The sequence below is a fragment of the Henckelia pumila genome, chromosome 3 (assembly GCF_033568475.1).
Source record: "Henckelia pumila isolate YLH828 chromosome 3, ASM3356847v2, whole genome shotgun sequence".
NCBI classification, from domain to species: Eukaryota; Viridiplantae; Streptophyta; class Magnoliopsida; order Lamiales; family Gesneriaceae; genus Henckelia; species Henckelia pumila.
Window position 1 is genome coordinate 147036660 of NC_133122.1, and position 72089 is coordinate 147108748.

At 34.9% G+C, this 72089-nt stretch overlaps 5 protein-coding genes and 1 long non-coding RNA gene across 14 annotated transcripts in view; 3 read left to right on the forward strand and 3 right to left on the reverse strand.

The window, feature by feature from the left end:
- The first annotated feature begins 7066 nt into the window (after positions 1–7066).
- Positions 7067–11620, forward strand: LOC140887511 (protein AE7). The gene is made up of 6 exons (XM_073294776.1): positions 7067–7236; positions 8441–8578; positions 9143–9248; positions 9331–9430; positions 10672–10717; positions 11313–11620. The coding sequence occupies exons 2-6, from the start codon at positions 8455–8457 to the stop codon at positions 11414–11416; spliced, it is 480 nt and encodes a 159-aa protein (XP_073150877.1). The 5' UTR covers positions 7067–7236; positions 8441–8454; the 3' UTR covers positions 11417–11620.
- A 600-nt stretch (positions 11621–12220) lies between these two features.
- On the reverse strand, positions 12221–16976 carry LOC140891071 (uncharacterized). Of its 2 annotated transcripts, XM_073299330.1 has the most exons (12): positions 16802–16976; positions 16632–16703; positions 16362–16529; positions 16190–16246; positions 16023–16085; positions 15861–15929; positions 15626–15718; positions 14505–14609; positions 14339–14416; positions 13764–13886; positions 13260–13365; positions 12221–12613 (listed from the first exon to the last, which is right to left on the reverse strand). In XM_073299330.1, exons 3-12 carry the CDS (start codon positions 16467–16469, stop codon positions 12423–12425), a joined length of 993 nt encoding a protein of 330 aa, XP_073155431.1. In that variant the 5' UTR covers positions 16470–16529; positions 16632–16703; positions 16802–16976; the 3' UTR covers positions 12221–12422. The 2 variants fall into 2 exon arrangements, with proteins under 2 accessions (XP_073155431.1, XP_073155432.1); XM_073299331.1 differs by lacking the exon at positions 13764–13886.
- Positions 16977–31435: 14459 nt separating this feature from the next.
- On the forward strand, positions 31436–35496 carry LOC140887869 (translation initiation factor IF3-4, chloroplastic). 2 transcript variants are annotated; one of them, XM_073295437.1, is made up of 9 exons: positions 31436–31733; positions 31903–31942; positions 32030–32089; positions 33393–33445; positions 33715–33770; positions 33874–33907; positions 34610–34682; positions 34782–34874; positions 35095–35496. In XM_073295437.1, exons 1-9 carry the CDS (start codon positions 31504–31506, stop codon positions 35236–35238), a joined length of 783 nt encoding a protein of 260 aa, XP_073151538.1. In that variant the 5' UTR covers positions 31436–31503; the 3' UTR covers positions 35239–35496. The 2 variants fall into 2 exon arrangements, with proteins under 2 accessions (XP_073151538.1, XP_073151537.1); XM_073295436.1 differs by having other exon boundaries at positions 31908–31942.
- Positions 35497–39867: 4371 nt separating this feature from the next.
- On the forward strand, positions 39868–45232 carry LOC140891333 (cellulose synthase A catalytic subunit 7 [UDP-forming]). The gene is made up of 13 exons (XM_073299780.1): positions 39868–39987; positions 40175–40370; positions 40933–41129; positions 41250–41355; positions 41446–41569; positions 41659–41925; positions 42301–42646; positions 42733–42996; positions 43121–43333; positions 43462–43672; positions 43798–43994; positions 44081–44434; positions 44517–45232. Exons 1-13 carry the CDS (start codon positions 39913–39915, stop codon positions 45096–45098), a joined length of 3132 nt encoding a protein of 1043 aa, XP_073155881.1. The 5' UTR covers positions 39868–39912; the 3' UTR covers positions 45099–45232.
- LOC140891334 (uncharacterized) lies at positions 43203–46736 on the reverse strand. Its single transcript, XR_012152488.1, has 3 exons — positions 46046–46736; positions 45459–45559; positions 43203–43341 (listed from the first exon to the last, which is right to left on the reverse strand). It is a non-coding gene; the product is annotated as an uncharacterized lncRNA (long non-coding RNA).
- Positions 46737–70644: 23908 nt separating this feature from the next.
- LOC140887942 (AUGMIN subunit 8-like) overlaps positions 70645–72089 on the reverse strand; it is a 5772-nt gene continuing 4327 nt past the window's right edge. For 4 of the 7 annotated variants that reach the window (XM_073295564.1, XM_073295565.1, XM_073295566.1 and 1 more), the window contains 2 exons: positions 71412–71519; positions 70646–71032 (listed from right to left, as the gene is read on the reverse strand). In XM_073295564.1, the coding sequence (XP_073151665.1) occupies positions 70949–71032; positions 71412–71519 (192 nt within the window). In that variant the 3' untranslated portion in view covers positions 70646–70948. Of the gene's footprint in view, positions 71033–71411; positions 71520–72089 lie in introns of all 7 variants that reach the window. The other 3 variants (XM_073295561.1, XM_073295567.1, XM_073295562.1) reach the window with 1 other exon arrangement.

Sequence of the window (72089 nt, forward strand, 5' to 3'; positions counted from 1 at the left end):
AGTCCAACTTCTTTGTTCATTAAATTTAACTCTTTAAATTTAACTATCTCAACGGGGATTAAAAATCCATTACTCTGTGTGACCCTCAATGGTTCAGGGATACAGCTAGCCGTGGGCTCACAACTCCTTGTGACTCGGAACAACAATTTCGGACTTGCCCATCGAATCATGGTATGAGCGCCTAGCAACATCGCCCCATGATTCCCTAGGTATCACTGATAGTGCCTGCAAGAACCAATAGATTTTGGTTAGCGTACAGTACGGTCCCTTCATTCATATATCCCGATCGAATCAACAACCATTGGTATATCGAGAGTCGTTCGAGATTCGATAACTATGCAATACATCTTGAAGATCAAATAGTGACATCGCATGTGCTACTAAGAAACCATTTCTTAAACCACATCATGTACTCTGGCCAGAGATTCGTCACACTAATATCTCCTCAGATCGCATAGGATATCCACACTCGCAAGTATGTGGTGAATCCTTGACAACAAAGCATCGACTCCTATATGTGTTGTAACTGTACCCAATCCCGACACCTGATGACCCCAATAGAGTCGGTAAACGAGTCAAAGCACAGTACTAGCATATAGAGTCTCAATGATGTTTCAAGTAGTAAGGACTAATGGTGTACAACCAAAACCGCGGACTTTATCCACTCGATAAGTGATAACCACTTGGAAAGTCCGGATAGGGTAGTTCGATCATTCATCATATGAATATCCATTTGCATGCTTCGAACATCTCTATGTTCCTTACCAATAAAACGTGGTACTCTGCATCGCAAATGCTAGTCTCAAACTCGAGCGATCCTTATCCTTATTATCGGACGGCTCAATCGACTAGGAACAGTTTAGAATACACAGTGACTATAAGATGTGTTTCATGATAGACATCTCCATGTTCTATCACATCTTACATACACTCTAGTATATTCAAGGTCTTTATCAAAACAACAATAGTATATCACAATATAACAATATGAAGAAAGATAAAGTCATTGCCATTAATAAAAGTGTAAATTATATTAAACAAAAGATTGTTTATACAAAGAGTCATCAAAGCCCTTAGCCACAAGTTGGCTCACCGGGCACCCACTCTTTCAGCATTCACCAGTTTCAAAAACACTTTCTTTAAAACCAAGTCCAAACTTATCATTCTTACCCATAGTCAAAATGGAATCAAGTTTGCTTGAACTGGAATTAAATTTATCAAGTGTAGTTTTTGCTCTTTCAAGTTCAGAATTCAGCAACCCTAATTCCATATCTTTCTTACTCATGAGAATTTTCAGTCTAGCCACAGCAGCTTTCAATTCAGTATTCTCTTTTGTAAGAGTTGTGTTCAACTGATTCCTCTTGTTCCAATCACTGTATAACTCTTCATAGAGTTTTTGAATACCTTCCAGAGTATAAGGATCAACTACATGTTCTTCATGATTGCTGGAATTGACAAGGTTAGAAGCAACAAAACAAACAGATTTTTGAATAGTGTTGCGTCCAGGTGTTGCAACACCGGAGTCAACACCAAGAGGATTAATCTGAAAATTTTTCTTACTCTCCAGTAAAGCAGTAAAAGATATGAGATCTTTCTGTTCAACCTTTTCTTGTTCTTCTTTAGAATCATCTTCACTCAGAGAAACATTCATACCTTTCCGAAGGCGATTTGCGCATTCATAAGCATAGTGGCCATATCCCTTACATTCCCTGCATTGAATGTTATCAAAATTTTTGCTTGAGGACTGAACCTTACTATCATACCTTTGACGAGGTCCTCGAGTATCAGCAGGTTTTTGAGGCTTCTCTGAAGTAGGCATTCTAGGAAAATTTGAGGATTGTGCACTTTTCACATCCTTATTTTCTTTCATTACCTTGAGATAATCAGTAAATTTCTTCGAGATCAAGGCAATAGAATTTTCCTCAAGATCAGAATCCTTTACTTCCTGTTGAACTTCAGCAAAATCATTGTAAACATTGTTAGATACTTGAAAAGCAATAGACTTACCTTTCGAGTCATCTTCGGCTTCCAACTCCATCTCATAGGTGCGAAGATAACTAATTAACTCATCCAAACCCATTATAGATATATCTTTTGATTCATCTATAGCACAAACCTTGGTGTGAAATCTTTTGGGAACAGAACGAAGCACTTTCGATACAAATCTCTCGTTCAAAATAGGATCAACAAGAATAGATGCTTCATTAGCAAGGCTCTTCAACCTTCCATTGTATTCCATGATGGTCTCTGATTCCTCCATTCTCATTTTCTCAAATTTTGAAGTTATGAGACGCATCATTGTCTTCTTGACACTAGCCGAGCCTTCACAGTGGGTTTGTAGTTTCTCCCAAGCATCCCTAGTACAAGTACAAGTACCAATAAGATTAAACATGTGTCATATCAACTAAAGTGAACATAGCATTAAGAGCTTTAGCATTATAAATAGCCGCAGTATTCTCTTCGGCTGTCCATTGTGATCTTGGCTTTGGTCCTGGTACATCATCATCTCTCATCGGTGGTGTCCAGTCATCAAGAACACGTTGCCAAGCCCTGGACTCAATGGATTGAATATACATGCTCATTTTCAATTTCCAAGGGCCGTAATTTGCCATCCAAAATAGGTGGACGAATTGCACTTGTGTACGGAGTGTCCATAACTAACCTGTAACACAAACCAGGAACACACTTAGTAAAGTCAAGTGGTGGCTCTGATGCCACGTGAAAGAAACGGTGTACGTGGTTGTTATGTAAAATAAGGCAGTGTTGTACTTCGTGTCGTAACACTAAAGACAACACAGTGCAGCGGAAATTTAAAGCGTAAATAAAACTCAAGTAATAACTTTTGCACGAGTATAAAACTTGTGCGGGTGCCTTAGGGCTAAATATCACTAGTAAACGTAAGAGTAGTCTTACAAAACAATCCTAGTGATTTTACGAAAAGTCATTAAATACTAAACTTCTCAACACGTTGAGAAATCAAACTTGCATCCTAAAATACGACAAGGTATAAAAACTATTGAATGCAACTCCCGTGGCCTAAATTGAAGAGACAGTAAAAATCTTCGAACAACACTATTCTCACAGTGTTGTCTCTGATGTCTTCAACACGAACGGCAACACGGGGACATGCAACAACGATGGTTGCAAACCTTGCTTCAGAATTCTTCAAGATCTTCACTCGAATTCTTCAGAGTATGCGCAGAGTAGTTTTCGTCTGAAGCCTCACTTTTTCTTGTGCGTAGAAATCTCCTTTTATAGATAATCATCCAAGCTTTGAAGAATTCCTTAGATAGAATCCTACAAGAATATGTAACATCTTTTTAGTAGGAAATAAACTCTATCAATACATGGAAATCAAATCATGATAATATCAATTTATATTTTATCAAATAATCACATTATCACGATATGATTTAAACTTTGGCAAATATATCTTTAACATATACGAGATATACATGGAATATTTACCAAATAATCTATCTTGTCTAGAAAAGAAAAATCTTCTAATTTCCAATTAATTGGGGCCGAAATTTACAAGGAATAAAATTCCTTTCAACATGATTCATTTACATCCTCATCTGAAAGTTAATATATTTATAGAATTTTTTTTAAAAAAAATGTCTAGCTAGCTTTGACTTTTGTTGACATAGTGTACTACCTAATTAAATTGAGTTTATAATCTATCAATACTCTTAATTGGGTTTTTTTTTTTTTTTTTTATTGGTGCTTTTTGTCTTCTTTTCAAGTTTTTACTACAACTCGAGAGACGTGCGTGGGTTCATATATGATTCATTCCATGGTCATGCTTTGTCAAAATTCCTGCCCCCAGTATCATACTTTTGACTTCTTTCACATATTTGGTGAATCTTTTGTCATGTTCCTTTTTTTTTTTGTCGGACCAAAAAGCCGTCATAGTTCATTTATTAGTCCTAATGATTCATATGTACATATGCATAGATATAAAAGAAAATAGACCTAAATTTACATAAAATACACATATTCCAGAAAGGGAGAGATTGATCATAAAATCAAATCAGGATCCTATATAAAATATTAAAATTAACGAACACGTCTATCCCATAATCGAAGAGAGATAATTCCAAAACCAGTTTCCTAAATTCGCTTATTATTTGTGGATATAAGGATTTTAAATCCATGAATTTCGATTATAGTTTTATTATCAATAATAAAATAATAAATCAAATCTTAGATTCATGTTCTACGTGTATTTAAATATTAGTTATATAAAGTAGAATAAATTTCAAATGATACTATTATTGGGTGAACTTGAAATTCATCCCAATTAACATTAAATAATGTATATATGAACATGAAAAATGTGTATTTAAATTTTATGATGTTAGTTCTCTAAACAACAAAAATATATTTGAATTTTCCAATACAAATGCAACCTTAGCTTTTTGTTGGAATTTTTTGGGGCCATAACTGTAATTATAAATGTTTGAATGTCATCAATTAAATAAGTCATAAATTGATGTGGTCTAATTTAGAATTAAAGAATTGACTTAAGAAATTAATTGTCATGATATTATTGTGTTGATATCATATATGATTTTTCTGATTCGTTGAAGGGCCAAACTAGAAATAGTGAAAATTTGTTTTTTTTTTAATAATGAAAATTTGTTTAATTATAAAAGAGGTTATGATCCCAATTTTACATAACGACGAATATGTTTTGTTTTCCATCGACATAATTAACTGTCTGGTTAGAAGGAAAAACTACAAGATTGAAGATCGCTCATAATCGTTCACAAATCATGGATTCTGGTACGATTCCGCAATTCTGATTATTATTAGAGTGATTTATTGAGAATTGGATAGAGTTCATGGATTTTTTCTGTTTGAAATATTGAATGCAATTGTTTTCTTCAGTTTTGACATTTAAGTTCGTAAAAATGTGATATTAGAGTAATAATAATTTACTACACCAGTACCAGATTTTGACAAATGTTGTTGAAACCGGTAACTCCCACGAGAATGGACTAAATGTTAACAGTTAAATAATAATTTATTACACCAATACTAGAATATATATATATATATATATATATATATATATATATATATATATATATATATATATATGGGATAAAAACCAATACTAGATCAACCAACTATATAGACGGATATTTATATATCGAATTTAGAATTTCCCCATCGAAGGAGGTGATATAAGTTTTTCTAGATGCACGATGCCATTATAAAGTTTAACCTTGGTTAAAAATAATATTATACAAGCTGATCATAACTTTGTAAATCAAACTTTTGGCATATTCAACAATATTAATGTAATTGTCCCTTAGCATTAATCAACGTTAATCACCCAACAAAAATTAATATTTTCACATTCTTGAAAACTCTTAGTTGTCAAATGAATAAAGTGTCGATACGAACAAACAATCTAAAAAAAATTTAATAATAAACGATCGATAATAATAAAATAATAACCTATATCAATCAAATATAAGCGTCTCAAATCCCATAGATATTATTATTTATTAATTTTTACAAGTAAAAAGTAGGTGCTCTAATTTTTTTAACTTATCATACAACAGTTGTACGATTCCCATACATGCAAACCCTTTTTTCCTCTAATTGATCATTTTAATTTTTGACAGCTTGGTCTCCTACTTTTGTTTTGCACTATGCTTCTTTACACTCAAATGTTAAAAAGTTGAGATTCCACTGTTTCTATTTGATGATCTCTTGGTTGTATAACTTTTTATAAAGCATCAACATCAACAATCAATCCACAAAAAAAAAAAAAAAATTTAAAAAGATTTAAAAAAAACAAATTATGAAAAATTCAAAAAAAAAAATCCCTTAATATACAGTCTGTCCAAGTTGTTCCACACTTAATATATATATAAACCTTGTTCCATCAAAATAACTCACCCTAGAGCTTATCCAACAAAACTACACTAACCATGAGAACCCACTTAATTTCATGGTTCATGATCTTCACCTTGCTTTCACAACTAATAGCGGCCATAGCTTTCGATCCAAGAAAGTCGAAGTCCGTCGAAACAGGTAAATATACAAGTTTATTATCAATTATCTGATCATACTATTAATTTCTTACAGTTAATTATCTATATATATATGTGAAATTTGTTTTGGTATTTTGGGCAGATGCTACAAATTTTCATGTGGGCAAATTAAGCGCGGATATTAATGGGAAGTATGAAAATGCACAAGGCTTAGGAGTGGAAGTAGTTCATGCAAAGACAGGGACTCAAGGGGGCTCAAATGTCTACAAGAAGCCACCAAAAAGTAACACAAGCTGCCATGGATGTTTGCCTGCAAATCTTGCTCAAAGTGTGGCCTTCTGTGCAGGGATTGTTGCCATTTGGCTCTTTCCGTTGGCTTGAAAAAAGTATTTAATTTATTCACTTTGTTGTATCAAATTGTTCTACAAGTGACCAAATTAACTTGATTTGTGTTAGATGCTAAAACAATTTGGTTTCTCATTTACATACAAAGTTATTAAAATTGCAATTTTAGTACTGTAAGTTGACATATTTTTTGTTTTAATACTTATAACTTTTCAAGGTTTGGTTATAGTCTAGTAACTTGGATTTTTTAGGATTTTGGTTCTTTTTTTCATCAATATTACTTATTTGACACCCATACTTTTCTATATGGCTCATTTGACAAAAATTAACACATGTTACACAAATTAAAATCCATTACGCAAAAATAAAAGGAAAATGAGAAACCCAATGGCCACCTGATATAATTTATGAAGGATCTATTGGGTATAAATTTATTGTCTATTCATTGAAAAGAGATTGAAAAATAATTGGAGGAAAACTTACCTTTTTTTTAATGCAAAATATACCCTTTAAATTTTCCATCCACAATTATTTTTCAATCACCATTTTTTTACTCGCAACCATCGTGTTATCTTTCAGGTCACATGGAGAAATACCGGATAATTATTTTCCAACCTCACTTTTTTTTTTAACCTGTTCTCCAAAACAGGGGAAATATTTTTACGGTGTCAGTTCAAACTTCACCTAATAAACCCATTTTTTTTTTAATCTTTTCTTTCCAAATATTTTGCTTTCCCGTTATTTCTAAAGCTCCCAAACAAAGCCTATTAGGGTTCTTGTTCCAATTGATAATCAAGCCTCTATTCTTCTTGCCGTTCACAATTCCAGTTTATTAGCAAAAGAAAATCGGCTTATCAAGCAAAAATTCGAATATACAAAGGTAGTACAGACCAAAACAATCATCTCCGCTAATCGCACCCACTGCTACTTTTGCCTCTTTTTTGTTGCTTTTCGTCGTATCCATATCTTTTTTTTTAATTAATTATTTTCGTTTCTCTTTATTTTGTTTATAATTTGTTTTCTGTTTGTTTTTGCGGTTTACCTCTGGACTGGCGACTGCTGAAGTCGATGGTAATTTTGTGGGATATGGTGCTGTGGACTTTAAATGTGCTGAAAATTCCTTATGTTCTTCTCGTGGTTCCAAATTATTGATGTTCCCCTGTGGTGATTTGCCGATTGTTGAATTTGTCACTCTTCTGTTCCGTTCCAGAAAAGATTTTTGAATTTCCGTATTTCTTTCAACTTTTGTTAATCAATGAAATCTTTATATAGGCTGGCTGAGATAAGTGAAATTTCTGAAATTGATAGACTATGCTGAATTACTTTGAGGAAACTTATTGATTTTTCTTTCTTCTGGCATTAATATTGCTAGTATTTTATGAAAAAAGTGCGTATTTATTGCACCTTTCATATGCGTTGAGCCTTCAACTGAGTGCAAGGTGGTGAATATCATCCAAATTTTTTATAGTACTGGCTGGGACATGATGCTTCGAATTTTCCTTAGTCACTCTTCAGCTTATTGTCTGGTGACAGTAAATTTAGAAGTAAGATGAATTGAATAACTTCTGGTGTTTTAACAGATGCAAGTTTTGTTTCTTGATGTGAACGTCATCGCCTCAATCAGTACATACGTCTTGAGCGGCTCTTGGCCGCCACTATTTTGAGGGAAGAAAGATAAAATCTTGATTAAGTCTAATGAACCTCTCCCTCTATCTGTAGTCATTATGGTTTTTATGGTTATAAGTTTATTTAGGACAAAGTTCTCGGTCCACTTTCTCTAAGTCTACTGGCTATAGATGCATATTATCCATGTCACAATAATTGGTTTTGCGTATTTAATATCTAAATCCACAACGGTTTTGCTTTCACATGCAACACATTTTTGAAATTGTGATTTTTGCAGCATTTATCGAAACCTATTCAGTATGAGGAAAATATAAATTTCAAGGAAAGTCTGTAGAGTTTTAATAATTCAAGGCCTTTCGAATCTAGTACTCCCTGTTAATTACTTGGAATGTGAGTATCATATCCATTTCCTTGTGATGTTAATTTGTTTGAACCAATCATATCTGGTTATGATTCAGTTGAAGTGGTCACCATGGTCTCGGAATTGATAAACGCCAACCCTACTGTTTATGAGAAAAAGGAACGTCGAGCTCGAATCCCACCAGTTGATCTGGATGAATACGCCGTTGAACCGATTGACCAACAAGAAATATTTGATATCCTTTTATTTAATGTAGATTTAATTCTTTGGCCCACTGAGCTTTGTTCTAGTATCGATTTGTTTTAAGAATTTGATTTTGGGGGAGCTTTTGGCTGCTTGTAGGGTGTCAAGTTTTTTAGCCATCTCATAAATATTAAGACACCTCTTGCCTAGAACGTTGTGCCTAAAGCTCTTCTTGATAGACCCATGCATGTTTCACACTTGAGCTTTCTGTTGTGGCCATCCAAAGAGCTGCTAATATTGATGATCAATGTGTACAAGTTAGTAGTTTAATTCTATGTACATTAGGTGCCCATAGATTGAGTATTACCATCTGGTTATCAAGAAGTTTGCTTTTTCAAGACACGTGTTGATTTTCAGAAATTTTTTTAATGAAATTATGTTCAGCGAAGATCCTGTTAGTGAGAAAAGGGTTTTTTTTGTCCCTTTTGGATTCCTTTTCTCCCCAATTCACTAATGTGAGTTGATAAACTTTTTAGTAAATGTTGAACACCACAATATGAAATGAGATTGTTTTGTGTCCATGGTGTGGAAATTTTGTACTTCTTAATGTTCACACATCATATTAGAGACATAAAAGATCCAGAGCACCCTCATTCTTTGGAGGAGTTGAAGGTTGTAACAGAAGATTCAATTGAGGTGGATGACAAGCAGAGCTACTTAAGGTAGAAATTCATTTTTTGTTCTGTTTTTTTGCTTTGGTATTGCTATTCTTTTTCAATCTCATTAAAAAGGGGTTTTCTTCAGGGTCACATTTACTCCAACGGTCGAGTATTGCAGCATGGTCTCGGTAATTGGCTTATGCTTGCGGGTTAAACTCATGCGATGTTTGCCGCCTCGATACAAAGTAAGCCTCCATAATTCATTGTTTGGTCCTTATTGATGAATGAGTGGGTGCACAATCATTATTTGTATTTCGCGATGCCATTCATATGTCGGTTTATGTTTTTAGAAATTGATGTCGAACTTAACTTCGCACATGCAGTTAGGTACATGAAGAAGGAATTTACCCAATAACATACTTGAATCATTACACTATTTTCGAGAATCCTTGTTCTTAAAATTTGAGGCTGCTTCTTAAATCATTATGTTATGATATGGGATTTAATTTGGAGCAGCACTCCATTCTTTGCTGCAAAGTTTATGTATGACCAGATGTCTTTACAAGCTTCGTTGCATGTCTTTAATTTCTACTGAAAGATGTTGCTGTTCTGGCATGTTAAAAAACATTTTACTTTTAGGTTAGCTGTGTATTGTGCCATTCTCAGTTTATCTATCAGTCAATGACTCAATTGGTTTCTGGCTGTTCCTTTATTTAAAATTTTTCCAGGGTAGCTTTTTCCTTTTTCTTGGGGAAGGTATTTTAGAATCCTTTTTTCCCATGATGCAAGATTATTGAAACCCAGGATAGCCAAAATATTCCCTGTATTTGTTAGTAGTTTCTATTGAGCATTTTTATTGAAATAAAACTTCTACTGAGCATTTTCTATTTTTCCTTGATTGTTTTTCTGACATGTAGCAAGAAATGCATGTGCTGCCTTAAAACATGTTTCAATGACCAGAATTTTATGTTTTTTCTTTAAGCGTGCGATAGTTGAATTTTAAGACATTATTTGCTGTTTCAGTTTCCTTTTCTAGTTGGTTTTATTTCACCCAAGTTGTTTCAGAACGGGAAAAAAGAAGAGATTTTCTCACAGCTTGCTCATACTGCTGGTCTCCAACTTGAGGAATTTTCTCTTCTAAAACATGGTTTAAAATTTTCAGCAACTAAAAAACCGTGTGCGGGGTTTCTTCTTTATTCATGTTAACAATGACGAATGGGCTTTGTTGGCGTGAGTGTAAGTATAGATTGATTGAAGTTAGTTATGACATGGAAAGTTATTTGATTCTCTTGACAATGATAATGCTGGAAGTTTGCAACCGATTTTAATGCTATTTACTTTTCCAATCAAACTTGTAGAAAATGTGTTTTTTTAACTTTGGTAATTTCAACCCTCAAACGCTTGTGATTATTGTTTGCTGCATTCAATTGTCAATTCATCATGATCTCTAAAACTAATGGCAGTGTCACTTTATTATGTTTCGCAGGTGGACATCAGAGTAGCACCTGGTACCCATGCCACAGAAGCTGCAGGTCGCTCTCTCTCTCTATCTCCATTTGAGTGTGTGTGTGTGTGTGTGTGTGTTTTTGTTTTTTTTTTTTTTTGTGGTGGAGCTTTTGCTGGGGCTACACCTAGAGAACTTCGACTCCATGGTTAAAACGATTGGATCTTGTGGGTCCCACTACTTATTTGAGCATCTAAAATGGTACATTTTGCCACACTAACATGAGGATTGCTTCCCACATAGCATAGAAAATCTTGGGGTTGGCTGGAGGAGCATTGTGTAATTCTTTGAAAATTCAATATTCGGCACCATTAAACATCCTTTCATGATAAGCTTTTAACTTTTAAACCGATACCCAATAAGAATTTATAAAAATTCTGCTGTAGCTTCAATTATTTGGCAATCCCACCATTGTTTTGCATCGTATACACGTATTAGCTGCTGGTTTCATCTTTCTTCGCTTAAAGGTGTAAATCTGTCGTATGACTCGTATTGGCCACCATCTTTGGCTTAAGTTATGGTGCAGTTATTATTCAAATAAAATAGATTAAGCACAATTATTTGATGCTTGCCATTTTTCAATTCTTGGAATATTTATCCAACCTCAGTTTCTTTGTTCGCAGTGAATAAACAGCTGAACGATAAAGAACGTGTTGCTGCAGCTTTGGAAAATCCCCACGTCGTTGGAATGGTTGAGGAATGCTTGGCACCATCTTATGAATATTGATGAATTTTTGCAAAGCTACATGATTCATGTTTTCTTAGTCATGAAAAGGTTGTTTCATATTTATGTACAAAATAAACACTTGGATTGCTATTTGTTAATTCATGCTTACTTTGGTCGGTGGTGAAAACTCGATTTTGTCGACAGACTGCACATCAATCTTATTAGTTTCACATATGAATGAAAGGATGCACCATGAGATTTTTTGATAGTATACAAGATAGTAGGATGCACTATGCATTTCACATCTGATCATTGCCGTCGTAAACATAACACCCGAGATGCTGACAAGGGTACTCAGATTTAGACGAGCAAAATATGGTTTTTGAAAAAACTTTCTATGTAAACTAAAAAAATACTCGATAGCCCTAAGAGCATGCCCAACGGGCGAGGAATGCTCGAGGAAGTGCATCTTCTTCGTCCGTTTTGATTCCTCTCTCCTCCTAAGGGTGAGGATTTCCCACGTGCGAGATGGAGCAAGAAATCGAATCATGGAGAAATATGTTAACGATTCAAGAGTGATTGACATTCAACATCAATATTACATGAAGATGCAAGATTCTTCGAAAAAATTCAATCAATAATTTTTTTCGTTCGTATTTCATTATATTTTAATAGGTAATTTTTTAAATTTCGTGTATTTTTATTTCATGTCTTTTGTTATTCCATGTATTTTTTTATTTTGTGTGCTTTTGTATTTCAAGTTTTAAATTTTAATGTGTGTATTTTTAATTTGTTATATTTATGTGCAATTTTATTATGTTTTTAAATAATAATTATTTAATGAAATAAAAAAATAATATTTCAACATCACCACTACAACAACCACACAACTTTAAGAAAATACAATGAAGTTATCAACCCTAACATCATCGTATGGTCAAATCATCAACTACACCACACTAACTTCCTCACATTGTCGAACATTGCTCTAACAACTCGTTGCATTCCAACATTTTTTTATCTGAACCATTGTATTCCAACTTATGAAGAAGCAAAAAAAGAGCCACTACATCCAAGATTTGCAGGCCTTCAGCATTTTGCTTCCGAGGTATCTTACGCCATGAACGACGCCACCAGTCAACAGACCAGCAACAACCTGTCTCGCACTGGAAACTGCAACTTTCCGTCTCAAAATCTTGCGAACGCATTCTGCAACCTCTTCCTTGAAATCGATCGCCACCGTCTGCGCCGTTCGATCTGCAGAAAGAAGCCTCCTTATCACATGAAATACTTTACGTTACCTTTTGTTTGGTTTTAGTCCTCTATAAACACATTTTTCATCCCCAGAATGAAACAAACACCATCACTTTATTTTTGGTTTTTTTTTTTCCTAATCAATTTCCACACATTTGAAGCATGTTTCTTACATGCAATTCAACTTTTTAACCACTTCTCAAATATATAGTTTATTACTGTATTATACTTCAATCAAATATACTGATTTTATGGTTTTAAAATATCTAAAATTAATTGACATCCACACAAATACAAATTCAAATTTATTTAACAATATTTACCAAACAAAATACTTATTAATATACTGTAAAAACTCTGAAAATAATACCAAACATTCTCCTTTTATTTTCCAAAACTACTTTATATTACGCGAAAACATTTTCCCAAAACATAAATAAAATCAAATACTGCATTCAATCTTGTGAAAATCGTAACAAATTAAAGATCTCGAGGAAATCAGACATGAAAATTCAACTCAAATGCATTGATTGAATTTGAGGATGTGGTAAAATTGTCATGCCAAATACTAATTAATTAAATTGTTTCTTAAAAGAGAGAGACATATATTTCATAGGAACCGACTGTCTGAGATGGTCAGAAATCATACCAGTTCCATCAATAATTTTATTTTCTCCAAGTTTAGAACCCATGAGACCTCTGAGTTGCCAAGGAAGGGATGATACTAAGGAAGAAACAGTAGACAACTGGCAGTCCTGGTTTGACAAAGAAATAGATAAAATATGTTCACAGACACCATTACGTAATAACCTCCTAAAAAACCAATGAATTACATAAACTTTAAAAGCACACAAATTAATACACTTCAAATATTGTAAAAGTCTGATAAAAGTCATAACTCAAACTCATCAGACATTGATGTTTTCAACATGTCTCCTATTTTAAGGAGTTATGTCAATAACTCCTCAGTCCTCAATGCACCATTAACTTTCAAAATTCCAAGTTCTACATTCAATTATTTCCAAGCTCATACAACATGCACATACATAACAACTCAGTTTGATTAACAAGGGGATAGTAGGATAGTGAAGAGAAAATCAACTCTTAACCGTGAAAATTAGTTTTATAAACATATCTCAAAGATTTGTTTAACCTGCATTATATTTTTTTGTGCTGAAGATGAGAATCTAAGCAAGTCCTGGGCAGCATATTCTTCAAGCGTTGGTTTATACATAGTTTGGAATAAATTAAACTGTCCTTGTACAATCTTTTTCACCTGACAAATGGAAACAAAAAAAAAAAGAATGTTTACATTATTTTAAGGTAGAAATGGTAACAGCTAAAATGATCTTTTATCTTTCATTATTCGCTAATGTAGCCATTTTTAGAATAGCCACGGTGACAAACTCAACGAGACATGATAAAACTTCAAGAACACAACTTTAGATTAGGAGCTCTCTCTCAATTAATATTTAATTGATTATGATATACTTATCCTCACTGTATGCTCATAAATTTTAATTGTTGGTTGAGATCAAAATAGCCTGCTAAAACTTTAATGCCTTGCAAGTGGAGGGCTTTTACCATCATTTATGTAGGACAATTAAATGTGTAGGATTGTATAGATGATTGAAGCGCTAGGGATGCAGTTTCATAAGCATAAGACATGCATGAAATCAAAGTTAAGTTCTCTTCGAAGTTGATTGTTAGTGTTTTCATCATTTTTACCTTGTTTTTATCCTCTGCAAAAAGCATTCGAATGTCCCCCGTGTATGAGAGACCACATATTTTGGCATATAATTCCTCCTGCATTTTTGACATATTATACAATAAATGCTTCATGATTTTCCTCACACCAGACAAAAAAATATATAAACGGTAATTGTGATGAAACCTCACTGAATTTTGAAGGTAAAAGGAGGAGAGCTGCAGAGGTTGCAGCCTTCAAATTTACGGAATTCAGTTCTGCTATACCCAAGGAATCCAAAATGATATTAACCTGGAAAATAGAAATTTCTATGATGTCATATGGAAGATATGAATCTAATATGTGTGCCTCTATCTACCTAAAGAATACAACATATTGGGAAAAGTGGAACTAAAGTGATAAAATAAATGATTGCAAAAATAAAATAAATTAAAAGAATTAGTTAAATATGAATCGTCGACATATTTAATTGCTGTCATACGATAATTCACGTAAACGAAAGTTTCATAATTTAACTATGGGAGAAGGCAGAAATGGTACACATACGACTGCACAATCAAATACAATCACAACAATATATCAACCCACAAAATAATACAAGCACAGAGTTAGCACTTGAAGAAACAAAAGGAGATAAATGTTTGTTAGCTCAAATAGTCAAATTATAGCTCTCCATGCCATTGAAAACAATAATATTCTTCCTACAGAATATCCACAAGATACAATTGAGGCGTCCAGATCTAATCCTGTTTTTTTCCAAGTCTTTCAAACACATATTCTCTCCATTCCATCACTCTTCTTATTTCCTTCATACTCTTCATTGGCAGTGCCCCTTAAAACCCCACAAAATAAATCAAATCTAAAGCAAAAAAGCAACAAAAATAATTGCAATGATAACAGAGTTCCAATTCTCAAATTTCTCTTCAACATGTAGCCTTTTGAGAGATACAAGATAGATATTTTTATTTCTTTGACCTAGCTTCATCAATGAATTGCAAGAGTAATTTTCAAATTCATACTAGTGACAAATTTTTTTAAAAAGTCCAAATGTTTATAAGTTGTAATTCTTATAACCAAAATATTTATTTGTAGTGAACCATTATCAATTACAAAATTTTGAACAAAGAATCAAGTGGCTTGAAAATCCAAGTCACAGTTAGTTATTCAAGAAACCAGAGGAATGGCCAAAAGCAGGTAACAGTGAGGTGGAAAACGTAATTACTTGCACAGTGGATGATAACTTCACATTAGCACACATGAAAATGGAAAAAAGATAAAAGACAACCATGAGAAAGAGAATGGCACACCGGTTTCTGCAGACGGCCACTTAAATAGAACCTCTCCCATCCTAAAACATCCTGAACCAAATCATGCATTCGGACAACACCATACTTGAACCTCTAGAAAAGAATTTGCATAAAAATTTCAGAGCAAGTAAACAAAATTATCTGTAAGTAGTTCAAACATCCAAGTATATTTTAGCACTCAAAATAATATAGATGAAATAGCCAAGAAATATTTTATCTAATAGAGCTTGTTTACCCTGTCGTTATGAGTTACAAATGGGTTGAAGTGTACGCCAACCCCAATATCATCAGCAACATCAGTGATCTATCTAACCAAACATCACGTCAGAATAAAACAACCACCACTCGTGCTTCACCAAGGCACACCATATTTAAGACGAGAAGATAAAAGCAGTACCAGTCGTGCTCCACCAAGGCGCACCATCCAAGACGCATAATGGCTCGGATTGTTTTTAAGATTCTTAATTTAAATAAGAATATCATCCATCAGCGATAAAAATAAACACATTACAAAATTCAAGACAATGAAGAGATTCTTCGTTTCAAGGAACAATCCGCAATTACCTCTGCATGCCATTGCTGGGGGTCTGCCACACCAAGAATGTAATCTATCATGGATGTCTGGAAAAACAAAACAAACATAAAAACCAATGAAGGTGTGTTGTTGGTAACTTCAAGAAAAGGAAAAGGAAAAGGAAAAGGAAAAGGAAAAGGAAAAGGACAAGGAAAAGGACACCTTGTCCAAATTGTTTGGATGGAGGGAGGACCCATAGATGCAGCAGAACTCAACTGGAGGAAGAATTTCTAGCAAACTTGTCAGCTCAAGTCTTTTGCCGTTATCCATTCACTATCACTGCTACTTCTCAAAATGCAAAAACTGCTACCGTAGTCCGTTTATATATATCTGATGGAAAAGCCCATTTATGTGAATAACTGATACCACAAACTAAAAATACATATTACGTTTGAATATACTACGAGAACATTCGTCGAACAGGTTTCGTGCCTGGCTCGTTTTCAAGTTTCAACGATGCATGCATTCACGTTTGCCGATAAGTTATTAGACGAAAAGGGTTGGCTGTAACAAATAAATCATACAACCAACGTTAGGCAAATAGATTGGGTTGCCATGCCCATGATTGCTAGATGACAATAGAATGAGATATTCACCATTACCTAAAGCAATACCAGTGGCAAGCCTTGCCAAGAAATATTCAGACAAAAATGTATGAGACGGCGGGGTTAAATCAAAATCAAGACGCCTTTTAACTCATCAATTTCCCCCCGGGCCTTCCACACGCACATGCAAATACATCGACAACACAATTTAATTAATTTTTTTAAGGACTTTTTTTTTACACCTTGTATTTTCCTTCATTTGGATTTTCTATTTTATCAATCCAGTTTATTATATTTGTTTTTTAGGTAATTTTAATTTTATTTTCGACCGAAGTGAGACGAAGTCAACATTGATGTGTCAAATCAACCTTTTCGATTAAAAAAAGGCACGTTGTAGATAACTTTCTAAATCAAACATAAGTTTCAATTTACTCACTATATTTGTCTTTCCGAAAATGCTCTTGTCTTTATTTTAATCATTATTATTTCTTAAATTATCAAATGTGGAATCGGATTCAAAATCTGATTCACTTGATTCATCAAGATAATAAATATTTTCATCGTCGGATGAAAATTCAATTGTTTCTACTGGATAGAATCCAATAGTATATATTTCTTCAAGAAGTTTAACTTTATTTTTCTTTTCGTTTCGTTTTGGACATTCATTTGCATAATGACCTTCTTTATTGCACAATCAACATGTGCAGTTCTTTCCTTTACCTTTTGAGCAATGTGGTTTTTTTATTATCAAACTTTTTATAAAAAATTTTATAATAAGGTTTTCTGAAGAAATTCCTTCTAAATTTCTTTTTCTTATAGGGAATAAATTTTCTATTAAAAAATTTGTAAGGTTTATTTAATTTATTATGTTTCTGTCGTTTTAAATGTTTGTGTGACATGTTTGTTTTACAATCGTATTCTTTTACTGTGAATTCCATTTTGTCACAACAAAGTTTATTGTTTTGTTTGTAAGATTTGGATATTCTTTTATTTAATGTTACTTCATGAAATTTCTTTGTTATAACATCTTTAATAAATTTAATAGCTCCTCCTAGTGTTTTGGCATAAACACTAGTTAAGAATTCATCTATTTATTGGTATATTAGGTATTTTATTAAAAATACTTAATTTATAATGCTCTTTTTTATCAGCATCTATTAACTGATAATAGTTTGTTTCATAATCACATATAAATTCTTCTAGATAACATAGATTACATAATTTTATATTATCCAGAATAAAAATTGCTCTATTTTGTTCTATATTTTTTGCTACTAAATTAGCATCATTATTAGAAACTCCTAAAAATTCTTGGTACAAGACATCAACAAATAGTTCGAAATATCGATGTCCTGTCATTTCTTGTGGTAGATTAATAATTACTAGGTTTTCAGCCCAAGTTCTTACTGCTCCTACCAGTGTCATTTTTATCATCTCATGAGTTAAAACTTGAATATTCTCACTTTTGTCTAATAATGATGTTAATTGAATTTGTACTGATAGTTCATTTGCCCAATGATCTATCTTTGATTTTCTTTCTTTGGCTGTTGAACAACCTAAATCTAAGATATTATATTTCACAAATCTTGATGTTTTTGATTCTCAAAAATATCTCTAACATCTTTATAAGATCCAGAGTATTGGTCTCTGTTATATTTAAATTCTTCATCATCTCTTCCACCACTACCTTCTACATTCGTTCGTAGATTTAATCGTGGTCTAGAATCATCTTCATATTCTGATTCTGAAATATCCATATCTCTGTATTGTTCTGATTCCTGATGTGAATGATATAATTCTTCTGTATTTACTCTTATTTGTTCAAAATCAGATGAGTCTGTTTCACTAAACATCTCCATACTTATGTTTGCCATAACTAAGGGGATTTCTATACCATGATTCAATTTTGAATGATGGTTCTTCTTCCATTTTCTTTTTTCCTTTATCTATTGGAAGAACTTCTTTAAGATAGTTTAATATTTCATTACTATGTCTTTCCTGTTCAATTATTAATCTAGTCGTTGCTAAATCAATATATTCTTTGAAATTCTTCTCTAATTCTTGTATTGATAGATTGATCTTATTGATATTATTTTTTAAATCTCCTAGATCTTTTTCTAATTTTATTAAGGACGTCATTGCGATGAGGTTGATTCATTAACAATAGCTTGTTTAATTTTAAGAATATTTTGATTCATGGTTCCAATCTTTTCAAGAATATCTTCATCATTTCTAGCAAATGATAATGATCTTCTTGGTACAGACTGTTTTGTGATTTGGGAGGTCATGTGAACTCCATCTTTTATAGGGATTTATTTTTTCAATAAATGCTTTTCGAGGGTGTTCAATTTTTGTAATATTTTCAAACATTCTTTCAACAGAAATAGTTGGTTTTGTTGAAATTATTCCTGTTTGAGAATTATTACTTATTGCTAAACCGACAACATAGTTTATATTGATCGGATGGTTTCCTGTTAATATAAGATTATTTCTATAAAAGTAATAATCTAATGTTAAAATGTCATTTATGTTTTTATCAAAAAGAGATATATTGTATTGTGGATAAATACAAAATTTCATCTTTTTGTAACATAAGTTTCCTTCAATTTTTCCAAGGATAGAATCCTCAAAATTACGTATCCTTTTGTCACGAACTGTGATTTCAATTGGTGTATCTATTCCTTCTCGGTAGTGAGTTGATACTATTATTTCGATTCCTTCAATGTGAACATATTTCAGTTCAGATCGTTCTTTTTCACTGGCTTTTGCCATGATGGTATCAATATCTTGAGTTGTTAATAACTTCAGAGTATTAGACCTTGATTCGTTATTTATTTTACAAGATCGTTCTTTTGTACGAATCGAATAATAAATTAAATTTTTTCTGGGATTAATAAAATTTGAAATCTTGCTTAATATTCCTGGTTGGTCTATTAGATTTGTTTTTGAATTAGAAAACCCTGTTTTCTGTATCTCAGCAAACTTATTCTGATTAAATATAATATTCAAATTATACTCTTGGTTCTCTTCAGATTTATCAATCTGACTATTTTGATTTGGAATTGTTACTTCTGTTATTTTAACAGATGATAGAACTTCTTAATTTTCTTAAGGCTATTAAAAGCTTTTTTGTTGAATCTATCTGTTCTAATAAATTCTGAAAATCTTCGAAACTATCAATTGAAGATTGACAATTTTTAAGATGTTTCAAATTGTTTTCACAATTTTCTATATCAAAATTTATATTTTGAGAATATAAATTAAAGATATTCATTTTTGTATTTTCATACATTTTTCATTTAGTAAAAATTGTTACTTTTATTATTTTGTTTTTGTTGATCGGATTTCGATAACAAAGTTTGTTCTTATTCATAACATATTTTTATGTCTTCAATTTCATCGTTTTCAGAAATTTGAATTATCATTTTTCAGTTGCTTGAAAAATGTTCTTTTTTATGATTTTTGAAATAAAAGGTTTGGAGATCTTTTATTTTATTCCATAATTGATCTATTTGACGTAAATCTTTTAGTAAGATTATTTTATCAAATAAATTTTTAATCTCAATATATAAAGTTAATCCAGACATTAATAATCTGCTTTATTTAATCGCTCTGATACCAGGTTGCGGAATTCTTAATTCTTATGAATTTCTCATTCATGTTCTATGATGTTTTACAGATCTATGAATTTCTCATTCATGTTTTACAGATCTGATTTATTTATAACAGATAAATGTTTTCCGATTAATTTGGTTCCATTCATAGGTTATTATTACAAATTTTAGTTGATAAATTGATTCAAATATGGTTAAATCAGAAGTATTCAAACGATATTCATGAAATGTATCATATTCATGATCATCTTCTATTTCAAACCAGTTTTTTATTATTAATCTTACATTTCTTATAAAGGACGATGACATGATTAATGTATTTTGACTATTTCTTTAAATTAAGGGCTGCAGGAGATTTGGGAAGGTTACCTTGATTGAATGAGTCTTGGTTTTGAGCAGAGGCCAAATCCTTGCTTTCCCTTAACGATCACTTGATCAACTGGTACTTGCTTTATGGATTTCCAGGTTTACTCTAACCATGAATCTTCAATGGTTGACTTCCAACCTTATCCTTCTTACGCCCTGCTTGTTTAGTTATTAGTCATAAGGCTTAATTTTGTTTCTGATTTTATGTTTCTTAGTTTTTGATAGTTTTCATATGTCTTATATGAACCAGATTGTAAGAAACTTAAGAAGAGAGAGATACTAAAACTTCACTTCTCCATTTACAACACAAACATCTCCTTTTATAGGTGTGGAGAAACACATACAGTAGTAAAAATAAAGGAAGAGGGGGACCATACTACATAATGGAAAATAGCTCATTTTACATCTGAGTGGATGCCTTTCACATGTGGTGTGGTCCACGATTTTATTTGTTTTTACATTGTGTCACTTTCTGAATCACTGGTACATTCGGACCATTTCTTTATTGGTTTGTCTTCTTTGACAGCTGGTTTGTCCTCTTTGACAGATGCTTCTTCTGTCTGAATGGGTTGAAAATGTCCACATTTGTGAGTGGAAATCATTGTTCTTAGTCTTTGACATAGCATTTGTTGGGTTTCTCGGGTCATGTCAACTCTTGCTTCATAGATTGGAGCTTCGAATTGAGCTAACATGACTTGTTCTTTCTTTTGGATTGTCTCCTTGTGTTCAGTGGTTAATTAAATTTTACTGGTTGCAAAATTTATTTTAACCTTTGAGTTTCCATCAATCTTTCCTGTCTTTGAGATCATGTCAATCAATGTCTTTATTCTTATCTCAGGAAGTGTTGAGATATCCATTACTGGTTTCTCTTCATTTGATCCTTCAAATAAGAACTTGTCTTTGTTTTTTCGACATTGAATGTATATCATCGGTTGATAGAATTTGTCATTTTCCCAATCTGGAAGGGTTGAATGAATACTTAATGTTAACACTGGTTCGTCCTTGAAGACTGCTTTCTTGAACTGGATAATACTATTTCTCAGTTGATATGAAAATAGTTCTATCTCTTGATTGTTGGGACTGACTTCCGCTTAATAATCCATTTGAAAAGAATCTTGCGACTTCATGCGCTAGAGCACCTTGTAGTGTTCTTGCTCTTGATATGCTCTGTGTGTCACAAGTTTGTAGCCAAGATCCTGCAGATGGTTTGGCTATTCTCAAATAGTTTAGTGTTTCAAAGAATTCGATTTTGAGTTTTTTTGGAAAATTTGTTTTTTCAAAAATTGGTTTTTGTGGTCGCAGATTGACCATCTTTCTTTCTCTTGTTTCAAGGGCGCTTTAAAACGTCCTTTCTTCTTTTTCATTTTTCTCGGTGTTGGCTGTGACCACCGGTTCTTTCTTCTTTTATTTTTCTTTTCCTTTTTCTTTTTCTTTGTTATCAGTGTTGGCTGTGACCACTGATTGTTTTTCATTCATCTCCATTATTTTGTCAAATGGAGTTGCTAACTTGATTGGTGTTCTTAGTGAGGATGATGATGACGAGGTTGTCATCTTTTCTTTTATCCTCTGAATTTTTCCATTTATATTCTTTTTCCTTTGTTGAAGAATCTGAATTTCTTCATCTATGTCAATCAATTGTTCTTTTAATTGATCTAATTGCTCAATCCTGCACAAGAAACATATATATATATATATATATATATATTATATGGTTAGAAATTTAACTCTTCATCGTGAGTAATTCGGATAGTTTTATTATGCGTATCATTGCATTTATGAATTCTTTTGCAAAATTAAACCAATCTTCATGAGATTGATTATTTTACTCATAGAGTAATTCATGTTTCTGAATATAAATCCCATTTCATCAATTTATATTCCCCATGCTTTCTAAGGCATGTTTGGATGACTTGAAGTCATAAAATAATTCATGTTTTTTAATATAAATCTCATTTCATCAATTTATATTTCCCATTCTTTCTAAGGAATGTTCGGATGACTCGCAGTCATTTTCTGGATCACTTAGGATCTCTTTTGTTATTCTGGTACTACGGATAGTATAATTTGGATGAAGTTATCTAGTTAATGCGTCGGATAATGAATTGTTCGTTCCTTTGACATGCTGGATCTCGAACTGATAATGGTTCAATTCCAATTGTCATCTAATTAACCTTGCTGCATTTCTCCCTGCATTTCTTGATATTTTTCTTGTCTTGAAATATGTTAAATTCATATTATCCGTTCTTACTAAAACCGATTTAGAAATAAGATAAATCTCATAATTTCTAATTGTATATATTAAAGCTAATAATTCTTTTTCATTTGAATGATAATTTAGTTGTGCACCTTGAAAAGTTCCTGATGTATAATTACATAATTCTTCATTATTCCTAGTAGCTGTTTTAGTAAGTTTTTCTAAATTTCTTTCTCCTGTATAAGCTTTTAAACATGCTCCCCAGTATTCATCTGAGGCGTCTGTTTCAATTATTATTATGTCTTTATTTGAAGAAAAATATAATTCGGGAAGATTACTAATTATCTTCTTTTTAATAGTATCAATATAATTAGTATCTTCTTTAGACCATTTCCACTTATAGTCTTGTTTAAGTTTTGCCTGAAGAGGTTTTTTGATTTCTGCAAGTTTCTTAATGTAATTTCCAGAATAAGTTAATAATCCTAAAAATCTTCTTAATTGATCTTTATCCTTGATTTCACTAGGAAAATCGTGAATTTTCTTAAGTATATGCTGTTGTAAACAATGTTTTTCTTCTTTTATTTGTAATCCTAAATAATTTATTTTTGTTTTAAACAATTGTGCTTTCTTTTCAGAAAGTATAATTCCATCTTTATGACAAATATCTAATACTGTCATGAGGTTTTTATAATGTTGATCTAGTGTTTTTGAATAAATTAATATGTCATCTATATAAACACAACAAAAATCTACATATGATTTAAAAGATTCATTCATATATCTTTGAAAGATACCTGGTGCTTGTTTAAGTCCGAAAGGTAATACAGTCCATTGATACTGTCATTTTAGACAACTGAATGATGTAAGTAATTGTGTTTGTGGTTCTAGCTGAATTTGCCAGAATCCTGATTTACAATCTAAACTGGAGAAATATTTCATTTCTCCTATATAAGATAGTAAATCATTCTTGTTTGGGATGTAATATTCATCCATAATTGTTGCATTATTTATTTTTCGATAATCAATTACCATTCTTTTCTTATCAGTGTCTTTCTTACTGACATAAAAGGCTGGTGAAGAGTGTGAACTTTTGCTTGGGATGATTATCTTAAGTTTTAGTAATTCTTGAACATCTTTTTTGAATATTTTTACATCATCATTTTCAGAACAAATATAATGAAATTTCTTCATGATTTCTTTTTCATGATTAATTGTTAAAATATTTTCTATTTTTAGTTCTATTGGATTTGTATTTCGTTTATGAAAATTCTTTGTAAATCCTTCATTTCCTACACGAAATGTTGTTCGTATTTTAGGAATATAAATCATTGATGATCCTTTGTTTAAAGTTATGTGATTTTCAAATTGTGTAAAAGGAAGATATTCTCTTAAAAAGTTATTTCCTATTATAATGTCCATTCCTGATTCTATTTGATATATAATGGGTATTACAAATTTTGTTTTCTCAATTTTTATTTTTAATTTTTCTGCTACTGTATCAAGCATGATTATTGATCCATCTCCTATTCGAACTTTTAATCATTTATCATATTTCTTCCAATAATGATTTGGAAGTATATGTTTGCTTCCTAAACACATACTTGCTCCTGTATCAACATAAGCATGTATATGATATGGTTTATATTCTTTGATTTTAATTTGAATTTTTATATTTATACTATTTGGATTAGTTTTGTTTTTATTATCCATTCTCTCATTTTTTTTAAAGAATTTTAAGAGATAAGGGTATAATTGGTATTTATAAACAAAAGTTTCTCTCTCCAAGGAGTTGAAAGTAAATTTTATTTATGTAGGGATTTATAAATAAGTTATAAATTGGTTTAGGGAGTGATTGGCAATTAACCCTTAAAAAAACTAAAATTGTCAATTATTAGAATATGTATAACTAAAAATGAAATTTGGATGAAAATAACTAAAATTATCAATATTAGAAGACACATGGTTAAAAGTAAAATTTGAAGGACAGATAACAAAAATCATAAAGCGGCAAAATTACAAGATAAACAAACAATTTTCCCATTTCTTGTTTATATTATATCATTTTTATCAGTATTATATCATTACCTTAAAATAATGATAAGAAGCTATAAAATATTGATGTATTCAATGTTCCGCAGGAAAAGTGCAATTTTAGTTTCTATATTTTAGTACTATATATAAACGTTTTTTTGTTATTAAACATTCTAACACTAAATTTTTATTCGTTAAAACATTTAAAATCATCATAAAATTATTCTTCAAATGATATGGATATAATATATCAACAAAAAAAAATTAATTACCCAATTAATGAATAAAAACTCAATACTAATATATACTAATTAGGTTAATATTATTTTAATGAGTTATTTGCACCAAATACCTCTGTAAAATATTAAAAAATACAATTCTTCCATGTGAAATTTTAATAGACATCTTTAATCCTAACTTTTTATAAAATTAGCAATTATATGATTGATTGTTGCGCATGCGCTACTCATGCGACTGAACAACTATTTTGATTTTTTTTGTACCAAATACCCCTTCGAAATATTAAAAATACATATTTTATCCTTTGAGAGTATGCTTTTTAAATCTGTTCAACCAATAATACACAAATTTAGTGAGATCCAATTATAAAATATTTATCAAACATTTATTATTTATTTTTATTTTTATTTTAAATTTATTATTTTTAATTAATTTGTTTGCTAAAAAAATATTATTATTTTATCTTGCTATCATTATTTTATTAAACGCATTTCATTTTTCCAAATTTTCTATTAAATATACATTCATAAACAAGGATTTAAATACGTAAAAATACAAAAATATTAAACTAAAATTATTAGTTCAAACATATTATTTTTTCGATTTAAAACTATATAATATTGAATCAAAATCTAAATTTTTGAGAAAATGCATTGCACAGTTTGCAATAACTAATAAAAAAATGGTTATAAAAAGATAATATTTACTATTAATTCTATATTTAATTGAATAAAATAATATTTTTAATTAAATAACTTTGAAAAATATTAGTTATATATCTTAGTATTAGTTATTCGAAAAAATATATTTTAATAGTAAATTTTATTATTATATAACCACTTTATTTTTTATTATTTAATGCAAATTGTGCAATGCATATTTTCGAAAAATAAAAATTTTGGTTCAATACTATATAGTCCTAAATCGAAAAAGTATTATGCATGAACTTATCAGTTTGGTTCAATATTTTGGTACTTTTAGGCATTTAAATCTTTATTTATGAATGCATGTTGAATGGAGAAGTTGAAAACACGAAGTAAGTTTAATAAAATAACGATAGCAATATAAAATAATAATATATTTTTTAGAAACAAATTATTAAGAATAATAAATTTAAAATAAAAATAAAAATTAATAAAATGAAAAATGTTTGATAAATATTTCATAATTGGATCTTTATAAAAATTGTATATTATGAATTGAATAGATTTAAAAATTATATTCTCAAGAGGTCAAATATGTATATTTAATATTCCACAGGGATATTTGGTGCAAAAAATCAAAATGTTTGCCCAGTTGCATGAGTGGCGCATGCGCAACAATCACTCATATGAAAGGACACGTGTGCTAATTTTATAAAAGGTTAAGGTTGAAGATGTCTATTAAAATTTCACAGGGTAGAAGTGTGTATTTTCAATATTTCACAGGGGTATTTGGTGCAAATAACTCTTATTTTAATATACAAATATTATATCCATAACTTTAAGGTTGTGCTTGAACAAAAGTATTTCAAATTCATGAATTTCAAATGCATTTTTGTTGTTTAGAGAAGTACACCATAAACATCAAATCCACTTCTTTTATGTTTATATGGTAATTCATGATAATTATGATGGATTTTAAGTTTATCCAATAAAGTGGTGATTTGAAATCTATTTTAATCCATCTAACTAATGTGTAAATAATTAAGTTATGAATTTAATATTTTTCTATGTTTCATTGTTAACACTAAAATTGTGATCGAAATCCATAGATTTAAAATACTTTCATCCAAGCGCAACCTAACATTTTTATGCTCGCTGTTATTTTTCGTATTTGATAGTGTTTTGAATATAATATATTTAATCTCTAAACTTCAAAAAATACAACATTAGACATTGTTGTTCTTTAACCATAAAATTTACTTGGAGAGCTAGTTGTGTAATAAATTTGAATGTCCAGAGATTAAAAACGTTGTGTTATAAGAATATTTATGGATCAAGACTATTTTTGTGAGAACCCAAAAATCAGTTAGGTTAATGGGGAGAAATTTGTCATTTGGACTAAAGAGAACTGGACCAGTTGTGGAAACTATATCAGTCGAGAAAACTGGATTAGTTGAGCTAAGTTCAACAGACCATTCAGTTGAGCTACAACTGCTGTTCCAGATTTGTAACTAACACATTAACTCAAAATTATGACAATTAAGGACAATAAATGGGAGCCCAACAGTGAGATTTCTCCCTATAAATAGCACTCAAATTTCTGATATAGGTTATACGAAATTCTGGCAAAAATACATAAAATTTGAGTGAGTGAAGAGCAGTTGAGCAAGAAAGCAGTCAGTTGAGCGAGTGTCCAGTTGAGCAAGTGCAGAATAGTTTCAAGAACAACCAAATCAGCTCAGCAATCGACTGTAAGTGGGCTTGTTGTTTTAAAATCTGATATTATGTTTTAAACCTATTCCAACACGTATGTTTTGTTTTCAAAGCCCGGATTTCAAATATACTAGTTTCTGAATGCACTAAAACTTGTGAACTAGTGGTAAGAATATATATTCTGAACATTACTGAATTCTGATTACTAGTCTCACCTTGTAGAAGATTATCATATAAGAGACTGGTATCAGTTAGACCACGAACTTCAAAAGTCAGTTTAGTACATAAAATTGATTTCTGTTATATATTATTGATAAATACCGAATTATTGTTATGTTATGTTTTGTTCTGTTCTGTGTTGATACGTATATGTAGGGGTGGGCAATCGGTTCGGGTAGTTCGGGTCCCGACCCGACCCGAAACCGATCGGGTGCAAAATTCGGATAGATCGGGTTTTTAATCGGGTTCGGGTATTAACCAAACCCGACTAAAACTTAATCGGTTCGGTTTCGGGTAATAAAATACTACCCGAAATACCCGATCGGGTACCCGACTATCCAATTATTATTTTTTTAAAATATATATATATATATATATATATATATATATATATATATATATATATATATATATGGGCTTTGGAATAGGAATAAGCTCATTAATTTCAATAAATTTGATTGATATTAACCTTCATTTGGAAAACCCGGTCATATTGTAAATTTGGATCAAATGATATTTAAATTTTTTTTTTGAAATTGATTTTTTTAAATCTTAATCAAATTATTTTTCATAATTTTTGTTTTTATTTATTATTCATTCTTTCATGGGAAAATCTTGTCGTAATTGGAAACCTATGATTCAAATGATTTTTTCATGCTCATTTTTTTTGTTTTTGAAATTGACACTAATAAAAAAAGAGCAAGAAAATTAAAATTATTTTTCTTCATTAGGCACAAGGTTAAAACCGAACCCGACCCGACCCGACCCGAACCCGATTTAATTGGGTACCCGACTAGTCGAGTACCCGAGGTTGTCGGTTCGGTTTCGGGTAGTGCAAAACACTACCCGACTAATCGGGTACCCGACCCGAACTACCCGAAACCCGAATTACCCGACCCGTGCCCACCCCTACGTATATGTATATGCGACACTGTTAAAATGATTTAAAAGCTGAGATGGTTTCCTTTATTTACTGAGTAATGATCATATCAGTCACCCACCCACCCACCCGAAAACCATCTCAGATAAGAACGAAGAAAAAACCGAGGAAGATGGACAAATCCAATTTTGTGGCTGGTGAAGACTGATCGTGATTTCTGTTGTTCAGTTTTTAATATTTTAGCCACTGTGTGAGACTCTTTTATCTGTTCAGTTTATGAAATCAACTCACATTATTTTTTTAAGCATAGTAAAGACAATGCAAATTCAGTTTATGAATGACAACGCATTTCAGATTTATGAATGAATTGACCCCGATTTTGGGACGTGATAATTTTAGAGCAGGTACAACGGAAGCCCAACTTCCTTGTCTTCTCAAAGAGTCGAGGAAACCACAGATAGAAGTTTTCGGTGAAGTTGGCGCGCGGCGAAGTCCTCACCAACTCTTTATATTTCTTTAAAATTATGAGAGATCAACAGCTAGATTAATCTGGCCGTTATAATTATTATTGAAAATAATTTAATTTTTTGTTAAAAGAATAAAAAAACTGAAAAACATTGTCAATTTTTTTAAAAAATTATGAACTTGTTATTTTTTAATAACGTGTCAATTTTAATTATGTGTGTTTTTAAATTTAATTATGTTATTTTATAAAAAATTACATGTAAGTTTTAATATTTAATTATGTCATTTAAGTATGTGTACTTGTATTTTTTCTCAATTTATTTTTTTAAAAATTTAAATGCAAAGTTATTAAATTGAATTAAAAAAATAATATTTTAACATTATCACTGTAGCATCACCACACCAAAACATACAACAAAATTATCAATGCTAACATCGTCACATAATCAAGTTATCAACTTCATTACATTACATCCTTGGGAATGTTGTCAGTGTTGAGGTATAGGAAAAATTGATTTTTTGGTCCTATAGGTTTGTCACTTTGCGATTTCGGTCCTATATATTTTCAGATTTTAGTTTTAGTCCGCTATCTTTATTTTTTTGGCAATTTTAGTCATTTTTCCGATGTGGAGCTGACGTGACATCAATTCAATGCTGATGTGGAGCTGACGTGTACAGTGCCACGTCATCATTTTCGAAGAAAAAGGACCGAAATTGCCAAAAATCAAAATATGCAAGACTAAAACTGAAATGTGAAAACATAAAGGACCAAAATCGCAAAGTGACAAATATAATGACTAAATTTGCAATTTTTCCTGAGGTATATGAACTAAAATTGTAAGATGGATTTTCTAAAATGGTCTTCTTTGAACTACCATAATCAATTTTGGCTTTTAAGTAAGTTAATTTTTAAAAAATAGTTTTTAATTCCATAAATATCCTTTAAATATTTTTTTTATTAGCTTTCTTTTGAACCCTTTCTATCTACTTAAACACAAAAACTTATTTATTAAATTTCAAAAGTACAAATTCATAATTAAAATCAGAAAGTTTATATATAAAATAAACAATAAAAATATAGTAACGAATTTTCTATCAAAATTAATAGTCAAATAAAAATAAATTAGCGTTTTTAAAAAATTATTTAATTAATTAAGAACAATTCTTATTTGAGATCGTTCAGATTAAAACATTATTTTATTTTTAAATAGAAAATAAATAATAATAACAATAATATGTAATAAAAAATAATAAAAATAAAAATAAAAATATTGATGAAGATAAGAGTACTAACAATAACAAATTAAATAAAAAAATAACATCATTCATAACAAATTAATAATAATCAAATTTATTTTTTAATCATCTAAATTAATTGGTGAATTGTTGCTCTAAATTTAAAATTGAAATATCGATATGAATAAGAGTTCGTTTGGATTTCATAGACTATTTTTTTATTTTAAAAAAGTGTTTTTTTAAGCTCTAATTTTGGATTTTAAAAAAACTTTAAATTTGACTTTAAAAAGTATTTTTTTAAGCACTTAAATAACCATCCAAACCCCTTATAGACTAAAAAAAACATTTTTTTAAAAAAAGAGCTTTTTTGGTCTGGCTTTTGATACGAAACAGGCCTAATTTGAAATATAGAAGAGAAAATTATGATTTTGTACCATAATTGAATTAAACATATTAGACTAATTCAAAATAAAATAAAATTTTAAGAAAATCAACTAATTAAAAATATTCATGGGTTCATATTATAAACTTACATTTTTTTATAACTATGGAAAAAAATCTTTATTCTCGAAAAAAAAATATTAACAAATAAGCTCAACATATAACTAAAGAATTTAATTGTCTTAATCTATTTTAGGAGGGTATTTTAGGATTATTACAATAAACAAGGTTATATTGTGAAATGTTTTAACACATAGGGCTATTTTTAAAAAGAGTAAAACTCTTGTGAGACAGTCTCATTCGTGAGACGGGTCAACCCTACCCATATTTATAATAATAAGTAATACTTTTGGAATAAAATGTAATATTTTTTAATGGATAACCCATACAAGAGACCCGTCTCAAAGAAATGACCCTTGAGACCGTCTCATAGGAGTGTTTGTCTTTTAAAAATAACCTTTTGAAAAGGGCTAAAATAATTAAATTCTCAAATTGTAATTTTTTTTTGAAATAACTAAAATTGTAATTTTTTTTAATATAAATTTAATGTAATTATGATTTATATCACATTTTATCAATAAACTATTTTAAAAAATGGTAATACTTGATACACAAACAATGACGTGTGTGCCACATTTGTGAAACACAAATTTTAAATGGATAAGATGAAGTGGCTGCATGTGCAGGCCTGATTCCCAAGCTCCTTCCCCTCTCCAATGGCGGGTCTCTCCACTGCTTTCCACCATCCCTACATCTCCAAACCCCTCAAACCACCCTCTTCTGTACACCTTCTCACAGTCTCTCTCCGCCTCCGTTTGCCGCCTGTTTCCGGCCCCAACACCATCTCCGCCCGCTACGGAGGTGGTGGCGGGGGCGGATGGGGCGATGGGTCCTCAAGAACGTCCCAGTCAGATGATGAGGAAGCCCTCGACTTGTCTTCCATTAGGTTGGTTTAGATTGACTCTATGCTTTGATGTGTTGATGGGTTCTTGTTTTCACCGCCCGTGGACGTGCTTTAAGGGCGAAAGTTGAGATTTTGATATAGAAATAATTAGTATCCATTGATATTATATGCTCATTTGATTCTTGATTTCGGTGCGGGTGGTTTGAAATAGGTCAGATTCTGTTAGGCTTATTGATCAGCAGCAGAAAATGGTGAGCTCGGCTGTATTTATCGTGTAATATGTACGTGGAAGATGATTGTGCGCAGGGAATATTTATGTTATTTTGTGATTTCTTTAGGTGGGAGTAGTTTCAAAAGCTCAGGCAATCCAAATGGCTGATGATGCTGAGCTTGACTTGGTATGCTATTACTCAATCTTCTTGAATCGTTATTTTTCTTCAACTTTTTTTCTTTGCCTAAAAACCTTATCGTGCTAAATTTTAATGTGGTAGGCGCCTTTGATCTTCAGCATTGTTCTTTTTACTAGGTATAATTTTCAAATAAGTAGATAAAAAAATTACATTTAGATATGCTGTAATCCACGATTTACCTTGTAGATTAAGGGAATTGATCACAAAGTATCTATTGAACAGGTTAGATCAGCTATGCAAATAAATGTCCAACATGGGATCAGAGAATACGATTTTCATTAGTGTAGCCGGTTTAAGATAAGACAAGCTTGGATTTTTCATTGGTATAAAAAGATACAGCGGTATATCTCAAGTCAAACTGCAACACAACAGTTTTTTTACCTGTAATCTTGAGTGTGAACCTGATGTTTCTTTACTCTTTTCCCTTTAAGTAATCTGAGGAAGCTTGCATTCAATCAATTTTCATCTCCACAGTTTATACAGTGTAGGCTTTCAATCAATATGGCTTGATTAGGAGATAGACTTCTGTTTAAAAAATTCTCTCAAGTAATGACATTAATGCTAGCATTTTTTTTTGGGTTTTTTGTATATCTTGGAAACTATGTTGCTTGTTGTAGAAACTAGAAATACCATACAAACTGTGGAGAGTGTAACTTTTGAACAAGTCAGGCCTGTAGTTTTCTCTTGAACTGCACTACTTTGTAAGGACACTTAGCAATGATCTACTGATTGATCTTACCACCTACTATCATAATGCCTTCCTGACCCTTCTTTTTGAGTTACATTTTAGAAATTGAAGCTCCTTTGGGTTTCGAATAAGGGATGCCTGAATCCCCTATTTTAAAGCGAAAAAAAAAAAAAAGAAATTCAGCCAAGATTTGGGGTGTTGATTCATTTTCTTTTTGCTTGAACAATTTTCTAATATCTCTCCGCACACAAGTCTATGGTTCTTAATCAATTAATTCTGCTAAGCTGCTGCCTGCTGCCATCTTTCCATGATGATATTTAACCTGTCAATTTTGTCTAGGCCCTCCCCTCCCCTCCCCTCGCACATTATATTTTATATTTTGTTTTGTGAAATTTCATGTGCATTGTTGTCATTGAAGTGCTCTAATAGTTTACTCTCACATCAACTCCTCTTGTTTCATGCAATTGTCTCTGAAGCAACAGATGACGTTTTTCTTCAATTGAGTGCTGTATCTTTCAAAAGCGGTAGAGAAAAACAATTAAATCATGACAAGATTGAGGTTTACATTTAATGTCTCTCCTTGTGTTGTGCTCCATGCTTTAGGTGATATTATCTCCAGATGCAGATCCCCCAGTTGTAAGAATCATGGATTTCAAGTAAGACCTATATATCCTGGAATCTTGAACTCGCTGGTTAAAAATTATCTGTTCCATATACTACTCATGAATCATGATTATGTATTAGATTATAGATAATCATCAATCTATTCATTTTGTGTTGACTTGATTTTTAAGAGTAGAATGTAATTTTGATTTAATTACGTATATTACTATCTGACTATTATAGTTGCTATATTTCTTATCCATTTTTGTTACACTGATTGTGAAGGTTGAAGTGCATCTATGTGTTGCTTTATGACATGCAGTAAATACAGATATGAGCAGCAGAAGAAGAAAAGAGATCAGCAGAAGAAAAGTGCTGGTGAATGCCACCATTGAATTTTCATAACATTTTATCTCTCTCTTGCATTTAGTAAATTAATTATCGAAATTTTATGCAACTAAATTGATGACTTGAATGGCAGCTAGTCGTATGGACTTGAAGGAACTGAAGATGGGGTAAGTGATCTTTAGTTCGATTTTCCCCCCAAACTTTAATAATTGGCTAGTTCCTGCTTGATATGGTTTCGATCATTCCACATTCAAAGACAGCTCAACAGTACTGTTTTCTAATCATTTAAGTGTTAATTTACTTGTCAGTTTTCAAGTAATTTTTTTGAAGTCCCTTTGTAAATTTTTACTCAGTTCAACTTGGCTTATTTAGTTATAAAGAAATCCTGTAGTTTTTTTTTTCCGTGAAGTGTTTTCACATTCAAGAAAATTATTTTGATAAACTATTTTTCACTCATTAACGCTCAGTTTGCTTTTATTTATGGTCGTCATCATATACCCCAAATGAAATTACCTGAAATATGAGGAGGGATTGTGTAGGCTGTCCATGACACGAGGATCGGCTGGATGCTTGAGAAATTCATCAATGTTTTGATGATGTTTCTCATGGTACACGAAATCCAAACTTGTAATTAAATTAAAACATGAAGATGTAAACAATGTGGGCAATATCATATCCCTGTTATTCCCTTTTAGAAATGATCGTTTATAGAACAACTATAAACCACTGACTTTTGTCATATATATTACTTGATTCTAGCCATGATTTGACAAATTCCACCTTGGTGTGGATCCCTTTCACTATCTCTTTCTCACTCTCTCTCTCCGTTTTGATGATTTCTATTTGATATTTCTTCATTGTTGTGGCAGTTATAATATTGATGTGCATGACTATTCCGTGCGTTTGAAAGCAGCACGGAAGTTTTTGAAAGATGGTGATAAGGTTGTGCTTGAAATTCATGAGCTGGATGTTCCAGCAGTTGAATGCAATTTCTTACATTTAATTACCGTATGATGGATATTTTTGAGTTGATTCCTGCAGGTGAAGGTGATAGTAAACTTGAAAGGGCGTGAAAATGAGTTCAGAAACAAAGCTATCGAGCTTCTTAGACGGTTCCAAAATGATGTCGGGGAGGTATATTCTGCAACATTCTTTTGCTATTCCTAATCAATGTTGTAAATGATGTTCCTCATGAAACAGATTAATACTGAATTTCTTTCAGCAAATACTCTTTCGCAATTTTTGCGTATATACATCTGCTATGACATATCTCACCACAACCAATACATGTAGTTTTCTTTATCACGTTCATTTATCATCTTTTTTGCTTCTCCGGTTGTCTTATTCTTAATAGTTTGGAATCGAGGAAAACAAAGATTTTAGAGACAGGAACATTTTCATAGTGTTGGTACCAAACAAGGTCGTTGCACAGAAATCTCAAGAACCGCCAGCCAAGAGAGAAAACCCATCAGAGTCTGAAGTCTCGGCTGGTGTTTAAGCTCATTCAAAGAAATGAAGTATCCTCACCTGCCACAATACAAACAGGTATTGTACCGAACCAAGGTTCTTACAAGATCCTCTGCTCTTGTGTATATAGATGTCACAGCACTGAAGCATAAGATTGTGTACAAACTTGCATACAGAAGCAGTCATTAATCAGTACTCGAGCTTGATTCTGTACTACACTTGTTATACGTAGAAACCAAGATGTAAATTTGTGTTTTTGTGCAGTTAATATAAGTAGCCTTCGTGTTTTTCTATACGACTTATAGGCACGTGTTATCAGTTATGTGTGCATAACAAGTGTTATTTTTTTTAAGAATCAAGCAAGATATCCACAAGCTGTAGCATCGTTGTTGATTATTAAAATACATGCTCAAGATTTTAATTAGGTGTTCTATCGTTGTCGGCGGTTGTACAGCGACGATAGGATGGAGAGAGTTGAGATGAACAGGATGTTTGCCCTGTCTCTGAAGTGAATAATGATTGATTTGGTGACAATTTAGCGTGGAATAAGCACTAAAAATCACTACAAAACTCAAAAACTCGGTTCCGATCTGATTAAACTCCAGTAGTTGGCATGATTGATTATGTTGTTTGATTTGTTTGTAATGTCTTCCTTGTGCATTTCTTGTTTCATTTGGAAGTTCTGGCTTTTATCAACTTCTCTTCATGATAACTTTTATGTTTGGTGCATTTCAAACTCGATTTTTAGATATGATTAATGGACGATCGATTTACCATGGTGGATATTTTATTTTATTTTTTATGTTTAGTTGGCAAAGATTTGTTATAACTTGAATTCAAAATCTCGTCTTAACTTGATATCTTACTACTGGAGAAGCTGTAAGTTATGTAGAGCGCTATAGCGCATTTTAGAGAGTGAGCATTACGTAGCGCTTCTTCCTTTGCGGTATGCACAAATTACGCTGTTTGGGCCAGAACTCAAAGGCCCAAATTGGACAGATTTATGTAGTTTTGGATCGTGCAGAAACTTGTCTCGTTCTATCCAATTTTATCCAATTTCCGTAAGAATGGGGAACTTATTTTTTCTCCATCGGATAAGGAAAGAATATCTCGATAATTTTTTTATGTTCAAAATTTTGTCTAAAAATATATGTTTTATTGTTTTTTTTAAAAAAAATACTATTTAGAAATTTATATGTATAAAATTTAAAAAAAATTCAATTATAAACATATAATATTTAAATATTATGGATAATGCTTCAATATTTTTTTTATAAAACTAAAATAATTTGTCACTATTTTATAATAATTTAAAAAAAATATTTACAAACTTATAATTTGTTTGTTTGTTTGTTTGTTTGTTTTTTTTTTTTTTTTACGTGACAACACGCATTTGCTACTTTTCGATGCACACTGGATAAAATCCCGCACTAACGCAATAGCTTGCAATCTAAGCTAACAGGTAAGCCACATTAGACAAATCATGTGCGACAGGCTAGTCCAAGAAGGTGTTGCTTGGGGTAATCGAACTCCTAGGCTAGTCCAAGAAAGTATTGGTAGGGAAAATCGAACTTCTGAATTTTGGCCAAATACCTGTTGGTAGGAGAAATCGAACTCCTAAACTCAGGTCAAGTGCTCATTTACTCCACCGACTAGGACACCCTTTTGAGGCATCTTTGTTGATAAGTATCTTGGAAGAAAATATTTGTACGTACGCATTTATTAGATTTTCAGGAAGTTTGAAGTTTAAAAATTTATTGCTTATTTTAATTGAAGAAAATATTCAGAAATTAAAAGGAATAGAAACACAGAAAACAATAATCAGCTCATTCATAATGTGGAACAATTGTTAAATGGGATCCTCGCATAAACTTTGTTTGAGGGTAAAGTGTAAACAAGCTCAATCGTCATAGACTCATATACTTTAGGATAGCTCAAGGATTAATTATATTCAATTATTATCCTATTATTTTCGGTAATCATTACGTTCAAATATTAAAACTATAAGACACCGTTCTGTCAGCCGTATTACTAATTAATATACATATAATTCATCTCATCTCATCCCACGTTCTTCTCATCATATTAGTTATTCATAATTAACTATTTATTTTACATCAATCAAATCATTAATTATTTATCTCACATCAATCAAATCATTGAACTCAAATTACTATATTACCTCTTATAAATAATATAAATTTTATTTTATTTATTGTTAAAAGGACAAAATAGTCATTTAACATTTTTATATAAAATTTAATCAATCAAATCAAATCAACCATAATCTATCAATTAAATCCAATACTATTTTAACTATCATTTTTTATTTATTTTTTATTACATTATATTACTTATCTATATATTACTCATACCATACCTCAAACCAAACGATGCTTTAATAGTATTGAATATTTAGGCTGCGTTTACTTGCCTTGATAAACGAGGGATAACATTATTAATACCGACTAATCCTATGTTTAGTTACAAAATTGAAAATCATTATAAATCCTTAAGCCGTTAATAATGAGATTTAGAAATGATTTTTAATCTTAAATTTTAGAAGAGATTATAAATTTGTACATGGTGAAAAGAGAAAAAAAAAATCAATCCCAAATTAATCCATCAAACTAAACATATTATTATTTTTCCATAACCACTTCATATCCTATCAAATTATACTAATAATCACATTTTAATCTATCCTTTTACAATCTCATCTTTTAAAGTAATTAAACAATGTATATCAAATAAAATCTAATGTAATATTTTTATTTTTTATTTTTATTTTTAAACGAGAGAAAAAAAAACGCACATATTTATTTGGGGATTGAAATGAATACATGATAATTATATAGCATTAATCGTCTTCAATTTATGACATTCTTTTCCATGTGTATTTGAAACACATAATTACAAAATAAAATTATGAAATAATTAATTAGGTAAGATCAATCAAAACACCAACCCTTCATTTAATTAAACTATCAAATGTCGCAGCTTTCTAAATCTAATCTAAAATCTAAAATCCAAATAAGCAAGATCTAGCTCAAACTTGTTAGATGTTACATGTAAGGGCATTGCCTTGACATACATCTAATGTTGACATTTATCAATACATTTGAGGTCCACTATTTTTTAGTGAACCTCATATATATTGATGAATGATCACTCTTAATTAGATATATTATGTGGATAGTATTTTTATAAGTAGCATGAAATGTTCTCCTCAACTTTAACAAGTATTACAACCTTTGCCTCCATCTTTGTCTTTAATGGATATAGCAATCATAAATATCGAAGCTTTTGACAATAATGACCTAGATCTAAAGCCTAGACCCAAAAATTAAAACACTTTATCCAACAAACAACTTGGACACCTGAAAATGATTTGGTATGTTTCCAAAAAAAAAATAAAATAACAATAATCAATTGGTATAAAATAGAGTAATCTTTAGCTAATGATTGATGATTTATTGAGTAAAATGCCATTATTAACAAGTTAGATTAGATTCCAAAAAGAAAAAAAAAAGTTAGATTTGTGTATAAGTTTATCTAGCATCACACCGCAATCAAAATACAATAACTATAATCAGTGACAGACTTAATTTCAAGAACACATACTCTAATAACATTTACGATTCAAGGTCAAATAACCATATGCATAAATTCATAAACTCATGTGCTAATTTTTTTTTCAAGTCGAGCTCGAATAGAGTGCTGCACGTGGTCGACCGTGCCCCCAACGAAAACCATAAAGGGTGCTACTCATGTTATTGAGAATAATCTTGAGCTAATGGTTGATGATTTATATGCAAAGACACCATCATTAACAAGTTAGATTTATGTAAGTTAATATATAGATTGGTCTATGCTACACCGGGAGAGGTACACCTTATTTTTCTCTAGATGTTCGCGCGAACATCATGTGAAAAAACCAAAAAAATTATTGATGAGGTCCACATGTTTTTTTTCTCAGTGAGATGTTCACGAAAACATCTAGTGTTTTTTAGAGTGATGTTCGCGCATCTGAAAAAAACACTAAAGGGGGTGTATCTCTCCCGGTGTAACATAGAATATCCCGTTAATATATAGCATGACACTCTCAGTCAAAATGTAATATTAACATGTAATCAGTGACATGCTTAAAAATTTGAGGAGAAAATTTAATAGAATTTCAAGGAGTAATCTTAATTTTTTAAAAAAGAAATTACACAAAATCTTAATTTTCTTTTGCTTGAGCGAGGGAGAGGTGATCACCCTACTTTGATGGATCTATTCTCGGTTATTTTACTACTCGATTTAATATTTTTTATATTATTATCAACTTTAAGTTTTTTTTATATAATAACTTAAGCCCAGCCCAAAGAGTATACTCTAAAAAATATACATGAATCCATAGAGTGGTCTCTTGGTGGGGTGGGAATAGTTGTAAAGGAAGGCAGAAGGGAGAGATCTAAAGGTGGTTGAAACAGAAGAAGCTTAACTTGGAGGCAATGGAGACTCTGCAACCAACAGAAATATACTCCAAATGTTGCCTTCATTAGGTGGGCAAAATAGACAAGAAAGTGATACAAATTCTGCCCTAGCCACCAAAAATGATGTATTAAAAAGAACCCTTTACCATATATTCATTCCATTGCAACTCACCTCCATTTCCTTGTACTCTCAACACACAGACAAAATTTTACCAGCATCACCGGCTATGGAAGCCAGTGCCGGTCTTGTTGCTGGTTCTCACAACCGGAACGAGTTAGTTGTCATCCATGGCCACGAAGAGGTATGCAACGTTACCTTGCTTTTCTGCATGCAATTACAAAGCAAAACATTCACCCTATTCAATGAGAAAATGTCTCATATGTTTTCTGGTATTTGCTAACATACATAAAACGGTTCGCTTTGGTCGAAGCAAAACCATAGTTTTCATTAGGGTCAGCAAGAAATGTTACTCTAAATGGATTTTGCAGCCTAAGACACTGAAAAACCTGAATGGACAAGTCTGTGAGATATGTGGGGATGCGGTCGGGCCAACGGTGGATGGCGAACTCTTCGTGGCATGCAACGAGTGTGGTTTCCCAGTGTGCCGGCCGTGCTACGAGTACGAGAGAAGAGAAGGCAATCAACTCTGCCCTCAGTGCAAAACCAGATATAAACGTCTTAAAGGTTTGGTTTACGCACCAAACTAGCACTCTTTCATTCACGACAAAAGCAAACTTGCATATTTCTTGCATGCTGCAATTAAAAGACATATTGCACGTAACCAATAAAGACAATTTGAATAGCATTTAATTCATATTCAAGATTAGCTGATTTGAACCAAGCTTCAATATGTGAAACGGTTCCAACGGAACCAAAATTATTTTGTTTGATAGCTTGCAAACTCAAATATATCATTAACTATTTATAAATATAACTGAAAATTTTATGGATTCTTCCTCTAATCTTATAACAAGACTCTAGTTGATATCAAGCTCAACGTAAAGCATACGTGACTCAATTCGGTCACCAGTGAAAATTATTGAGGCAATATTGCAAAAAAAGGAACTTTTTTCTTTTGTTTTTCGTTTTTTATGACAGAGAATACTTATTCAACAAATACTTTATGAAAATGAAACTCAACTTCTATCTTCGAACTCAGGATCAAATTTAAACCTGGGAATCCAAGTCTTTTGGGATGTCTCGTAAATTTTTACTACACTATCGTCCTCTGATACTTGATTTTAAGGGAGTCCGAGGGTCGAGGGAGATGATGATGAGGAAGACATCGACGACATTGAACATGAATTCAACATAGATGAGCAAAAGAAGAATACCGATATCGCTGAAGCCATTCTCCATGGGAAGATGAGTTATGGAAGAGGTCCAGAAGACGAGGAAAACACTCAATATCCGGCTGTCGTAGCCGGTGGTCGCTCCCGTCATGTAAGAACAATTTCACCACAGTATATCTCTTTTCATATTTTCATGCTGTAACTTTCCGAGTGTGATACAGCACCTCTTTGCCAAGAGAAGTTACTCTTGTTGCCTTGTGTAAAAATGAAGGTTAGTGGAGAATTTCCGATTCCAAGTCATGCTTACAGTGGAGATCAAATGATGGGATCCTCTCTGCACAGACGCGTGCATCCATATCCAGTCTCCGATGAAACAGGTAAAAAGAACTGGTGTAGAAACATTTGAAGACTCTGTTGAAAAATGAAATTTTGTAGCAAATTTTGCATTTGTGAACTCCAAATTGCAGGAGGTGCAAGATGGGACGATAAGAAACTGGAGATGGGTTGGAAAGAAAGGATGGAAGATTGGAAAATGCAGCAAGGAAATCTGGGGCCTGAATATGATGACTCCGCTGATCCGGAAATGGCCATGTATGAGTTCAATATTTCTTTTCGTTGTTGGCTCTGTTACAAACTATACTCTAATGGAGTTTCAAACCGTTTGTATGCACGAAATGCAGTTTAGATGAAGCAAGACAGCCGCTGTCAAGAAAAGTGCCAATTGCTTCAAGCAAAATTAATCCTTACCGAATGGTGATCGTGACTAGGCTGGTGGTGCTGGCCTTCTTTCTTCGTTACCGAATCTTGAATCCCGTGCATGATGCACCTGGCCTCTGGCTCACTTCAATTATTTGTGAAATCTGGTTTGCTTTATCATGGATTCTCGATCAGTTCCCAAAATGGTTCCCCATTGATAGGGAGACCTATCTTGATCGCCTTTCCCTCAGGTAAGAAGTAAACACAAGCACAAACTAAAACTAAAACCTTGCAAGATAAATAATCGTAACATGAAAATATAACCTCCACTTTATACATTAAGCCAACAACATCCACCCTTCTAAAGAAGAAAAAGAAAAAAACAAAAGGAAAAGGAAAAATAGGACACAAGCACAGAAAGTAGCAACACTTGGCAACACTTGAATAATATTCAGTTGCTTCCACAGTGACATGCTTAACATAAAAAGTAGTTTGCGAAAGATCATGACGGTAAAACATTAAATATTCTCAATACTACATGTTTCGCATAAGTTCTATGTTGGGAACTGTCTATATATTATATGGGTATTTCGTGAACTTGTAAATTTTAACAAATTTTGATGCAGGTATGAAAGGGAGGGTGAACCAAACATGCTAGCTCCGGTTGATATATTTGTCAGTACAGTAGATCCCATGAAGGAACCACCTCTTGTTACAGCCAATACGGTTCTCTCAATACTTGCAATGGACTACCCTGTTGACAAAATCTCATGTTATATATCTGATGATGGTGCTTCAATGTGCACCTTTGAAGCACTATCAGAAACAGCAGAATTCGCTCGAAAATGGGTTCCTTTTTGCAAGAAGTTCTCTATAGAACCTCGAGCACCGGAGATGTATTTCTCGGAGAAGGTTGACTATTTGAAGGATAAAGTGCAGCCAGCTTTTGTGCAGGAGCGAAGAGCTATGAAGGTATAATCTCAAACTATATAATTTGCTCATCCTGAGGACTATAAAACAATCAGAAAGTTACAAAAGCTAATTATCATGTGTAACAGAGAGAATATGAGGAATTCAAGGTCAGAATAAATGCACTGGTTGCGAAAGCCACTAAAGTTCCTCCTGGAGGATGGATAATGCAAGATGGGACTCCATGGCCAGGAAACAACACTAAGGATCATCCTGGTATGATTCAAGTCTTTCTAGGCCAAAATGGAGGCCTTGATGTGGAAGGACATGAACTTCCTCGCCTAGTTTATGTTTCTCGTGAGAAGAGGCCAAGTTTTCAGCATCACAAAAAAGCTGGTGCCATGAATGCCCTGGTAAATATCATCACTACACCATAACTTTTAGCTTTCCATGTCATCCATGTGGCAACATAATGGTCAGAGCATGTAGTAAGAATCCTTCATCATTATGATTATTCTTACGCCACAAAATCCGCAGATTCGAGTTTCTGGAGTTCTCACCAATGCTCCGTTCATGTTGAACTTGGACTGTGACCACTACTTAAATAACAGCAAGGCCGTAAGAGAGGCGATGTGTTTTTTGATGGATCCTCAGGTTGGAAAGAAGGTTTGCTACGTCCAATTCCCTCAGAGGTTTGATGGGATAGATAAACATGACAGATATGCCAACAGAAATACAGTCTTCTTTGATGTAAGTCTCTGCAAAAACAGTGAAAAAATATCAACACTTCTTAACTGAGCAGTAAAGATATGAAAAACAGCAACAGCTTTTCACCCACAATCAAGTGAATTAGATGATAATCATCTTCTAACTTGCAGATCAACATGAAAGGTCTAGACGGTATTCAAGGTCCAGTTTATGTTGGGACAGGATGTGTCTTTAGAAGACAAGCTTTATATGGCTATGAACCTCCCAAGGGTCCTAAGCGTCCAAAAATGGTAAGCTGTGATTGCTGCCCATGCTTTGGACGCCGCAAAAAGCTTCCAAAATACTCTAAGAACGATCTCGATGGAGGGGCAAACGTTCAAGGTTATTTGAAGCCATTGCATTTTTAGTCATTAAGATTGTCGTAATTTTCACATGTTGATAGATTAAGATAATTAATTTATGTTCCAATCCACTGAAACATAAGAACCTGCATCTCTTCGAAACAGGATTTGAGGAAGACAAGGAGATATTAATGTCGCAGATGAATTTTGAAAAGAAATTTGGACAATCACCAATATTTGTGACATCGACCTTAATGATTGAAGGTGGTGTCCCACCTTCCTCAAGCCCAGCAGCTTTGCTAAAAGAAGCCATTCATGTCATAAGCTGTGGTTATGAAGACAAGACAGAATGGGGTTCTGAGGTACTGCGGACATCCCTGAATGAGTCGCATATTATTATTCCCTACAACTTTACAGCTTTTCTAATTTATGCATCATGGACATGCAGCTGGGTTGGATTTATGGCTCTATCACAGAAGACATCCTCACGGGATTCAAGATGCATTGCCGCGGTTGGCGATCCATTTACTGTATGCCTAAAAGGGCTGCATTTAAGGGTTCAGCTCCAATTAATCTATCAGATCGTCTCAATCAGGTGCTGCGATGGGCTCTTGGCTCTGTCGAGATCTTTTTCAGTCGCCATAGCCCTCTCTGGTATGGGTACAAAGAAGGAAACTTAAAGTGGCTTGAACGATTTGCATATGTCAACACGACTGTCTATCCCTTCACCTCTCTACCACTTCTTGCCTACTGTACCCTCCCTGCTATCTGCTTGCTCACAGGAAAGTTCATAATGCCAGAGGTATTATAACTACAGTAACTACCAATGTATTCGGCTGATTCGTCTTTGTGTACTGATTTCTCTGTTTCTCTGCATGTTCCAGATAAGCACCTTTGCAAGTTTATTCTTTATTGCTCTCTTCCTATCGATATTTGTGACGGGTATTCTAGAGCTAAGATGGAGTGGAGTTAGCATCGAGGAATGGTGGAGGAACGAGCAGTTTTGGGTGATTGGTGGTGTGTCTGCTCATCTTTTTGCCGTTATTCAAGGCCTTCTAAAAGTTTTGGCAGGAATAGACACAAACTTCACAGTAACGTCCAAGGCAACAGATGATGAGGATTTTGGGGAGCTATACGCTTTCAAGTGGACAACACTCCTTATCCCTCCAACAACTATTTTGATAATAAACCTTGTTGGCGTTGTGGCTGGAATCTCTGATGCCATCAACAACGGGTATCAATCATGGGGTCCCCTATTCGGCAAACTATTCTTTGCCTTTTGGGTGATCGTGCATCTCTACCCATTCCTCAAAGGTCTCATGGGCAGGCAGAACAGGACTCCCACTATTGTTATTATATGGTCAGTGCTTTTAGCTTCAATCTTCTCTTTGCTTTGGGTTCGAATCGATCCCTTCATACTAAAAACTAAGGGGCCTAACACCAAGCAATGTGGGATTAATTGCTGAAATATTGGTTCCATTATTTCAGTAAGCCACCTATATAGTATGGTGTGTGCGTTTTGATATTTGAGGTTCTAATGTGTTCAACAAAACGGAGTTGCACAAATACAGAATTATTTACAATTTTGTAAATTTCTGGAATAGATAATTCAGAGACAGATATTGTTTGCTGATTGTTGATTATTTTATTTGATTAAGTCCACGTGTTTCCCCGGGGTGGCTTTGCAGGAACCATACAAGTATATAGCATAAAAATTTATTGAGACAAAAATCACTTAAACAAGGTGGAACCAATAAAAAATTATAGTGAATTGTGAACAGGAATATTAATCTAAAATGTTAACAAGCTTTGAGTTGAGTATGTACCTCATGGACACCATTTAACTATGCTCCCATGAGCCCTCTAAGTAATCTAGAGAAATATGCCAAATACCACCACATAACAAAACCAGGATCTCTGCAGATTCCTGAAAGATAACACATTTATCATTGGCTTCGGAAAACTAGTACAAGCTCGATGAGGTAGAAGACCAACAGTTGTATTTCTCTGCTACTCCACACAAATATTGAATATTGATTACTCTCAGCAGGTGTATAACCAATCACGGATCACCACTAGGCAATAGTTTCCACAAGAACACCACCACCTTTAGAATTATGAAATCAATGATCATCCCATGGAAATTTTTATTACAGGATCGCGGGTTAAATTTATAAGAAAATCATTGCGTTTTCAATTCTTTTAAACCTCAACCCCAACCCCAACCCCAACTTAAAACTAGCATAGAGATCGTTGAGTACAGATATTGAAAATAGATCTTTGGTGGACAAATAAACAACATATTCAATTCTAGAAAAGCATGAAGGAAAAAAATGCAATGAATAGATGCTAGAAATGTCGAACCACGAGGAAAGGAAAATTCAACTGAGATCATCAAGTAAAGGATAAATACCTCATGAGTTGCTTGAAGAGCTGCTTTGGATTGCACTATACATATAATCTGATATAAGAACAAATTCATTCTTAGCGCTTCACAAGCAACTAGATTTTTAAGAAAGGATAAAGGGCCTTCTCACAAAAAAGAAAATGTTTCTTCGACAAACATTAATCGCAGATTATTCAGAATTCTAACGTGATTAAGCATCACAACACATGACACATCTCAGCTCCATTATTACAACCAAAACCGTAGATCATTGAGGTCCGAAACCAAATTCAGCCCCCCAATCAACCCAAACTTACAACTTAGCAGTCACTATGCGACTCAGATAAACCTGAAATTACCTCAGGCCTCAGCCATTGTGGCCAAGTAGAATTGCCCAAGTCCACTTGGCTGAAGAAACGATATTGACCGATCCAAAAAACAACATTATATACCGAAAGAACCGTGTTTGGCTCACGTATTTCATCAAACATCTTATATACAAGTCCAAACATTTCACCAGAGCACAGACTGCCTGAACCCACAAATCAATCCCAGCCATCCTAGGGAATTATCGCTACTTAACTCCCGTAAAGCAAGATTCCAATTTCCACCCAGAACTCCAGACGAAAGAAATGCCTATTCCTTTTACCGACGTTTAAAATTTTACTGCCAAGCAGAGTGTTCAAAGTTTGTGTAAAACCGAAAAAATCGGTCGAACTTAAAAAATCGTTTTTTCCGTTATTTGACCGGTTTCCATTTTGAGTTCATATAATTTTGGTTTTCAGTTTTAAGGGGGAAAAAACCCGAAAAAATCGAAAAATCAAAATATGTTAGAATTTTTTTTTAATATATTGTACCACAAACATGCCCTCAACCTAAAACTTACAAATAAGACTTAAAAACAAGTGTATAAATTGAAACATCTACTACTAATAAATGTGGAATTTTTTTTTTTTTTTTTAAAATTATACTTAGTAAAATAGATGTACATACATGCCCATACATATATGCACAAAATAAACAGATTTAAAAATAACATAAATAAAACGCAACATTTTTACTAAAATAACTGAGTCAAACTTAATTAAAATACTGTCAGACAATCTACCTAAAAGCTTGCATGCAACAAAATTACTTAATAAAAATAATACTAAAATTCACCACTGACAAAACATAAAAGAAACAGAGTTTTAAAATTCTTAAAATATCCATGAAAACTCAGCCGGCGGTCACGGGGGATCACTGCGCGTCCGCTCATACGTCCTCACCACCGGTAGGAACTACATCTTCCTCTACGTACTCACCTGCACCATATAAGTGTAGTGAGCCTAGAGGCTTAACATGTCTAATCCTTTATAACAAGATTAAAAATAATGCATCACATAATTACATTAATACATATCATATACATGAATAAGCATGCTTAAAAATCATGAATCATGACTGAAAATCTTGCTTAAACTTGATCTTAGATATAATCATATAATACATACATAACATTATTGAGCATAACATTTTCTAACATCGCATGGTCATATCCGTAACCCTAACCGTGAATTCTATCTTCCTTCTTCTCTAAACCTGCGCCCAGCTGAGCGGCTTCACCAAAAACGTTTGTGCTGCCTACTCCGACCACCTATGGCCTTGAAACCACCGCCCAAATTTAGACAACATCAAGACGGTTCTAACCCAACAAATTTGACCTCAAACCAATTCTTGTAGTAGGAGAACGAACCAAAACACTACAGGCCTTGTTTCTGCTCGTGCGCAGAACGCAAGCACGGACTTCCGGCCGATCGGCCGGCAATCTCCGGCCACCACTGGCCGGAGAACTACCTGGAATACCTTTGATAATGTCTTGAGGTTCTAACCCAACTAGAATCACCTTTAAACACGCTCTGTGGACCGAGAACGAGTCAATCTCCCAACCCCGCTCAATCTGCGCGATCTGCTGCGCATCAGAAGGACTGGCTTCGGTTCCATCCCTTTACAACCTTAAACACCAAGCCAACCCAAGTCTAAGAACCCTAACACACCCCTCTGAACCTCGGACCAGCAGCCAGCCCGTCTCCCATGGCAAAAACGTGAGCTTTAGCATGAAAAACAAGCAAAACATGAATAAAAACATGACTAAACATGCATGCTTCAAATTTCCAGATTTTCTAACGTAAAAATCGTGGTGATTCTGATGAAAAGAGATTTAATAGCTTATATAGTGTAGAAGAAAAGGAATCAAACATGCCTTTATAATTGTTTGAAGTAAGTTGATGCGTATAAGGGCTCCGGGACGACGAACGGACCAAAAACTCGATAAATCTTCAAAGAACGAGTTGATCGGCTATGGAGGACTATTTTTTCTGAGATGGAGGCGTGAAGAGGGTTTGGAAGAAGGTGGGAGTCGGCTGATTAGGGTTGAGAGATAGGGTAGATTTGTTTTAAATTTGATAAATAGAATTAAAATAGGATATTAACTAATTTATAAATAAAATCATACCTAATTAAATATTTAAAACTCCATAATAACTTAATAATTCTGATAACACAACCCAAATCCCGAAATATTAATTTAAGGGATTTTTAAAATTTAATAAAAGTCATTAAAATGACTTATTTTGGCCAAAAATAAACCCTTAAATAAATATATAACTAAATACTAAATTTTTCTTGACAAAATACCTTAAAATATTATTTTAAGGCTCATAAAACTCATAAAATATTTTTGGCTAAATAATTTGGTATCTCGTCCGTCCACGGTCCCGTCTACGCGATCAAAACAATTAATTTCTCCCCCCCTTAATTTGAATTTCGTCCTCGAAATTAAAGTACTTACCCGAACAACTCCGGGTAGCGAGTCCTCATGTCTGCCTCGATCTCCCAAGTAGCTTCCTCCTCCGAGTGATTCAGCCACTGGACTCTGACCATCGGTATGACCCGCGTCCTAAGTCTCCGCTCCTCCCGAGCCAAGATCCGCACTGGCCTCTCCTCATAAACTAGATCAGGTGGCAACTGCAAGGGCTCGTAATTCAACACATGCGACGGGTTAGAGACATATCTCCGAAGCATGGATACATGGAAGACATCGTGCACTGCCGCAAGTCCTGGTGGTAAGGCCAAACGGTAGGCCAATGTGCCAACTCTCTCCAAGATCTCAAAAGGTCCGATATATCTCGGATTAAGCTTACCTCTCTGGCCAAATCGTACCACTCCCTTCATAGGTGACACTTTCAGAAACACGTGATCACCTACTGCGAACTCCAAATCTCGTCGTCGAGTATCTGCATAACTCTTCTAACGACTCTGAGCAGTCCTCATACGATCCCGAATCTGAGTCACAATGTCAGCTGTCTGCTGCACGATCTCAGGACCCAGTAAAATCCTCTCACCAACCTCATCCCAATGCACAGGAGATCTGCATCTCCTCCCATACAATGTTGCATATGGAGCCATACCTATAGACGACTGAAAACTGTTGTTATAGGTAAACTCCACTAATGGCAATCTCGTCTCCCACGAGCCCTGAAAGTCGATGACACAATCCCTTAGTAGATCTTCGAGAATCTGTATCACCCTCTCTGACTGACCATCTGTCTGGGGATGAAAAGCTGTGCTGAACAGTAGTCTAGTCCCCAATGCTGTGTGCAAACTCTTCCAAAACGCGGATGTGAATCTCGGATCTCTATCGGATACAATGGACACAGGTATGCCATGCAATCTAACAATCTCCTTGATGTAAAGCTCTGCATAGTGTGTCAAGGAGTAGGTAGTCCTCACCGGCAAGAAATGAGCTGACTTGGTGAGTCTATCCACGATCACCCAAATAGCTGTGCAACCTCTGTTACTCCTCGGAAGGCCAACTACAAAATCCATCGTAATGTTCTCCCATTTCCATTCCGGAATAGGAAGAGGTCTAAGAAGTCCTGCTGGACGCTGATGCTCTGCCTTGACTCGCTGACAAGTCAAACACTCTGACACAACTCTCCCGATGTCTCTCTTCATCCCAGGCCACCAATACAATAGCTGTAAATCTCGGTACATCTTCGTACTTCCAGGGTGAATGGAGTACGGAGATGTGTGAGCCTCTGCTAAAATCTCAGCTCTCAACTGATCGACGTTCTGTACCCACATCCTACCACGGTACTGAACAATGTCATCCAAAACTGTATACAGAAGACCACCCTTGGCCTCATCTCTGTAGTAGCCCGTAACCAGTATCAGTAATTAAGGGATTAATCATAATTACTTGGGTAGAGTTCGAAAGCTCCGATCAGGATCGGAAGCTCCGAACAGGATCGGAAGCTCCGATCGGTATTACGTCAGGCATGACGTGTGGTTGGATCGAAAGCTCCGATCAGGACCGGAGGCTCCGATCACCCCTATTCGGAGTCAACAAGTGATATTTTGACACGTGGCAGATCAGGATCTTCGGAAGCTCCGATGGCAGGATCGGACGTTCCGATCGAGGTTCGGACGTTCCGATCAAGGATCGGAAGTTCCGGTCGTTGTCTATAAATAGAAGGCCGAGACTTCACTTTCATTTGCCAATTCCGAGTTCTCCTTTTCCTTCTAGTCCTTTTGGAGCTGTTCTAGTCTTCTTAGGCTTGGTCCGGAGGTCGGCGAGGCATTCGGTAGTCGTAGCGGAGTTGTGCCCAAGTTCTGGAGGTATCGACATCAAAGGGCTAACGACGGACGAAGGTATAGCTTTTGCTTCCTATAAATAATTAGGAGTATTCAATAGCTTAGTTAAGGCTTTTAGAGCACTTTAATGATAGTAGTATCATTTGGAAGTGTAGAGCAGACTATAGGCGTGGACCTAGAGTTGGTAGAGCTTGCACTGTTTTGAGGTACGAAAGTACTGTTCGAGATATCCTGACTGAGTATGCATGTATTATGTGACTGCATGATTTATATGCCATGATATTATGCTGCATTCATTTGCATCTTGCTGTATCTCTTTCGAGATGTCTGTTAGTAGGGTTGTACCCTATCCTGTTAGTGGATGGACTTCCATCGATTTGGGTCCGGCATTTCCACGGTTATCTCGGTATGGGAGCCACCTCCTGAAGCGACGGCACAGCGTGCTACATACTAGGGCCCGGTCTGTCTCTGTTATCTGATCCTTGACCTCGAGTCTATAGGGAGTTCACTTTGCATGCATGTATACTCATACTCTCGCACTGAGCGTTTTATGCTCACGTCTCGTACTCTGTATTTTCTGGACACCCTATTCCATGGGGCAGGTTTGCGATTGGACGAGGAGGGTGGATCTAGGAGGGGCTAGTCAGTGGTTGGCCAGCTGGAGCTTCGCTTAGGTTTTATTACTGTTGTTTGGGTTTATACAGCTATTCGATTTGGTTGTATATTATTGGATAAATTACAGATTCCTTTACTTGGGATTGTATAATGTTTATGGTTTCCGCAGTTTTATTCTGATATCTGTTTTATTAAGTTAAATGCATGCCTAAGTTCTGTTTAGTAGGTGATCCGGGTAAGGGTCACTACATTTATGGTATCAGAGCATGCAAAAGATTTCTTGGGATTTAGTCTCATCTTGAGGTATTTTTGTAGATGTCAAATCGTGACGACCAGAGTTCTCATGGAAGTGTTGGTGGGCATTGGGGAGATGCCGACCGGGAGCCTCGTCGAGAACGGCGTCATCGTCACCATGACGACGAGCGTTTCACTGTGCGTCGATTCTTAGCTATGGGTCCTAAGCCCTTAGTTGGAGGTGAGTCTCCGGAGGATGTGGAGAATTGGTTAGACCGCATGGAGACGACTTTTCAGACTTTCCAATGCACCGATGAGCAAAAGGTGGAGACCCTTGGCTATCTTCTGGATGGGCGTGCGCGCAGGTGGTGGAGGTTTACTTCTGCACCTTTTGTTACGGCGAGAGGAGTGGCCACCTGGGCCGAGTTCCGCACAGCTTTCCAAAAGCGGTATTTTCCTCCTGCACTCCGTCAATCGAAGGCAGGCGAGCTACTGAGTCTGCGACAGGGAGCCATGTCTATCGATGAGTATCAGCAGAGGTTCTTTGATCTGCTATCCTATTGCCCCGAGATTGCTGATAGCTCAGAGATGAAGTATAATCTGTTCCTTCAGGGCCTTAACCCTGAGATCCATGACCGTGTGGCGGTTGGCGACGACATGTCCTACGAGGGTTTGGTGAGCCGTTGTCACCAGGCGGAGGACAGCATTCGGCGGAACAGGTCTTTCCCTCAGTCGAGGCCTGCTAGTTCTTTGGGTCCCCGTGCCCAAACTTTCAAGAAGTCTGGATCTTCTTCTTCCTCTGGTTCTGGAGGTGTTGTCCGTTTCGGTAAAAAGGACAAGTGTGATCACTGTGGGAAGAACCATCCATCCGACAAGTGCCGTAGAGCTTCTGGAGCTTGTTTCCGTTGTGGAGAGACTGGTCATATCCGGAGAGATTGTCCACTGTCTGGGGGAGGCGGTTCTGGTTCTGGTTCAGGATCGGGTTCTCAGGCCACCGTACAGCAGAGGTCGCAGGGACAGTCTGCTGGGAGTTCCCATTTGAAGCCACGAGCTTCTGGCCAGGTGTTTGCCCTGAGACATGATCAGGCAGTGGAGGATAATGAGAAAGTCATCGCAGGTACATTTCTGCTTTATGGTATACCTGCTCTTGTACTTATTGACACTGGTGCATCTCATTCCTTCATTTCTGCACGTTTTGTTAAGAGGCATAAGTTACCATGGCGATGGACGACTTTGATTGCATTCTGGGAATAGATATGTTGACTACCTATCGAGCTTCAGTGGACTGCTATCAGAGATTAGTACGCTTTCATCCGGAAGGGAGTGAGAGTTGGTTTTTCTATGGTGAGGGAGCGCGACCCCTGATGCCTTTGGTATCAGCGTTGAGAGCCTGTCGAGCTCTAGAGTCTAGCGGGGAAGGCTACCTTATCTATGCAGTTGATTCGTCCGCTGAGAGTATTGGGATAGAGAGCATTCCTGTTGTAGATGAATTTCCAGATGTGTTTCCTGATGAGATTCTGGGTTTTCCCCCTGCTAGGGAAGTCGAGTTTGGCATAGAGTTGGTGCCGGGTACTTCGCCTATTTCTAGAGCACCGTATCGTCTGGCTTCGTCAGAGATGCGTGAGTTGAAGAATCAGCTACAGGATCTTTTGGACAAGGGGTACATTCGTCCTAGTGTATCTCCTTGGGGAGCTCCTGTTCTCTTCGTGAAGAAGATGGATGGGTCGATGCGGCTGTGCATTGACTATCGGCAGCTGAATCGAGTCACTGTGAAGAACAAGTATCCGTTGCCTCGTATTGATGACTTGTTTGATCAGCTGCAGGGTACGTCAGTTTACTCCAAGATTGACTTGAGATCTGGGTATCATCAGTTGAGAGTCCGTGATCAGGACGTAGCCAAGACTGCATTCCGTACTCGCTATGGGCATTACGAGTTTCTAGTGATGCCATTTGGTTTGACTAATGCGCCGGCTATATTCATGGATTTGATGAACCGTATCTTCAGGGAGTATTTGGACAAGTTTGTCGTGGTCTTCATTGACGACATCTTGGTGTATTCGCGTAATACGGAAGAGCATGTTTCTCACTTACGGTTGGTACTACAGACTCTTCGAGATGAGCAGTTGTACGCCAAGCTGAGCAAGTGTGAGTTCTGGATGGATAGAGTGGTCTTTCTTGGCCATATCATATCCAGGGAGGGGATTTCTGTTGATCCAAGCAAGATTGAAGCGGTACTTAATTGGTCGCGTCCGACGACAGTTGCTGAGATCCGTAGTTTTCTGGGTCTAGCAGGGTATTATCGTCGCTTCATTCTGAACTTCTCTCAGTTAGCTCGACCGTTGACGCAGCTTACTCGCAAGGGTGTGGATTTCGAGTGGTCCTCCGAGTGTGAGGAGAATTTCCGTGAGCTTCGATGGCGGTTGACTTCTGCGCCGGTTTTGGCATTACCGTCCGGATCTGGAGGGTATGTGGTATACACGGATGCTTCTCTTCAGGGGTTAGGTTGTGTCCTGACTCAGAATGGGCATGTGATCGCATACGCTTCTAGACAGCTGAAGCTTCACGAGGACAACTACCCAGTCCATGATTTGGAGTTAGCAGCCATTGTGTTCGCTTTGAAGATCTGGCGTCATTATCTGTATGGCGAGAAATTTGAGATCTTCACCGACCATAAGAGTCTCAAGTATTTGTTCACTCAGGCAGAGTTGAACATGAGGCAGAGACGTTGGATGGACTTGCTTAAGGACTATGATTGCGAGATTAAGTACCATCCGGGAGCTGCTAATCTCACCGCTGATGCTTTGAGTCGCAAGGTGCGACTATCCGCACTTCAGACTTGTTCGATGTCTAGTGCGATCAGTGACTGTTGTACTTCAGGTTATACCTTCAAGCATAAGAAAGGTATGCAGAGTATCCAAATGTTTGCGATATTATATGAGCCAGCCTTGTATTCGCGGATTCGAGATGCTCAGATGTCTGATTCGAAGACCCAGCGTTTAGCTCGTCTAGCTAACGAGGGTAGCTCATCTGGATTTCACTATCAGTCAGATGGTTTTCTGTGTTTGTCTGGTAGGCTTGTGATTCCGCAGGATGAAGAGTTGCGAGAGGAGATTTTGTCTCAGGCGCATCGCACTAAGTTGAGTATTCATCCTGGGAGCAACAAGATGTACAAGGATCTACGTACTCGTTTCTGGTGGAAGGGAATGAAACGCAGTGTTTATCAGTTTGTTTCGAGATGTTTGGTGTGTCAACAGGTCAAGGCAGAGCACCGACGACCTGGAGGATTGCTTCACAGTCTGCCTATTCCTGAATGGAAATGGGAGTTTATCACTATGGACTTTGTGACCCATTTGCCGGTATCCCCGAAGAACTGTGATGCTATCTGGGTTGTGGTGGACCGACTCACCAAGTCAGCGCATTTCATTGCCTATAGCCGAGAGTACTCTGTGGATCGCATGGCATGGATGTACATTCAAGAGATCGTCCGACTTCATGGAGTGCCTGTGAGCATTGTCAGCGATCGGGACCCCAGGTTTACTTCTAGATTCTGGGGGAGTGTTCAGCGTGCAATGGGTACTACTCTTAGTTTGAGTACAGCCTATCATCTGGAGACTGATGGTCAGTCAGAGCGCACTATCCGTACGTTAGAGGATATGCTTAGAGCGTGCGTCTTGGATTTTGGTTCAGCCTGGCAGGATCATTTGTCGTTGATCGAGTTCGCTTACAACAACAGCTATCATACTAGTATTGGGATGGCACCTTTTGAGGCGTTGTATGGGCGACGTTGTCGTACTCCACTCTTCTGGGAAGAAGTGGGGGAGAGACAAGCTGAGGGACCAGAGTTTATCCAACAGGCGATAGACATTGTTGATCAGATCAAGAAACGGATTAAGACTGCACAGGATCGTCAGGTCAGCTATGCTAATATCAAGCGTAGGCCCTTGCAGTTCGAGGTCGGGGAGAAAGTGTTTCTGAGAGTGTCACCTTTCCGCAAGATTCTCAGATTTGGCCTTAAAGGCAAGTTGTCTCCCAGATTTATCGGCCCGTTTGAGATCTTGGAGAGCATTGGCGATTTGGCTTATCGACTAGCTTTGCCACCGCATCTGTCCAGTATTCACGACGTGTTCCACGTATCTCTGTTACGACGGTATGTGGCAGATGAATCTCATATTCTGCAGCGGCCTGAGGTTCAGGTAGACAAGGATTTGACTTATGTTGAGAAACCTCTTCGTATCCTGGATTATAAGGATAAGGTTTTACGGAACAAAGTCATTCCTTTGGTTTTAGTTCAGTGGCAGCGCCGAGGCACTGAGGAAGCTACGTGGGAGCTTGAGGATAGGATGCGTAAAGACCATCCTGAGTTGTTTTGATTTCATTCTTTAAGTTGTATTCAGTTGCAAACTCTGTAAACGTTTGATTTGAATAAAGAATGTTTCTGATTTCTGTATTTGCATTCGGTACTTAAGATCTGATTTCGAGGACGAAATATCTTAAGTGGGAGAGAATGTAGTAGCCCGTAACCAGTATCAGTAATTAAGGGATTAATCATAATTACTTGGGTAGAGTTCGGAAGCTCCTATCAGGATCGGAAGCTCCGAACAGGATCGGAAGCTCCGATCGATATTACGTCAGGCATGACGTGTGGTTGGATCGGAAGCTCCGATCAGGACCGGAGGCTCCGATCACCCCTATCCGGAGTCAACAAGTGATATTTTGACACGTGGCAGATCAAGATCTTCGGAAGCTCCGATGGCAGGATCGGACGTTCCGATCGAGGTTCGGACGTTCCAATCAAGGATCGAAAGTTCCGATCGTTGTCTATAAATAGAAGGCCGAGACTTCACTTTCATTTGCCAATTCCGAGTTCTCCTTTCCCTTCTAGTCCTTTTGGAGCTGTTCAAGTCTTCTTAGGCTTGGTCCGGAGGTCGACGAGGCATTCGGTAGTCATAGCGGAGTTGTGCCCAAGTTCTGGAGGCATCGACATCAAAGGGCTAACGACGGACGAAGGTATAGCTTTTGCTTCCTATAAATAATTAGGAGTATGCAATAGCTTAGTTAAGGCTTTTAGAGCACTTTAATGATAGTAGTATCATTTGGCAGTGTAGAGCAGACTATAGGCGTGGACCTAGAGTTGGTAGAGCTTGCACTGTTTTGAGGTACGAAAGTACTATTCGAGATATCCTGACTGAGTATGCATGTATTATGTGACTGCATGATTTATATGCCATGATATTATGCTGCATTCATTTGCATATTGCTGTATCTCTTTCGAGATGTCTGTTAGTAGGGTTGTACCCTATCCTGTTAGTGGATGGACTTCTATCGATTTGGGTCCGGCATTTCCACGGTTATCTTGGTATGGGAGCCACCTCCTGAAGCGACGGCACAACGTGCTACATACCAGGGCTCGGTCTGTCTCTGTTATCTGATCCTTGACCTCGAGTCTATAGGGAGTTCACTTTGCATGCATGTATACTCATACTCTCGCACTGAGCGTTTTATGCTCACGTCTCGTACTCTGTATTTTCTGGACACCCTATTCCATGGGGCAGGTTTGCGATTGGACGAGGAAGGTGGATCCAGGAAGGGCTAGTCAGTGGTTGGCCAGCTGGAGCTTCGCTTAGGTTTTATTACTGTTTTTTGGGTTTATACAGCTATTCGATTTGGTTGTATATTATTGGATAAATTACAGATTCCTTTACTTGGGATTGTATAATGTTTATGGTTTCCGCAGTTTTATTCTGATATCTGTTTTATTAAGTTAAATGTATGCCTAAGTTCTGTTTAGTAGGTGATCCGGGTAAGGGTAACTACAATCTCTCTGCCTCCAACGCTGCAACTCCTCATCTGTAGACTGTCCCTCTCTGATCCGATCCCGTAGAATCGGCTGCACCGTCAACACTGACAAGCTCGGTGCATGACCACTCGAGTAAAACTCCAAATCAAACCTCTGAATCTCACTTTGCAGTGGTAACTGCACTGTCAAACACGATACCACTGACGAATTCCGACTCAAAGCATCGGCCACTACATTAGCTTTACTTGGATGGTAGCTAATGTCACAGTCGTAATCCTTAACCAAATCCAAACATCTCCGCTGCCTCATGTTCAACTCCTTCTGAGTGAAGAAGTACTTGAGGCTCTTGTGATCAGTAAAAATCTTGCATTTCTCGTCATACAGATAGTGCCTCCAGATTTTCAAAGCGAAGACCACTGCTGCTAACTCCAAATCATGTGTCGGGTAGTTTTGCTCGTGAATCTTCAACTACCTCGACGCATAAGCAATAACCTTACCACACTGCATAAGTACTGCGCCTAAACCTAGCTTAGACGCGTCGGTGTACACCACTAACTCCTCGTGTGGTACTGCCATCGCCAAAACCGGTGCGGTAGTGAGTGCTTCCTTCAGCTGATCGAAGCTCCTCTGACAGTCTGGACTCCAAACAAACTTCGCATTCTTCTTGGTTAAGGAAGTCAAGGGTACTGCAATAGAGGAAAAACCCTTGATGAACTTCCTATAGTATCCTGCCAAACCCAAGAAACTGCGAATCTCCGAAGCATTCTTCGGAATACCCCATTTCTGCACTGCCTCAACCTTCGACTGATCCACTGCAATCCCATCTCTAGAAATAATGTGGCCAAGAAATGCCACCTGCTCAAGCCAAAACTCGCACTTTGTGGGGCCTCGGGTTGCTAATCTCAAATCTTAAGGGCAATTAATGAATAAGCAATCACCAAGCATCCGAAGCTGTAACAAACAAAATTTTTTTTTTTTTTAAATAGGCTGCACTCGAGCGGCTGAAAAGCGCCGCTCGGGCGCGCCCTGCCCATTTCGAGGCAGCAATTTTTGCCCCTTGGCTTAAAAGTTCGACTGATCAGTCTCTTAAAAGTAAACTACCCTTAAATTGACAGTAAACTGCCCTTAACATGTGGGGACTGGTCCCCCTTAAATTGTCACACTACTTCAACTTCCAACATAAAAATTATTTTCTAGTTCAACCTTAAACATTAAATCATGCCATAAAATTATTTCATGAATGCATGCACTGAAAATATGTCCGTAATATATATTTAATTAATTTTTCATAGTATAATATACTTATACTTAAAATAGACTTTATGCATAAAAATAATTAAATATATATTCTGGACTTATTTATTTTTCATGGGTTGGTCCAGACTGCTGGTCACTCACTCTAAGCCCATTAAACTTAAATAAAAGCCCAATAATCATATCTTAGCCCAAATAAATTAATTAAACTTATTTGGACCTAAATAAAAATATTTAAGCCATTAACTTAATTAAACATAATAAAATTCTAGACTGGCCCAAAAATACACTGACTGGCCCAATGGGCCCAAAAGCCCAAAGACTGGCCCAATAATTCCCATGGGCTCCCAAGCCCATAAAATTAATTGGGTTGACTTAAATAAATTATTTGAAGCCCAAATAAAATTATTTAGTGACCCAAATAATTTTATTTCTAATTAATTAGCCCAAAAACTCAATTAAAACATAAGTCACTTAAAAATTAAAATACTCGAGCCCCGCCCACCTAGCCCGGACCCGGACCTACCTGACCCGACCCACTTACACCCTAGACCCGACCCAGGACCAAACCCGACCCGGAAACCCCCAGAAAACCCCAAACCCGTAGCTCTCTTCCCTTGTTCTGTCGGCTGGGCGAGCAGTTCTGCTGCTCGCCTTTGGCTGGCCAAATACGGCTACCTTTGGCCATGAAACACCGCCTACACCTAACCCACTTCAAGACGTTTCCAAAAAGCTAAAAACCAGCCCAAACCGAGCTCTAACGAAGGAGAACGATCCAAAACAATCTAGCCCTTATTCTGCTCGCGCGCTGCGCGCAACCAGCGACTTTAGGCCGTTCGGCCTCCAATCTCCGGCAACCACCGGCCGGAGGCCCACTTGTACTACCTTCCTCTTTGTCTTACGGTTCTAACCCAACTATAATCAGCCTAAAACACGCCCTGTGGCTTGAGAACGAGCCAATCTCCCTACCTCGCTCAACTTGCGCAATCTGCTGCGCCACTATGGACCAAAAACTGAACCAGCCTTGAACCCAGCCAACTCCAGCCCTTAGCCCAACCATGGTTCGATTCCCTAGGACCCTAAATCACCTCTGGCCCGATCCCCAAGCCCCTGGACCGATCCATGCTGAATAAAACATGAGCTATGATATGAAAACACTCAAACATGCATCAAACTTCAATAACATTGCATAATTTCGAAATATTCTTATGGAATCTGAAAAAAAAAATATCATGCATGAATAATAGCTTATATGGTGGCCAAATAAAAGTTTTAGACATGCCTTAATGAATAAAAACGAAGGCTATTGCGTCTACGGACTCTGGGACGACGATCGTACGAAAAACTTGACAAAACCTTCAAAAGTTGGCTATGGAGGCTTGAAAATTTCTGCTAATTGGCGTGATGGAGGTGGGAAGAAACTGGTGGAGGCGGCTGAGGGAGTTAGACGTGAGATATGGGAGGGATTGGGTAGGATATTAGGAATAAAATCTTTAAATATAAGCTAAATAGATAATATAACTAATTAGGTAGATAATATAACATAATATTTAAAATTTTAAACTCTTAAAATACATAATAATCTGATATAAATTCCTAAATCCCGAAATAAAATAATAGGCAATTTTTAAAATTTAATAAAAGTCATTAAAATGACTTATTTTGGCTAAAAATAAACCCTTAAATAAATATATAACTAAATACTAAATTTTTCTTGACAAAATACCTTAAAATATTATTTTAAGGCTCATAAAACTCATAAAATATTTTTGGATAAATATTTTGGTATCTCGTCCGTCCACGGTCCCGTCTACGCGATCAAAACAATTAATTTCCATAAATCATGAAAAATCACTAATTATGGGTTAAATGCTTAAAAATAACTTAAAACATGCACACATAATTTCACATAATTATTTAACTCATAATCTAAAATTCTAAATAAATAAAATCCCTAATTATGCATGCGAATTTACGTGCTAAAAATACTGGGTGTTACATAAATACTAGAGAATATGCACCGTTTGGTTTGAAGTATGAGATAAGTAATATATAGATAAGTAGTATAATGTAATAAAAAATAAATAAGAAATGATAGTTAAAATAATATTGGATTTGATTGATAGATTATGGTTTATTTGATTTGATTGATTAAATTTTATATAAAAATGTTAAATGACGATTTTGTCCTTTTAACAATAAATAAAATAAAAATTATATTATTTATAAGGATAATATAGTAACTTGAATTCAATGATTTGATTGATGTGAGATAAGTAATTAATGATTTGATTGATATAAAATAAATAGTTAATATATGAATAAATAATATGATGAGAAGAACGTGAGATGTGATGAGATGAGATGAGTTATTCATATATTAGTAATATGATGAACCTTTCGGTGCCTAAGCAAATAAATGTTAGGGTTCAGCCGCATAAATCAAGACCGGAGAAGAAGACCTCGTGCACTGCTTCGAGCCTTCGCTGTGCTCTTGCGCCTACTTCACACCTTCCATTTTCAATTATTTAAATTGAATGAGTTTTCAAAACTTATAAAATTTTATTTCTCTAAAATTAAAGCCTTGAACCAAAAACACTGAACCGTATTACGAAAAAACCGAACCCCGTCTTGTTTTTATTGCAATAAATAGACCTCAAACTCAAAAAGACCATGTTACCTTTCGATAAAAAATTAAGTCTAATAAAAAAATAAAAAATGAGATAAAAACCCTTTTAACCCTCGTCGACGAGGTAATTGATATCTCGACCGACGTAATTAACTCTTCGAATTTCGTCCCCTTTTTTTGGATTTTCAAAATTGAATCGTTGAAACAGAACCTTATTGAACCGCTCTTGAAGCCCTTCTTCGTCGTCGTTCCTGTCCTCTGCGTAACCTCCGTCGTTCTTGGCAACAAGCAAGAATGAGCCCTTAGAGAATGGTGGAGGAAAACGTTATTGTAAGTCAGTGAAAAACCCAGTTTTGCTATTTATTTTTTGAGATTTCGTGTTTGATATTGAGATAGCATTATATATATATATATATAATCAATCCATGAAAATTTTCATCTGTTTCTCAACTTTTTTGAAGATATCCCGACTGTAGTACAATCTTAATAAATATCGACCGATTCTAACTGATTTGTTTCTTATCTCGACAAGGGGTGCAAACGAACCGAGCCAGTTCGTGAGCTTTACGAGTCTGCACAATAAATATTTGATTCGTTTCAAGCTTATCGAACTCGAGCCGAATTCGAACATGTTTGAACTTTTTTCTTGCCGAGCTCGAGCCAAAATTATTATGTTTGATAGTTTGCGAATAGTTCGCGAGCTTTAATATTTAATTATTATAATATAATTATATAATAAATATATATACGTTTCGAATCTTTTCGAATATTTTGAACTTTTTGAACCATAATATCCGAGAAATATTTAACGAATAGGTTCGAATGTTTCGAGCCGAACTCGAACTTCATTTAGAGTCAAGCTCGAGGCAAAATATTTGAAATTATCGAGTTTCGAATCGAGCTCGAACTCGAATATACTCTTATTGAGTCGAATTCGAGCCTTAAAATTTTACTTTTATTCGGCTCGATTTGATTTATTTGCACCCCTATCTCGACTGATGAAATAGTTAATGTCGACTGCATTACGTAGTTGATCGTTGTACTTGCAAGTTGACAACATTATAACGTTATGTAGATGTCTTTGAAAAGATAATTAATTATCTTAATCCGGCCGAGATGAAAGTCATGGTGAGTAGAACACAAGTTGGTCACTTGATAGTAAGCACAAATCGTTATAAATTATCTAACATTTTGTTATGGTATTTGATAAGTAGATAGACAATAGACTCACCCAAAAATGAATTTTGTATGGTGATAAGAAATAGGCCTATTAGATTTTCAATACTCGAGTTTTTCTTGATCACGGGACTTAAATGCTCGAAAGATATTCCTGAGATTCCGATGAATTTAGATTTTAAATCTAGACATTTTGGGGATATGGATGTGGTCTCTGTGCGAAACCCGAAGGATAGGCTAGGTGTGTTGAGCCTCGAGGGCGGTGATGAAGTCAATATTGAGAAGGTAAAACTAGCTTGCCTTTTTTTGTTGTTGGTGTTCTGTTGACTAAGAGATCTTGGCAATCTGTGACTGTGGGCACCGAGTGGCTTAGGTTAGTGAAAGACTTTGATGTGTTTAATAGATATCCTTGGGGTTCTACCACATATGATGTAGTTCTTGGTAGCCTGTGGTCGATGAATTTAACTGATAAGTTGAAAGAAAATAAAGAGAGAAAACAGAATTTGCTGACTTACACCATCGCATGCTTCATCAATCCATTACGAGTAAATGATCTCGTTTTGTTTTTCCTTTGTAATATAATTGTATGCATCTATATATATTGAATAAAATGTTATATAATTTCAGATCCTGTCCTAAGAATGCATACCTGGCGCTATGGACAGTTTTACGATTCATTTAGATGAGGTTGGTTTACCACTTCCACGTATGTGTCGTTGGACCACGAAGGACTGGAGCATCAAGAATGCTTCTACGAAGGAAGCTATTAATTCATGCTTCAAATCACTTGAAAATGTAAGTAAAGTAATCGTTTTTTGTGTTAGATATATGATATTTATTCATAAATCCATTACCCTCATGAAATTATAACTATTACTTGTAGTCTGACATTGTCGGGATCCTTGTTTCTATGGACGAGGAGCGTATGTCACAACCTTCATCATTAGCATATTCGAAGACTCTTCCCCATATCCTGTTATTGATCAAATCGTGGATTTTATGGACCAGGGGAAGAAGGTATATTGCTGCCAGTGTCCACCTTCCCATTTTGTTGCTACACAGACTGTAAATATTTCCCAGGGGAACCCAACATCAACCATCCATGATCAGTAAGCCAAAACCCAACATGAGACCACCAATCCTCTAGAATCCAATAGCCCCAATCATTTCACAATCCCGCCACCATCTCCAATTAATGCCAGTGGCTTGCAACCTAATCCAAATGAAATTCAAATGCTAGCAGACATGATACTTGCCATGCATACATCCATTGATTTCATGCGGATGTTGATGAAAACGTCAATGAACGAGATGCGAGGCGAGGTTGCTGAGATGAGACAGAAGATGACACAATTGGAAGATATTTTGCGAGCACATCTTGTCGTATGTTCCGTAGCACTCCGTAGCCACCAACATCTCATCAGTCTCATATGATTTTTTTTTGTTTATGTCCAAATACCCTACTATTCGTTTGAATCCTAAAAACATGCTAAAATCATTTTTTATTTTGTATATAGATGGAATGTCGTCCATCAAAGGAAGAGAGAATGATCCTCTGACAACACCACATCGTGGGCCATGTACGTGTTTTGTCATGTCCGAATTTCCTAATTTTTTGTAATCCTAACAACATTTTAAGATCACTTGCATTTTTTGATCCACATATCAAATGTCGTCGAGGAAGAAGTACATAATGATCCACAACCACCGTCACATCATGAGCTACGTACGTGTTTCGTCATGTTAGAATTCCTTACTTTTTTTGTAATCCTAACAACATTCTAAGATCACTTGCATTTTTTATCCACAGATCAAATGTCGGTCAGGGAAGAAGTACATAATGATCCGCAACCACCACCACATCATGAGCCACGTACATGTTTCATCATGTCAGAATTCCTTACTTTTTTTTGTAATCCTAACATCCTAAAATCACTTGTTTTAATTTTTGATTAGCAGTCATTTTGGATGATCCGCAACATGGAATTAGGTCAACTGAAGAAGCAACTGTTGATGCATCATCGTAGCTCCCAACTCACCATGAGCCACGTAAGTGCCATTTGGTTATGTGCGAATGCACTACTGGGTTTTTAACCCTAACCACAACCTTAATGAACTTGTTTATGTTAGAGTAGGTGCCCATAAGGCCAACTGTTGGCAGGACATTATTGACTCTATGTACAAACAATCTTTATTTAATACAATTTATCTTCTATATATGGCAATCTTTATCTCTATACACATGCAAGCTGCATTGATAAAGACCTTGAATATACTATAGTGCATGAAAAATGAGATATCATTGGATGATAGTCATGAGACATATCTTTATTTCACTGTATATTCTAAACATAGTTCATAGTCGATTAAGCCGTCCAAAAGAAGGATAAGGGTCGCTTGAGATTGAGACTATCATCTGTGATGTGGAGTACCATGTTTCATTGGTAACGGACATAGGATGTCCGAATCATACAGGTGGTGACACATAGGATGTGTTCATTGAACTACCCTCGTAGGACTTTCCAAGTGGTTATCAGTTTTCGAGTGGATGAAGTCCTGATTATGGTTGTACACCATTAGTCCTTATGACTTGAGACAACACTAGGCTCTGTGTATTAATACTGCACTTTGATCAGTTTACTGGCTCCAGGAGAGCACCACAGTGGCATGGTTGGGTGTAGCTATGACATACATGGGAGTCAGTGGTTGTAGTCGAAAATTTACCGTACATTAATGAAATGTGGATATCCTATATGTTCTGAGAAAATGATAGTGTATTCAGTCTCTGGCCAAAGCATGATATATGTTTTAGGAAAATGGTTTCTCTAGTTGCATATACGATATCACTATGCATTATCCAAGAAGATATAATATAGTTATCGAATCGAAGGCAACTCTCGATATACCAATGGTTGCTGATTCGATCAGGATATATGAGATGAAGGGACTGTACTTTACGTTAACCATAATTGACTAGTTCTTGTAGGCACTATCAGTAATACCTAGGGAATCATGGGGCGGTGCTACTTAACATTTTTACCATGATTCGATGGGTCAAATCAGATATGAGTTCTGACATTCTTATGATCAAAGAGTTGATGCATGGAATGAGGCTAATAAGGGTGAGCCCACATAAACAAAAATGTTCTGAATCACAAAGAGTTGTGAACCCACAGCTATCTGTATCCCTGAACCATTAAGGGTCACACAAGTACTGGTTTTCCTGTTCCCGTTGAGATAATAAATTCAAAGATTTGAATTTATGATAAACAAATTTGACTGGATCGATAGATAAGCTTATAAATGGTTTATAAAAGCTTATAGAAATTTTGAGAGCAAAATTAATTAAAAGAGTTTAATTAATTTTTTCGAGTTGGACTTGGATTTAAAGGATCAATAATATATATATAATGTATATATACGATATATATATATATATATATATATGGATATATAATATATATATTTATATTGGTGGGACCTTTGTTTATAATATATATATATATATAAATATAATTTATATATATATATATATATATATATATATTATATTATAATATTAAAAAAAAGAGAGGGGGAATTAAATGTGTGTCTGCCAATTTGGCCGACAGCACATTTAATTGATTTAATCAATTGATTGAATTGATTAAAGGGAGAGGAGTTGCTTCTTTGACATGATCATCATCTGCTCTGGTTCTTCGTTGCTTATCAGATCTCTCCCTTTTTGCTCTCAAATAATTCGTCCAGTCAATTAGAATATTAATTGAAGAATTGATACGATCAATTTTTCATTTCAGCGCAAAGTTCTTCTTCTTCTTAAGTGCGATTTAGAAGAGGAACAGGAAATTCGATCGTGGACTTGATTCGGAGATCAAAGAAAGGAGAAAATCCAGTTGATTATTCGTAGGGATATACAACAAGAGCTATTTCAATTTTTGAAATAGTTGGAGTCCAGTAATTTGTTCACCGAAGGTATAATTTCATAAACTCCCTACGAAGGTTATTTAAACCATACGAGTGTCCAAGCATATTTTGAATGTAAAAATAAAAAAAATTTAAACTTCCGCTACGTCTTGGGCACGAGAAATCTGGTAACCCAACAGTTTATACGTACCAGATGGAACTAAGTTTACTGAAGATTATTCAACTGAAGGAAAACTACAACGGCCACCACCCACGGTATGGTTTATGACCCAAATTCAATATATCCTCGATCATCAATGTGCCATTTTTTTACATCAAGTTGACTATGTTATTTATTCCACAATGTTTAAGAATATTGTGTGGTGGATGAGCCCAAGTTGACTATATTCAGTCACTTAACACCCCCATCACAAGAGGAAGGTGCTTAAATCATCGCTTGTTTTAACCCCCTTTCAGGCATATATTTACGACGACAATCCTACACTTCAAGGCAATGAATTTGAGATACGGTACTTGCTTAGAGTCAAGCGTGATTGGTCCGTGGTTGAGAAAGATATAAAGAAATTGAGGGAAAATCAGAAACACGACAAATATGATCGATATTTCTTCCATATTATTATGACCCCTGGGAAGTGGTTAGATTATGATGTGAGTTCTCCATGTCAATAGATTTTGTTTCAATTGTCATTGCATGTATGTTTTATGTATCTTTAACATATTTTAATGATCCAGCATATCGAAATGTGCATGGATGGCCTCCTTGGCTTACAGAAGATGTACCCCAACCTTTTTGCTGAGTACGTCGCTTTGATGAATGTTAAATTCGCACAGACGTTCCAAGCGGAGTACACAACCATGGATAAGCCAATTGATGTCATGAAACTCATGAGCTACATCACTAGGAGTGTAGAAGATTGGCCCTTGTCCTCTTGGGGAGAATCGAATTTGGCTCTAGCTCTTGTTCATCTTTCCAATCATTGGGTTGCTATAAAGGTTTATATTAATGAACAAGAGATTTACTTTATGGATTCATCAATAAGTGCAATCACTGTGAGCAACTTTGACAAAGAGGTGAAGGGAATCATTAGCTTGGTCCCGAAAAATCTAAAAGTCCAGGATTTTGAAGGTTCAAAAAGGAGTTGGACGTGCTAGAGGTTGTGTAAATTCCCCCAACATAAAAAGGTCTTTCATTTACTTTAATTCTCATTAATGTTGTGTACTATAATATTAAGTAATTATTGGTAAAAAGTGAAAGATAATTATCTTTTTAAGTGCAGTGTTATGTATGCTTTGAGGGCAATCGCTGCTGAGATGACCAATGGTGACCCGTATTCTTTGAATGATGATGTTATGGTCTATTTCAAAAAATATTTGACCCTAGAGATTTGGCTCAATTGCTGGTCCTTTCCACCTATTGATGAGATTTGAGGACAATAAATTTGGTGCTGCATAACAATGGTTTTTGGCATTGTATGATATTTATATTTTTTTTATATAGAAGTCATATTTGCCGGTATTAATGCGTTATCGTATTCATCAACAGTATAAGATCATAATCTTCATAATATATATCATCATTATTTATACAATCTCCAGTTAAACCTCTAGTGTTATTATTGTTCTCCAGTCGATATCCAAATAAATGACGACCGAAATAATGTTATAACTTATAACTACATATAGATTAAATTATAAAATAATACACTTAATATTATGATTATTATTATTAGAATTTTACTATTATTATTAGAATTTTATTTTTATTGTTCACCAGTCGGTAACCAAATAATTGATGATCGGTTAATATTTGGACTCGACTGTTAATATTTACTTCTTCACCTATTTTAGTTTTGGTTTTTCTTTTTTAAAAATGATCATTAAGATTTTTTCCCCAATTATTGTTATAACATATAACTACATATTTTTTAAATGATAATTATACACTTATTATTATTTTGATTTTTATTATGATTATTATAATAATAATTATAATTTTATTATTATTGTTCTCCAGTCGATATCAAAATAATTGACGACCGATTAATATTTTGACTCTACTGTTAATATTTACTTCTCGACTGAGTTTAGTTTTGGTTTTTTTAAAACGATTATTATTATTAAAAATATTTTGACTAAAAACAGGAGTTGAGTGAATGTAATTCCACTCAACTAATTTTCTCAACTTTTGAAGATTCTTGAACACTTAAAAAGTGCGAAAATAGTTCAATAACTTCAGTGACAAATGTATACTTAAATCATAGTTAAGTAGGATAAGATATGAAATGCATAAAGACAAGTAGAGCAGTGGTTACGGAAGTTCGAATGCTGAATCCTTCTAAGTCTCTCGTTCTTCCACACATGAAGAAATTCACTAGAATACTTTGGCTATTACAATGTCTTGTAACAAAATCACTCCAATATTAAGACTTATACACTGTCTAACTCGAAACTCTTAAATTTCAGCAAGATAAGATTTAAAGTTCTTATCAAACTATTCGTGAATACAACTCTGTTTGAGTTCTCAAACTCAAACTCTCAAATCCTTCTTTTCGAGCTTTCTTTCTTGAGCGGTCGAGGGATTTGAAAATCCTTAGATGATCCTAACATATTTAGATCTCTTTCTGATGGAACGAGGGTTGAAGTGAGCAAGGTGGATAATATTGATTTGGAGTGTTCAAGGAGATTGCTTAAGATTGCGCAGAATAGTCTTGGTAATTTTCTTCAAGCAATTTCCTATTTATAGTGTCCTTTGCATAGAGACTCTCAATGTCATTAATGCATCTATTTAATGCGTATGTCCTTTGATTGTTGTCTTTTGCGGTTACTTCGATCATACCCCATGGGGTAGGTGGAATTTTTTCATTGGTCCAAATCACAGGGACCCCACATCAATCATATGGGGTCCGCATAATTTGACCAATCATGTGCTTCCACCTATCACATGGGGGTAAAACCCATGGAGTAGGATGAAATTTTCCGTTTTTGCATGGAGATTCTCAACATTATTAATGCGAAGGTACTATGTTTGTTGTCCTTTATATGATAAGTATAGTCTTCAATAAATGCATGATTTTGACTCTTTCTGAATTTAAGAGGTAACGGTTGCAGACATGTTTTGAGCTTAAATACTTCAGTGATCATTTTGAGTAACTTTCCAACATTCCTTGCTGACTGCTCATAAATATTTCACGCGGCTCATTAATATTTTTTTGTTTAGGAAGTCTTTCCTTATGACCGTTGAGAAATACTAGCTTGCATGTGGAGCGGTCCAGGAAAGTCTTATAAGAGTTAGTTGAGTAGATCTTTGAGTTATTGACCGGTCGAGAGATATGACTTGTATTTGATCGGTCGAGGAGCCTCCATTGTCTTTCTTGTAAGCGGTTGATACCCCTGCCATTCAAAGCAAGCGGTTGACGCTTGTTTCTTCAAGGCAAGCGATCGATACCTGTTTTACATGAAAATGCAGCAAAATCTACAACAATGATATATTTTCTTGTTTTTACCAAAACTTAGGATTCAACAAATTATTTTTTATTTTTTGAAACACAAAGCGTTGATATGTTGATTTCCTGCCCCTCAATTTTAAATGTCACCAATTCCAGTAATTTGTTCCTAGCTTCAACAAAAATCCAAGCGACTATTACAGAACATTCAATAGTTATCTAAATTTAACCACCACATTAAAAAAATTGAATAATTAACCGAATTTGTAAACATATTAAGAGAGTATTTGCAACCTTTAAAAATAAGTGATTATAAATTTTTTTTCTTAACAAATTTGTTAATAAAAAAAATCCATAATCACTTATTTTTAGAAGTTGCAACACTAACTAATAATCCCAACGAATAAAAAAGCATGTTTAGTAATTTGTTAAGAAAAAAATTCATAATCGCTTATTTTTAGAAGTTGCAACAATACCTAATAATCCCAATGAATAAAAAAACATGTTTAGTTTGGAGGATGAGATTATTGAATGATTAACAAATGAATGATAAATAAAATGATTGTTGGGAAAAAATAATATATGATGTAAGTATTTTTATGGTAGGATTTTTGTGGATGAGATAAATCATAAATCTTACACTTTTTCACGGAATTACCCTTCAAATCAATTCAAATTACAAAAACTATTGGGTTTTTTTTTTGGGTAGGACAAAGGGTATTATGGGAATCAACGTGAATGACTGAGAAAATGATTGTCAGTACTAGTCAGTGTAGTGTAGATTAGTCCTTTCAACATAAGATTGCCATGGTTTATGCAAAATTGAACCAAACAATAGTTTAAGTTAGATAAACAACCAAAAAGCACACTCAATCACTTGTACCAAATGCAGCCTCAACCAAAAATAATAATAAAAAATAAAATAAAAATAAAAAGCCCAAACCCGGTAACGATTGAACACTTTCTTTGACATTTACTAGTAAAAAAAATGGTTTAACAAATAAAATATGGGAAAGAATAAAGGCACGCTCGAGCCTGTTGCCTAAAAACAAAAACCAGCTTACCAGCTCTAACTAAACTATTTAAAAAAATGACAAGAAACCACAGGGGGAAAGTAAAATCAATATACATTCACAAAGAAATAGTTCCCATAGCCCTCCACTCCATCGAGACAAGACAGAAGCTAAATTTGTGAGCAACGCATTTTCAACGGTTGAACGATTTTAAAATCCAAATATTGTTGATTCGCCATTTCCCAAAGCTTGTCTCGACTGAGATATATGGGTTCTGAGGCTGTATTCTTGCACCTGCTCATGTACATTCAAGCTGATCATCAGCATGTTTCATATACCAAATATATACTAGTCCTTGCAAAAGAAACTTAATGCGAGGTAACAAACAAAACAGCAGAAATGCAAGACCCTGAGAGTGCTTCTTATTAGTTATTACCATTAACTGGGTATCTAGTTACGACTTGTAAAATACACATTATACCTCTTTTTGCATACCCCAGTTCTAATGAAGAAGCTAAAAAAAGTTATCACATGGAACTCTGAAATCACATAGCACCATTAATGTCCTTGAGTCTCGTCAACTTACACACACGAGTAAAAGAGCCAAACAAGAGAAGGCTGAAATAGATAAATATTATCCTTTGATCTTGTGCAAAAAATTCCATATCCTCACCTGAAATGCAGCTGTGATGCTCATTAGTGATTCACATTCATCAAGCATTGCTCTTTCTTGTGCTGCTATATCGGTAACTTGGGAAACCAAGGAATTCATCCCCTCCATCTGTATGGTACAACTGAAATCTCAAGGGTGGTTCGTTTGAATAATGTTATCCACAAACATCAATGTAAAAAAAGACTACTCAAGATCGGTCACTCATGAGGACTGACGACACGCCAATCTCATTTAACTTTTGAGAATCAATTAAATTCTTACATTTGACAGCTAATCGACATCAACATTTTTTGTGAATCAAATATAGTCACAAAGTTTCAATACCTTCTCAAAGTCAATGATTTGTACAAATCAATACCTACTACGACTCAAAGATACACTGGGAAATATTTTGACAAACACGTAAATGACTCATCCATTCTTCCCCTACAACATACTTGGTGGTTGACTCACTGGATGGGCCCACATCAACAATGGCATGAACATACATCCAACTGACGAATGCAAGTAAACAATCCCTTCACGAATGAAGACTCGACTACTTCAAAATCAGTAACAAGATCTCAACCTTACCACACAAACATCTGCCTAGAACATCCAAAAATATGGTAAAACATAAATATAATGCCTATTCAACAGAGACTTAGCAATCACATAAAAAAAAAAAATCTTATCCAT

Excerpts from the sequence above, each read along its gene's own strand:
- LOC140887869 (XM_073295436.1), top strand. The coding sequence starts at position 31,466 with ATGTGCAGGCCTGATTCCCAAGCTCCTTCCCCTCTCCAATGGCGGGTC. Across the intron at positions 31,734-31,907 it reads CTCGACTTGTCTTCCATTAG|ATTCTGTTAGGCTTATTGAT; the intron begins GTTGGTTTAGAT and ends GAAATAGGTCAG. Across the intron at positions 33,446-33,714 it reads GTAAGAATCATGGATTTCAA|TAAATACAGATATGAGCAGC; the intron begins GTAAGACCTATA and ends TATGACATGCAG.
- LOC140891071 (XM_073299330.1), bottom strand. The coding sequence starts at position 16,469 with ATGGATAACGGCAAAAGACTTGAGCTGACAAGTTTGCTAGAAATTCTT. Across the intron at positions 16,247-16,361 it reads ATCCAAACAATTTGGACAAG|ACATCCATGATAGATTACAT; the intron begins GTGTCCTTTTCC and ends TTGTTTTTCCAG. Across the intron at positions 14,610-15,625 it reads GTGGCCGTCTGCAGAAACCG|GTTAATATCATTTTGGATTC; the intron begins GTGTGCCATTCT and ends TCTATTTTCCAG.
- LOC140891333 (XM_073299780.1), top strand. The coding sequence starts at position 39,913 with ATGGAAGCCAGTGCCGGTCTTGTTGCTGGTTCTCACAACCGGAACGAG. Across the intron at positions 41,356-41,445 it reads TCCAGTCTCCGATGAAACAG|GAGGTGCAAGATGGGACGAT; the intron begins GTAAAAAGAACT and ends TCCAAATTGCAG. Across the intron at positions 43,334-43,461 it reads GAAATACAGTCTTCTTTGAT|ATCAACATGAAAGGTCTAGA; the intron begins GTAAGTCTCTGC and ends TCTAACTTGCAG.
- LOC140887511 (XM_073294776.1), top strand. The coding sequence starts at position 8,455 with ATGGTCTCGGAATTGATAAACGCCAACCCTACTGTTTATGAGAAAAAG. Across the intron at positions 8,579-9,142 it reads TGACCAACAAGAAATATTTG|ATCATATTAGAGACATAAAA; the intron begins ATATCCTTTTAT and ends TAATGTTCACAC. Across the intron at positions 9,249-9,330 it reads GACAAGCAGAGCTACTTAAG|GGTCACATTTACTCCAACGG; the intron begins GTAGAAATTCAT and ends GGTTTTCTTCAG.